Source organism: Tetrao urogallus, assembly GCF_951394365.1.
Source record: "Tetrao urogallus genome assembly, chromosome: 20".
Taxonomy (NCBI): Eukaryota; Metazoa; Chordata; class Aves; order Galliformes; family Phasianidae; genus Tetrao; species Tetrao urogallus.
In genome coordinates, this window is record NC_136833.1 from 1,010,645 (window position 1) to 1,074,410 (window position 63,766).

A 63,766-nucleotide genomic window follows, 5' to 3' on the forward strand; every position below is an offset into this window, starting at 1 on the left:
CTGCACCGGTCTCTCCATCCCTTGAGAGATGACTGAACAGATGGGTTGAGCCCCACCACCTGCATGGTCTCCTCCACTGCTTGGGGCAATGGTGCTGCCTCCCAGCGGTACATAGGTCGACGGGTCCCAGCAGCACAGGACATCCCAGGTGAGGATCCCCATGCACTGCAGACCCACGGGTGGCAGGAGGGCAGCTGGGGAGCACAGGGTACCAGGCGCTGCTCTCTGACTCTCCACACTGAGTGGAGTGAGACCAGCCCAGGCTTGGGGTCATCCCTTGGATCCCAAACAGGCGAGAGCACAGGAGGGCGCCTGCCAAGTCATGCGAGCAGCAGAGAGATGAGCTAACGCCTCGCAGGGCTGAGTTCATTGGGCTGTCAGCAGCTCATGGAGCAGAGAGCTGAGGCCACCCTGACAGGGATGGTCACCCATGAGGGTCTGGCGACACTTGGGGTCCCACCATGGACCACCCAGGGGCTGTGGTCCCCTCCTGGCCAGCATGCGGTCAGGAAGGCAGGGCTGTGGGTGCTGGTACCTTGAGCATCCAGTGCGCCCACCCATGTGGTTCCTGTGGACAGCATGCTGCTGTGTCCCTGTCCTATCCTGACACATTGCTGGGAGTTCACACTAGCCTGGCTACAGTCTATAGCATTTCCTCCATGCAGTCAGGCAAAATGTGATATCTTCTCCTAGGGTATGATTGCATACTTACAACAAAGCCCCTTTCCATGACGTGTCCCTCCATCCAGCCAGAGACAAAAACTGATGAGTCTCTGCAGCCCAATGGAACTCCTGCAAGGCAGGAAAGCCCTTCACTCCTCTTATTTTTCACCTGTACCAGCTCTGCGTTGCTCCTGCTGATGCTGGGGAATGCACAGGAAAGAGCTGGGGGACTCTGACACAGGGTTTTGGGGTGTATCACAAGGCTGTGGGGTCTGGGCTGGGCCACGTCAGGCTGAATGGGGCCGTGTTTGTCCCAACTTCTGCCAGGCTGGGCTAAACCAGGGTTAACCAGCAGGACAGTTGGGAGCTGCCACATGCCAAGAATGTTTCCAGGCTGGGGAAGGGCTGGACATGAATCACCCACTGCCTCCGCCAGACACAGAGCACAGCCTGGGCTCTGCTCTGCCACGTCCTGCAGCCAGCTGGGGACACCCGTGCAGGATGGGGGGATCCTCCCTCCAGCCCATTACCATCACCTGCCCTGGTAGCTCCATCCCAGTTCAACAGCTCCTGGGGAGCCCCAGCCTGCATGCAGGAGCCAGCACTCACCTCTGCTGTGGATGCTGCCAGTGGAAGAAGACCACGTGTGTACATATTTCATGGTCCTAAGTCAGGCAAACCATAGGACATGCTCCTCCCATTCTGGCTCAGCTCTTTGCCTTCATACTCCTGAGCCTGCATTTTCAGGAGCTATAAATCAGGCCCTGCCAATCTCCCACTTTCCCTGGTTGGTACCGGGGATCAAACCAACGTCTCCCACTGCTCCTCTTGTTGCCTGCCCCAGCCCCATCAGCGTGGGGATGCTCACCCTTTAATTCCAGCTCACACTGGCCCCATCCTGGAGTGAGTCCAGGGAATACCAGCAGCTTGGAGTGTCTGGTGAGTGACGGAAAAGGTGGCCTGCCAGCCTCCTGTGCCCTCAGTGGCTCTGTGCAGGGCTGAGAGACTGGCTGTTTCCACCTCAGGCCTCAGAGGTGCTCGAGCATCCCACACTCCCTAGTGCACCCCGTTTATGAGAGAGCAGCAGATCTGCTGAGGTCTGCTTGGCAGTGCTGGGGGAGCCAGGCTCTCCCCATCATCTCTGCTACGAGCCCTGCTGAGGACTGGCACTGGATAAAGCACAGATTTGGTGCTCCTGGGGACCCTGCCTGAGCCACAGCCCTTCCCAGCTGTCTGTGTCATGGAGTCAGGTTTTGTTTTAGGAGTGGAGAGTGCTGGCCAGTGTGGGACTCGATGATTTGCTGCCCTTGAGAGCCCTGAGAGAGCTAATCAGCAGGGATGATTCATGCTGCCTGTGGTTTGGAAATGGTACTAATGCAGGTTGGAAAATTTCACACTTGTGACTCATGTGCAACGCAGCCTTTGGCCCTGTGTGTCCCTCACCTGCATGTTTTCTCCCCAGGAAGACGGATCTCTCCTCCCCACGGGCAGATTGGCATCTCCTGCTGCACCCATCTGCCACGTGTGGATTCACCAGTGCCAGTGCAGAGGTGATGTCCCTGCTCCCCAACCCCAGCTGCTCCCACGTGGATCTCTGGAGTAGTCATGGGTGGGTAGAGAGCTGTGGACCTCCTGGGTCTGGTCACAACAATAGGAGAGGATTTGCAGGAAGTATGAGGCTACTTTGGACTTCTTGGAAAGGAAAGATGTCTTGGTGTGCAGATGTTCCTTGTGCGCACAGCTGGAGTGCTGGGACTGTCCACCATACACAGCTGGTTTGCATGGCTCTAAGCACCAGGACAGACCCTACTGCAAGGCAACCCTGGATGAACAGCACGGGATGAGCATAGGAGGAAAGGCTGCAGCCGCACAGCACCAAGGTCTGTCCTCACCAACAGGCTGAACAGCTTGGGGTTCATTTCAAGCAAATTGGGAACATCTCCATTGTCGATAGGAAGAACAGAGGCTGTGACATTTGCGATCACCCTTTGGGCAGATGGTGACAGTGAGCTGGGGACACAGTGGCACTTCCCATCCTGAAGCATCACTATGTTTGGGGCGCTGCAACAAGAGCAAAACCCTCACTGTGTCTCTGCAGCAAAGCCCCATGTAAACACAGCCATCAGCCCCACGTTCTGTGGATGGTGACCTCACTCCCAGGTTTCTGGCGAAGGATTGCATCCCTTCTACAGTATTTTTCCCTTGCTTTCCTAACACTTTCCAAACAAGCTCATCTGAAAGTATTGACACAAGGGTTTCAAGAAGCTGTGCCGAGCACAAAGACGTGCATCCAGAGACTGATGCCTGAGGACTTGTCGGCTCAAGAAGTAAACAATGAGCAAGGCAGATCTCTAAACATCTGGCGGGAGGCAGGAGCATGTTCCACGATCTGAGTGTCTGCAGGATAAATGGGGCTGGAGTGAGTAACAGCTCCTTTCTTGTCTGCATCGTTCAGTAAACAGGACAAGCGTGATATTTACAGGCTTCAGTGATGCTGTGACTACAGCCTCTTGGCATCCCTCTTTCACTGGCTTCTAGGGGAATAACGACACGTGTGAAAAACATGCTGCTGGGGCACACTGTCCTGTGTCCAAATGGCAGCTGAAATGGGGAAGGAGAAGCTCTGGGGACCAGCTGAGCTCTTGCCCACAAAGCGTGACCGGGCAGGATGCGCTGTGCCGTGGAGAAGACAATGGGCTGTGAGTCTTGGAGAGCTGCAGCCACCTGGAGAAGATGGAAACCAGGCAGAAAGTTGCCTTGAAAGCAAGTCAGATTGCTTGGCTGACACTGTGCCGGGGGAGACATCCATTGCATGGGGGCCTGGCCAGAAGCAAGGAAGATGTAGCAAGATTCTCAATGCTCAGATCCATATCCTTCATCTTCTTTGTCTTCATGGGTCTGGCTGATGCAAAAAACCAACCAACCAAAAAAAAAAAAAAAAAAAACCACCCAACAATCAGGTCATTGAGTTTCTTCTAGCCAGGATGTGGAGTCTGGCATGGAAATACATCAGCTCATGGGTTTGGTGAACCCTGTCTCACTGTTGAGTGTGTAAGTGGTCCCATTGACTTCACTTAGGGAGGAGTGTGCACTTAAGTGCTTTGCTGGATGAAGGCCTAGGAGATGGAAGGGCTGAACTCCAAGTGGAACTGGGCAGGAAAGAGCTTTACGTACTTCGCAGCAGTGGTTGGGATTTCCAGCCTGGAGGCAGACAGGCAGGGCAGGCAAAGTGTGGAAACCCTGCCTCAGAGCCGCGTGGGGAGCCAGCATCTCGGGTTCCTGATGTACCTGGGCTGAGGTGGGAGCTCTGGGTGCTGTGCTGACCCTTAGGAACACAGATGTGGCCAAGTGGATCATGCGTATCCTCATCCTGAGAATTTTCTCTTTGGATGACCAAATAGTCTTGGTACCCGTCTGCATCTGGGTCTCCACCTCGTTCTCTGAGTACCTGCACTGTGTAGCTGTGGGAACCCTTGGCCTTTGACCATGGCACGGTTGCATGACCAGCAGTGAGCATCTCCAGGTGGCCATGGTCTTGAGGCAGCCCTGGGAGCTGAACAAGCTGAAGGGAAGAGGACAGGGTAATATTGGCCAGGGGTAGGGAAAGCATGGAAATGGAAAAGGTGAAACAAGATGATTTGATATTTGCTGAGGAGGGACCAGGCCATCCTCAGGTGCTTTGGAGGCTACTCAGCGCTGCCTGGATGTCAGGAGATGTTCCTGGAATAATACCCCTTGCTTATAATCCAGATATGGGACAAGGATCCTCATCCTGGCCCCCCTCAACACCATCGTGCCAGGAAGGAAATCCCACAAGCTGCTCCATTCTTCACTCACATCAATCTGGCCTTTGGCTCTGTGACTCACATGACCCACGCACATTGAAATCTTCCTTCTGAACTACATTGCCACTTGAGTGGACTGGGAGAGGCCAATATGCTGCCACCACCACGGCTGGACAAGTTGGGCAGGACACGTAGGACGCCTATTCCTTGGACTGTGTCCAGCAGCATCCTGTGCCCAGCGCTGTGTGATTTGGACAGGGCTGGCCAGGTTTGTCCCCAGTGAAATGTGGTGGGCACCCAAGAGCATGGAGGGCTCTTTCACCAGAGGTATGCCATCTCCTGGGGTCACTTCAGGACAGATCATTGCCCCCGGGGACCGGGGTGACACACAGCCCCACTGACCCACACCTGAGGTGTTGGAGCTGCTGTTCCCCAGCGCCTGAGCTGCTGAGGGATGCTTGCACATTCAGAGGGTGGGAGCTGCTTTCTTGCAGCTGGGACTTGGCAGAGGTGCAATCTCATGCATGGTGATGATGCTCAGATATCATCTCTGTTGATTTACAGCTGAAGCACGCAAGAGCTGGTTTAGGAAGATCCTCATAAATAGCTCTGGCCTGACAGAGGGCCTGCTGGATAATGGAAAATCAAGGGATCAGCCCTCGCCACGACTCTGAGCAGCATCTGGCAGTTAACCCTGCAGCGACAGCCAGGAGGGGCACAAAGTTTCTACTCCTGTTTTTCCTCACATGAGTTCATTGCCCTGCATTCCAGGCCATGGGTCCCCTCGCAGGTCGTGGGGTTCAGTGCAGTGCCAGGCAGCAGGACTTGGGCCATGGCCCACATCACGGAGCTCTGGTGGTTGTGTCGTGTCTTTTATCTTGCTCTGCTCATGCACCTCCAAATCTTCCCTCCCCTTCCCCTTCTCCTACTTCCCTTGCCCTAACACAGGTGCTAGGCCATCACCTGCATTCTCATTCATGGTGGTGAAACCTGGAGACATAGCACCATGGCTGAGCCAGAGCTGTCAGTGCAGCTCTCGGATCTATCCCCTTCCAACCAGGAGGAGCCACGTGGAGGAACACACAGCACGTCTCCAAGAAGGGGTACCCAAGTGCCCAGGCAGTGGCACTGGGCTCAGTGGTGTTGGCTCCGGTGCCTGAGGCGGAACAGATGGGATCCATTAGCAGAGATTATTTAGATATCTCCAAAGTGCTCCGTCACAACTCATTAAACACAGACAAGCAGACGTAATGAGGGCTTAACACGGCCGTCTCAGCAACGTGTCTGGCACAGCTGGAGTTGTGCAAGGATGGCGGCACAGGGGGTAACTGGGGTGTGTCACATCTTGTCCAGTCTCCACTGCCCTGAAGCCCAGGTGACAGCAGCCCTCGGGATGGGAAACATCAGGTCTGGATGTGCTCTGCAGCCCTGCACCATGCTTCCTCCTCTCCAGCATCAGCCAAAGACTGATGAGCTGTGGGTCTCCACCATAGGGAAGGGAGGACACATCTTTTCCTCTCCATCGCTGCTTCAGGAAGCCAAGAGCCTCTGCTTGATGGGCGGAGGATGCTGTGGCCAGAAAAGGCAGCTGGCTCCAGCATCCCGACACACACAGTGCCATTCCACGCCTCAAGCTCAGCAGGGTGGCTGGAGCCTGCCCCACTCCTGCTGGTCTTCCAGCAGAGCGAGGGCCATGCAGCAGCATGCCAAGCCTTTGCAGCAATAGTGCATCCTTGCCAGATCCCCATTGCCATCATCCTGAGGTCCCCTGGAGTTCTGGGGCATGAACTGAGATGCTCTTGGGCAGCTCAGGAGGGACAGGGCACTTGGTAGCATCTAATGGTGTGGGCTCATCCATTGCGGTTGCAAGCTGGGATGAAATGGGATGATTTGTGGTTGTCTGTGTCCACCAAAGGGGTGCTCAGCCCAATACTGAGCATCGTGACAGACTGTACCTATAAACCATACGGAGCTTTTATCCCATTCATCTCTCCAGCACTGTGTGCCTCCAGCAGCAAGCTTCCCAGGTTGACTTTCTTCTTTTCACCATCTCTCTCCAGTGAATCTGACCTTCTCCTGGCTGCTCACTGCAGATACCTCACCATTGAATTGGCCCACAACTCCTGCTTTGCTGCCCAACCTATGGAAAGTATCTTTCAGAGAGTTAATTTTTGCTCCTCTTTCCTTTCTTACAGCACGCCCCATGCTCCATGTACATCACATTCAGTGGGAGGTCTCCTGCAGAAGAGATGGCCCACCACAGCTGGTCCTTCTATGTAGGGACAGGGACTCAGCCCATCCCAGAAGAGGGCAGGACGTTCCCTGGGGCTCTCTGCTGAGGGGCAGGCATGTGTTCATTAACAGCTGCCTCCACTGGGTCTTAGAGAAGTCTTTAATCTAGCAACTGGTAACAAGCATTAGAGGGAAAAGGCTGGGAGGGGTTGGGATGGAGATCCAGCATGCCAGCAAGACAACTTCAGATGGGCGACACGTTCTTTGAACCATACATGGGGTCTGCAAAACCCAGGAGAAACGCCTCCCACCACCACGTGCCTTCTGCTGGTGCTCACCACAGCGCTCATGAGACTCCACAGGTTTCACTGCGGTGGTTTTGTAACCGGATCGTCTGATTCTCAGCCCCTGTGGGTAAGGGTTGCAGTTTCGAGGCAGCTCTCCAGGAATTTAGCAACAGTGAATGGGATCCGGACGGGACGGCTCAGGTATCTGAAAGTATGTCAAGCCTCCACTCAACCATTTGACAGCGTTTTCCATTACCTCATTAAGCTAAGGCTCATTAGCCTGCTCTCTGCAGAAACTCAAACTCCTAGCAGGGAATGATGGTTCATTATTTGTCGCCAGCACAGTAGGTATGTCATGTCTAGCGAGTACAGCTTTTATGTACGCCATTACACGACTGGGCGTCGTAGTCTCTAATAACACTATTTCTGGATTGCAGTAATGATAATTGAGAACTAGCGTGTCATTAATTATACAAATGAATTGATGCCAGTGCTGGATCGTGGCTCTAATTTCTGGAATGCTATCCTCATCTGTTTTGTTTGACAGCTTCTAGTATTTGATGTCTCGCATTATTTGATGCTTTATTGTTCATCCACGGCGAACCCAGGCCAGCGCGATGCACGCCACTGCATGCATCTGTCCTGCTCAAGTCTCATCCTGCTTCCAAGGAAAAGCATCCTGGGATCCTTGAATAAACTCCTGCCTGTAGCTACTCAATGTCTTTGGGCTTAGCTTTTGCCCAGTGACTTTTCCTCGTAGGTTATTCCTTAAACCTGCAGTATTTCCCTATTGTAAGTCTTCTCAAGACTCTGGTTCTTCTCTTCTGGCATTTTTCCTTCCAGTATAACACAATCCCTACGAACTCCACCGCCTTCAGTATCTCAAATATTTGCAGTATCTCTTTTGTGAAATATTTTGGATGCGCAACATAGCCCCAGGGAGTCCTGGGAAGCACCTCCCAGATAAGACATTAGGAGCACACATGCAGGAAGGTTTGGTCTGTGTCCAAGGGAACCGGTGAGGATCCAGATGGAACGTCCCACATGGAAACATCTCACCCCTGCCACTTGCTCCAAACCATCTCCCCTGCCAGCCGGAGAAGAGCATGCCATTTTCACACCAAATTTTACACAGACTAAAAAGCTGCTTCTCTTTCCATCTTGCACAGACCCATCCCGTGGCACTTCGCTTGGTTTGTCTTACGGGTAGTTTGGCAGTGACCAGGGGGGTTTTCCAGCCCTCACTTGTACTGCTGCCCAATGGTGCCCACAAAGAACAGAGATTTTGCTCTCTGCAAGGAGTCCTTTTTTGGAGTTTGTTTTCTCTACCTTTTAATTTTTTTTTTTTATGGTTCAGCTCCGATAAATGGATCTGCCCATCGTGATCAGGGCAGCTCTGGCCAAGAGGAGGGCAGCACACTTAGATATGTGCTCTGCTGGGCATGGTTTTCATTTACCTAGTGCTGGCAGGGCAGACCAGAAATGTTCTCCAGGCTGGCAAAATCTCCAGGTTGCTTTCGTGAGTGTAAGCCAGGATTTCCTAGCTATCTCTCTCAGCTTTGTTTTTCTGATCCTCATTAATTTCTGGGCTCAGTTGGAGACCCGGATGCCCTCCAGTGCCTCCATTCATCACTCAACAGCCTCCAATTTGCTGTGCATGCCTCAAAAGCTTTATCCCCTTAGGGCAACTTCTTCCTCCCTCCTGGCACCCCTGCAGCACTTCCCCAGACTCTTCCCTCTTCCCTTCTGCACAGCTCCATGCCTCCATCTCGGTGCTGTTACTGTGGCAGAGGGACCTCACGCATGGAACATCCAGCTCTAAGTGCCAATGCTATGCCTTTTACATCATCTCCTACAGCATTCTCCTGGAGAAAATGGCAGCATGTCAGGGATGGGTGTATTCTTCACTGCTGCCCCGAGTGTGGTGGTGAATGGAGTTCCACCCAGCTGGCGGCCCACCAGTGGTTTTGGGGAATTCAGTTTTGGGGACGACCCTGTTTAATCTCTTTGCTGATCTGAATGAGGGAATGGATTCACTGACAGTAAATTTTCAGACGACACCAAGTAGGGAGGAAGAGTTGATCTGCCTGAGGTAGAAAGGCTCCACAGAGGGATGTGGGCAGGCTGATCAGTGGGCCGAGGCCAAAGGGATGAGCTGCAACAGGACCAAGTGCTCGGTCCTGTGCTTGGGTCACAACTGCCCCATGCAGTGCTATGGGCCTGGGGCAGAATGGCTGGAAAGATGCATGCAGGAAAAGCATGTGGGGGTGTGAGCTGATACCCACTGACCATGAGCCAGCAGCGTGCCCAGGGGGCCAAGAAGGCCAACAGCATCCTGGCTTGTATCGTTGGTAGGTAGACTAGATGATTTTCTGACGTCTTTTCTGACCTTAATGACTCTATGATTCCATGCCAACTCCGTGGGCAAAATAAGGCTGGAGAGCCCAGTGGCTTCTATTGCATTTTCATGGGATGTAGGTCACGAACTAGAAATAACCATGCTGATCCTCAGCCAGCTGCACTGAGGTGGTTCAGGTCTTCAGTGACCAGCCATCTCCTCCGAGAGTTGTGTCCCCACTTCAGATGGATGATCCCAACCTCTCCACTGTTCTGTAGCCCATATGGAACTCAGTCAGTTCTCGCTGCGAAGTGCTTTCTGCTACAGTGCTGACACATATGCACGGCCTTATCAGCGCAGCATTCACGGATTTTAGGAAGTATAGCTCAAAATCCTCAGTGTGAGACATCTGTGTGCTGTCTCAGTGGGATACCCAGAATCCAAGAGCATTAAATTCTGGGCTAGTCATGATCAAGACCACCACTGTTTTGAAACTAGTTTGTGCAACATCTGTCCAGAATAGTTTGAGATTGCACTGAAGTGCTCTCAGAGGCCCTACGGCTGAAGATTAAGCAGGAATAAAATGTGCACACTCGTGATGTAAGATGAAAGAGAAAGCATTTCTTCTATGGAAGGGAGGTGTGTAATTGCAGAGACATGAACAGGATCTGGTTTTAATCCCATTGGACAGATTGGACACTGTCGAGTGCAATTTCTAATCTCAGTCCTTCTCTGCTGCGTTGGAGTATGGCTGAAGGTGTTTTTCAAGTGTTTAGGAGTCTTTCCAAAGACAACAGTATCATCTGGATAGCATCAGCCTCCAGGCTGGTTACTGCAAATGGGACGCTCTTTGAAAAGCCCTCGGTGCTGATGCAAGGCCATATGGCATGTGTTTAACCTGGGACACATCCATCTGTGACACATGCTATGAGGTTCCTGCAGCTCTCATGCCCTGGCTCGAGCACATTCAGCCTGTACATGCTGCACACGAGCACCGCTCCATCTCCGACATCTCACACGACTTCTCTGACCCATGGAAGTGGTGAGGTGGGTCACGGAGGGATCTGTGCTCTCTCTGCAGGCCCCACCAGGTCCCTGCCAACCCCCTTCATGTTGTGATTCTTCGATCCCATCCGGGAACCTCCAGCATGGGATGGGGTCAGTGGACACCAAAATTGGGGGCACCAGCAGTGGGCACCATGCCTCCCACTGCCCCGAGGTGTGATGCCCTCTGGCTTTGGGGCTGTGTCTAGCTGGGAGGCAGAGTCAGGCAGCTGCTTCTCACTGGGAGAGTATCTGCTTCGCTCTAAGCAACGTTAAAGGAGCTTTTCCTCTGTCCACTGACAACTCTGAGCGTCCTCACAGTTGGCACAGCTGGGCTGCGGCGCGTTCTTGGGTTTCAGTTTTCCTTTTGCTGCTTCTGTAGCCATTCCAGAGGTGAAGAGGTTTGGAAAAGCTGTGGGTGGAAATGGAAAAGCACAGCGAGCACAGATCCTAGACACTTCTGTATTTTGTGGCCACAAGAAGTGAAAGGGGAGAAAAGAAAAATGGGAGTACTTTCCTGGCTGGAAACTCCCAGGCTGCAAGCAACAAGGAGATGTTCGAGGAGATGCAAAACCATAATGGTTTGCAAAACTTGTTTTCTGCCTTGCTCTAGCTCACAGCCTGTCGCTTCAGACAGTTCAGACTCTGGGTCTGGCCAAGAGCAGAGGGGATCGGCTGCACAGCGCCTGGCACTCACTGTGCAGGATCAGTTCTGCTTTCCAACCAAGTACGAGGGTTTGAAGCACGGCATGCAGAGGGAGGTATGGGGAAGGGCTTAGATCAAACGCTCAGCCCTTCCTGCACTGCCTGGGGCAAGCTGGATGTTGGCACAGCCGTGGCTGTGCTGGGATGCCAGCAATGCTTGGCGGCCGCACAACACGCCTCCAGCCACAATTAGCCTCGTGTCATCAGCATGTCAACCTGCATTTAGGTACCCGAAACAAATCACGTCCCGATAGAGGAGCCAGATTATCCCTGCCATTTTTCCTCATGTTTACATGCGTTCTGGTGTCTCTCCTTCCCCTGTGAGCAGCCAATTCATGGTTGCAGAAGGGAGGACAAGCGGAGGAGGAGCACACATGGGCAGCAAATGCTGCAGCTGCACAGCGGATGGTCCAGCTCCTGTGGGAGGAGGCTTCAAGAAGTGGGTGCCAGCCCTGCTGTCCCCACCAAAAGGAGGAAAGAGAGCACCCACGGCCTCTGATCTCTGTGCTCCGCTCTGCCAACTCTCAGTTGCTTCTGCCTGCAGAAGGTTTGCCCCAGCCTGGGTGTGCAACAGCATCCAGAGGAGGAGCTGGAGTTAAGGACAGGCAGCTGCATGGGGAATGGCAATGATGGCAGCCCAGCAGCTCCGTTCAAGTGCTCAGGGCAGATCTGAAACAAACTGATTACAGGGAGAAATAAAAGCCTGTGAAAGCATCTCTTTTGGGGTCAGAACTCTTCTCATTTTGATCCTCCTTCAATTTAATGTCTTGCTAGAGTTGAATCCCATTTCATGAGCAAAAATCTTGTATTGAATTGATAAAGATATTGTGATTTTTTCCTAACAAAATATCCTGCTCCCATTGGGTGATTTTGCATCTGCACACCCATCCAAAAGAGATAATTCACAAGCAGAGGTGGCACCAGGTGGCTGCCAAAGGAACAGACAGGGAGCCCACTTGGCCAGCTGGGACACCCTGACCTTCAGACACAAATCCTTCAGAGGTGGAGGCTCTGCAAAGGGGATCTCACACAAATCAGGGCCAGAGAGAAAGGGTGGTGGAACGCAAGGGAAAATTCTCCTCTTTTTAATGAAGAGCAGGGCTTTACCCAAGCCACAGGGCATCAGGACAGGGCTGAGCCAAGCTCAGCAGGGGATGCGCTCATACTGCTTGGCTGAGTGCTCTGGGAAGGTCACACCAACAGTTTTGGTGAGGCCTTGGGTGGCAGATGCGGTAGGGGGCTGTTAGCTTTCCTTAGAAAGCAGAGGCAGACATGTGCTGTGCTGGGAGAGCTGGTGGGGTCTCCAGATGGGGACAGGGATGTGCTGCCAGGCTGAGCTGGTGGGACTCACTGTCCTCCCAGCTCTGTGCTGCTGCCCACAGACAGTGCTTGGGCGCTTTGGAAAGTATTTCTGAATGGTTCCCAGCCATCGTTCCTATTTGGTTCTGTTTAAATTTTTCCTCTAAGACAATCTCGCTAGTAATTGTTCTCAGATTTAGGAAACTGGCTCTTCTTGAGACCTAGAAAGCAGCACTGCTTGCCGGGATTGTGTTCCATTTGCTGCCGAGCCATGCTTGTGGTGCCTCAAGCCTCAGACAGAGAGCAACCCCATTCATGCTGTCATGGTGAGGGCCACCCCAGCACCACCAGAAGCATTTTGGATCAGGAAATCAGCTCTGGCTTCTGGCAATGCCCCGTGATGCCCAGGAGAGTCTCGCGTGCTCTGTGTGTGCTGCAGGGCTGCCTGTCCCTGCTTCCAGGCAGCTTTGCACAGTGACCTCTGCCTTGTGCCATCCCTGCTAAGATGGTGATGCCACAGCGTGTGACGAGCCCTCTAGAGCCCTCCTTGCTCAGTGGCTCCTTTGCTTCAGGACCTGGAGCTGTGAGGGGAAGAGCGTAGTGGAGGCACCAGTTGCCTTCCAGCCAGCACCTCCCAGTGGATACTGGGAATCTGTTCCCATTAGTGACTGGGAGCTAGAATTGGCAGATCACAGTGATGCATGCTCCTCCTGTGAGCCCTGGGGCAGCAAGAGAATGCTCACACTGTGCTTCCTGCTCAGTGCTGGGCTACTGGTTTTCTGCCTGGCCATCGTCTGGCAAAGTGTGTAGGAATGAGGGCAGAAAGGTGGGAAGTGGAGACAGGTTGACTGGGGGAACGAAGAGGAACTGAGCAAGGAGAGGGCAGCAGGAAGGGTGATGGATGATGAGGTATTGCCCCAAGGCAGGTGCTGGAGCGGTTGCTCAGGGGCTGGTCCTGAAGCTGGGACCCCACTATGGGAATTTGCTGGAGCGGCAGATGGGATGGCACCAAAGACATGGACAAGGAGATGGGAGAAGCACTAGGGTAAAGTCAGGTGCCTTGATCTGCAGAGGGAATGAAAGGCTCAGCAAGAAGGTAGGACAGCGAGTAGGAGAGCTAGCTTTGAGAGAAGCCCAAAGCACTTGGCTTGTTTAGTCTAGGAAAATGATGGCTGGGAGAGAGCTGGTCTATAAATACATCTGGGAGTAAACAGTGGGACGGAAAAGAAGTATTTAGGCTTGAGGACAGTGCTGGCAGCACAGCAGATGGCTATCAGCTGGCTGCAAACACTGTTACACTGCGAGAGAGAGCAGGATCCCTTCCCTGCACAGGCAGATCTAGATCCCAACAACCCCATCAACGTGTCTTCCCTATGGCCCCAGACGTCCCTGTTCTGTGGGGCAGTGGCCAAAGCAGAGACCCTCAGTAGGGTCACCCCCCAACCGCCACCATGGGAGATGCTCAGAGGCTCTCAGTGCAGCTGAGGTAGAGGTGCCATCACGTTCTGCAGCCACAGAGCAGTGGTGGGGCTGGGAAGCTTTGCGGCTCACCGGAAGCTTCCCCCAAAAAAATGCTGGTTGGGATCCAGCTCGGCCCCAGTGCAGATTAAAAAAAGAAAAAAGCAAAACCAAACAAACAAACATGACATTTCTGGTGAACTGGAGACCCTGGCGCCCGGCCAGCTCTGCAAATAGCCCGATGGGCTTCAAGATGGAGCTTGAAAAATTTATGAGGAGGATTACCCGAGCGGTTGCCTGTGGTAGCAAGGAATGGGAATGGGTCCCTTAAGAGCACTTCCCGCAAAGGCATTCGACCCATGGCTGCAGCCCGGGGCACGAGGATGTGGCTCAGCCCCAGCCATCAGTGTGCACCTGCAGCACAGCATCGTCCCCTCGCTGCCTGGGATGAGGTGCGGTGGTGGGTGAGCATCAGGAGAGGGACTGGAAGAGCCTGCAAGGCTGAGGCTGTGCTCCCAAATGCTTGTGGATCTTCTTTTGCTAGGAAAAATATGGAAGGGATGTTGTACTGATGGTCTGGACACTGTGTACAAGGCTGTTTCTGGAGCAGTGGCTCAGGAGAGACTCAGGGATGGTCCCTCTACAACCACACGAGGGAGATGCTCAAAAAGGCACCTTGTACCCTCTCACCCTCCCTGGTCCCACCTTGTCCTCCTCCCATCACTACTTTGCTGTGCTGGAGCCATCCATTAGCTCTCCCATTACCTGCACTGACTTAGAGTCTCCCATCACCTCTCATCACTCGAATCCCTTTGCACAGTACACAGTACACAGTACAAGCTGGGGTGCACAGAGCTGCCCATTCCTTGTCCCCCCAGTGCCCTACTCCAGGCCTGTTGTTCCCTATCCCACATGCTCCCATCGTGTGCTCCCACCATCCCCTCCCACCACAACCACATCCCGGTGGACAGAAGCCCCTCTGCCCCCATGCTGAGCCTGCCTGAAGCTCGGGGTTGACGCTCCTAGCATGTTTCTGGCTGGAATTCACAGTCCCAAGCTCCTTTTGTCCCCAGTGCATCGCTACCAGCATCAGTGACACGGAGGTGCAGTGGGAGCCACCTGCCCTCGGTCCCCACCCTGCCTGTGTGGCAGCTCACATTGCTCCACTTGCTCTACAAGGCCATCATTATTTCCCTCCCAGGTTTTTGGTGTTTCTCAGGCTTCCCTTAATCCACCTTCCCCATGGGCACTGTGAATTTCCACTCCTAGACAGACCTGAGAAATTCCTGGTTACTCCCAGCTCCGCCACTCCCATTTTCTGCTTTCTTTCTTCATCATGTGGCCCTGATTACTCCATGTTTCTTATCGGTTTCCTCTTCCTTTCCAGCTGATCTGGATGCTTTGTTTGAGTTTCATGCCTTGCTGGTTCCCCTTCCCTGGAAGCCCAGGGGAAGTGTGAGTGAGCTCTGCTGACGTTTGCAGTCGGGCAGATGCGAAGACTGCAGCAGAGTGTTATAAAAGAGGTTTGTTCGCATTCGGGGGGCTCAGGGCCTCCCTGCAGCTGGTTGGGCTTAAAGCAGGTTACAACACGGGGAAAGTGAGCTCTTTCAAAGCATCAAATCTGCAGCGTTTCCACAGCACGCCAGATGTAAACCTGTTTCCCCAGCACAGCAAACTCCCATCACCATAATGTCGTTGCTTTAGGTCCCCGCAGAGAACCCTCTTTAAGGAAAGGCTCTGTGCCACAGACTTCCTAGACGTGCTTAGAAGAGCAGAGATTTTATCTCTTCTGTGGAAATCCTGCTGCTGCGCAAGGTGTGATTGCACTCTTCCTTCCCAGGGCGAGTTTCAGCCATCCCTGTCCTCTGCCTGCTGCAAGCTGCAGCCAGTGCCCAGCCTGTGGGCTCCATGGAGCAGTATGTCCATGTGGGGCTGAGTGACCCCCCCACCCTGGGGTGCTGCCCCGTGTCCCCAGGCACTGAGACAGTTGTGTGTGCTCAGCCCCATGCTCTGAATCACTGCTTTGTTTTGTCTGTCCGAGCAGCCCTGCTGGATTCAATTAGGGGCTGCGCTGCATCTTGCCTGCTTGTGAGAGCAACCAGGGCTTGGCCCACTTGGTTCCTCCTGTTTTGCCTCCATGCTTCATTTCCAGGGCTTCTGCACCATGACTGTTTAAGGCATCCTAAAGCAGCTCCAAAGCTGTGCAGCACTGAATGCTGGTCAGGGTACCACCAGGGGAAGCTTGCAGTGGTGTGCCTGGGCTGGTGGGACTGGGCTGGTTTCAAGGTGGGTCACAACCCCGTTGTGCACACAGCTCTTGAGTTGTCCTGTGGTCCCTACAGCAAGGACACACTACAACAGCCACCGCTGTCCCCAGGGCAGTACATGTCCCCTCCACCAAGCCCACCAGTGCCCGGGCCGTGCATGCAACACCTCTATGCTTGGAGAGGTCTCCTCAGTGCCAAACCCCCTTTTTTATGTGCTAAGATGCAAAATATTTTAAACCATGTCCCTCTTTCGTGTTTCTTTTCTTTCCCATGCTAGATTCCTAGAAGACAGGGAATTTATGGTGTGACTCCGCTCCAGCCGCAGCGAGAGCCCAGCCAAGGTCAACACCACGAGACAGGCAGCTCCTGCCAAGGGGGGAAAGAACGATCGCTTAGTGCTTGGCGGAGGAGGAAATCAAACCAAAATGCTTCCAAACAAATCTAGATATAAAACACCCCCCGCCCCAAAACCCCGTTGTGGAACAAGACCAAGAGCCGGCCTGTGCCTGCTTGACCCCAGCATGGCCCTGCTCTGCTCCAGCCCCAGCCATTCGTGCTGGCACCTTGATGGGGACATCACCGTGCAGGGACATGGCTGGTGGCATGCAGACATCCTCACTACGGTGCCCAGTTTCATCGTCTGCCTGGAGGTGTATGGTTGGGATAGACCTCAGCTTTCAACACTCAGTTTCCACATCGTCTCTTTTATTTGGGGGATGCTCCTGCATCCCTGTGGGTGCTAGCATCACTCCCCAGGATCTTAGTGGTGTCTCTCTGTGGTGTGTCTCCTGGCACCATAGGACACCCACTCTGAGACAGCCATGCACATGGGTGCCAGACATGTCAGTGCCTTATGGCACGCGCTCCCAGCCTCACTGCAGCCATCCCCATTTCACCCTTTTACAGACACACTTTGGGGTGTTTTCTGCTACATGTCCTCTGCTCTTCCTGCTATGTGCCCAGTGCCCACACCAGTCTCTGTGACACGACGAGAAAAGGGTGGCTCCCAGGAGCAAGGACAGGGCTTATGCAGCTTCATCGAGGGCAGACGTGCTGGTCCTCTCCAAGACATAAAACAGCTACAGAGGGGAAAGGAACAGTCTGTTCTCCCGGCTCGCAGCAGACAGGATATCAAATGGGCTGAAGTTATAGTAGGGGAAAGTCAGGTTAAGCACAGGGAAAAGCTATCAGAGCAAAGCAGGGACAGAACACAGAGAACTCCACACCATCTCTCTGGATCCCATCTGCATCCTGGGGCATCTCTGTGGGCACCTGGCTCTGCTCCCTCCCTGCCCGGCTCCTCCTGAAGCTGTCACCCATCCCTGAGAGATGCAATGGGGACCCTGCTGCTGGGAGCACAGGAGGATGGCACTGTTCCTGAAAGCTGAGATGAGGTGCCGTGGTTAGGTGAGCAGTGACGGATCCCATGTGGCAAGGCTCAGGATGCTGAGACACTCCTGTGCCTCCAGTGTCTGCTCACTCATGGCCTTTGTTACCCCTGTGAGGGATTCAGGTAGTGCCCACAGATTGCTGGTCCATTGTGTTTCCACAGCTCTGGGTGTGGTGGTGCGTGTTTTCTATCTTGGGCTTGGACACGAGTTACGATGCAAAGCCCTTCAGCTCAGCATGCACACTGTGCAGGACAAGTCCTGGCACACACTCGCCCACCTGCAATATACCCTGCCAGCTTCAGCACTGAATCACAGAATCATCAAGTTTGAAAATGACCACTAAGATCCCCTAATCCAACCATCACCACCACTAAACCATGTTGATGTTGGGCACCAGACCTTGCAGCTTTGGCGAGGGGTCCCACGCTGCCATTGGAGGAACCGTGCCGTCGGTGCAGCCCATTAGGAGCGATGGGCCAGAATCTGCCACCTCTCTGGTCAGCTCCACCCTGCACCCAGTCCTCAGGACGCTGTGTGCTTGAGGGCTGGTGCCAGCTTGTCCTCTGCACCTTATCCAGGGGAAACGGCGTTTCCTGCAGCCATCCTGCCCATCGGCTGTGGGGTGACTCATGCAGCTGATTTCCTCTCCCGGCCTCTTGCTCCTACTGGCCTCTCCCACCTACTCCCGCCCTTCCTTGGCAGGGAAGGGTGTGAAATGCACAAGTTATTGCAGCCCCACTCCCCAGAGATTGCTGTACTCTCGTGTGCAGGCACCTCCCAGAGTGGAGTAGGAGGTTTGAGGATCTTGATGGGGGGGATCAGAGAATGCAGTGGGGCTCCAGCCTGGCTGCAGCCCTCCTGCTGCCCCAGGTGTTCACCGTGGGCATGGCTTCCAGAGGATGGCTGCTGGAAAGTCCTCCAATCTGGAGCGTCCCATGTCCTGGGCCATCTCCTCAAAAGTCCTCCAATCTGACTATCCCACGTCCATCAGAGAAGGACCATGGCACAACCTGACACCTATCGTGTGAGAATGCAGACTGCCTCTCAGTTCTGATGACAGCAGGGAATGCCTGGTGGTGGCCACCTCTCTGGCTAAGTGCAGTCCCTTGTCCCAGCAGCCATCACCACTTTGGGTTGTTTGAGGCTCTGCAGTCCCCCTGTGCTTGTCCTGGGCTGAGGAAGGGACAGATGCCTGCGTGTGCTCCATCCTATTCCTGGAGCTGAGTGATGTCTCCCCGCATGAGGCCCCCTCAGCTCGGCTCCATTTAAGGGGCTTAGGAAGAATTGAACATTGCTGAAATTCTTCTCTTGCTAACTTTAAACACTCATTACTTTAAATGCTAATCCCCTGAGATTATCCCATTGGAGAAAGCGATGTAAAGCAATGGGGGAAGAGAACAGTGCGTCTCCTCGCCATCGCGCACTGGTTGACGGCCCTTCTGGGGAGGGAAGTGTGAAAACATCAATATGATCTTCTCCAAACCTGGCTTGATTTTGACACCTCGGTGTGGACTCTCGAACAAGCCAAGTTTGAAGTCTCTTGCTCCAGCTGGTTTTGAGTCGTACATGTCCAAAGTGTCTCCGTGGAGCACGAGAGGGAAATGTGTATTTTTCCATGTGTGTGACTCAGAAATGACTGAACCCAGTCGGTTCCAATTTCTTGAAAAATTCACTTTTGGCCTTGGCCCAAGAATGGAAACTTTCAACCAAAAACGAGCCTTTTCAAGCTCTAAGTAACATAAAAAAGGGCTTAGAAGGGAAACTGGATTTCAACCATTATTATGGCAATCACTTCTCATGGCCCTCTGACAGCAACTGAGGAGTGAGTAGTGAAAGTAATTCCCAAGGAAAATTCACTTGGATGCTGCGGCAGACCGGGACGCGGCTGTAGACGCTTTGTACCACCCGTCCACGAGCATGAGAGAGATCAGCCCTTGGAACAGCAAAGGAACAGGAATGCTGCACTCCAAAACTCCTTGAGGATGGAGGTCAGCCCCGGGCCTTGGCACGGCTCGAGAGCAGGGCAAGCATCGAAGCAAGCACAGCCCTGCCCGGGGATTGTTCCTCTGCACCATGCCTTCCCTGCACAGCCCGCTCAGTCGGGGAAAATTTATTCCCTGAGAAGAGCCTGAATAATTTCAAGCCACAATTAATTAGAGGCTGTTGCAATCTTCTCGCAAACAGGAAGCGAGGCAGAGAAAAAGACAATCTCTAGAAATCCAGCTTGTTGTGAATTAGCTCTAATTGGGCTAACAATGATGGATGCACTCCCCCAGAGGCTTTCATCCGAAAGCTCGTTACACTGATCGTCGTGAAGGCCCTGTGCTGGATGAGGATGAGATGGACCAGCTGATAGTCTGGGTTTCTCCTGCGTTTCAAGGATGCTGGATCTCGGCACGGAGCAGCCGTCCAACTTGGCCGAAGTCACACCAGTAAATCAATGGCCGTGCTATAACCAGCAATGTGGCTCCCTGGCTCTGAGGACAGGCCGGCAGATTTTCCTGAAAAGAGCAGACTGTTTATAGCTGGGGAAAGAAGCTCCATGAATTGAAAGGAATGCCGAGGCCGTGTGCTGCTCACCACAGCACTCGGGACATCGCGGCATTCCGCAGCACTGGTGCCTCCATCCAGCCTCCTCCACAGAGCAGAATGAGCTCCAGGTGGGGATGGGGTGGCTTTGCGCCTTGCCCCGGCCAGCTCTGAGCATCTCCAAGGAGGATTTTCACCCTCAAAATGAAGGCGCTTTTCCTTCAACTCAGGATCTGCCACTACATGTGCCGGTTGCCTCGGCATCCTGCTCTGCTTGCACAGCTCTGGGAAGAGCGTGACTCTGTCTCTGTAGCTTATTAGGCAGCTGAAGACCACAGCTAATCCCTTAGCTGAACAATCCCACTTCCATCAGCACACCCTTGTACATCCCATGTAAACTTTGGATCTCGGCAAGCACTGCACTTGCCCCAGCACATTACAGAGCCCATGGAGAAGATGTGACAGGAGGGATGGGGTCCTTGCCTCTGTCTTCTGGGAGCTGCAACAGAGGTCCTACTGTGGTACACAGCACGCTTCTTCTACCCACAGACCTGCCCCGTGGAGCAGGGACCCATTGGGGGGTATTTACATGGGTTCTGCTCAAGACCTTTTTAGGCTCCAGAGCAGGCAGTCTGGATGTGCCCCTTAATCACGAGGGCACATAAATCTTGCTGTCACAGCGGAGGCCCTTCACTTCCAGATATAGATTAGAGAGTAAACACTACTGACTGTTCTGGGATGTGGCAGTTGATAGATGGCTCCAGAAGTTGCTATTTTAGACTTGCTCTTTGCTCTTGAGAAGACATGATAGAAACGACGGTTAGAAAATACGCACATCAACCACACAGGCTTCATAAAAAATAAATAAAGGGAAAATTCTGCCTCAGCAGGGGCTCAGGTGGAGTATTTCTCTTTCCTGTACTGGGAGAAGTTTAGGGAACGAGCTACTAAGACAAATGGATTGAAGAGCTCAGAGGCTGAGTGTGCCAGAGGATTAAAGAGTTTTCAGGGCAAAAATACAAACATATTTGGTGCCCCTTGCAAGAAGAGTGACCTGCTCACCTCCAGACATGTAGATAAATCCACCAAAAAATGACAGTGAGAATGAACAGAGCTCCAAGAGACTGGGCAGATCTGCAGGGAAAAGTGGGTCTGGGGATCTGGAAGTGTCTGGAGAAACTGCCAGAAGTCAAGCAGAGCTGGGCCTTGCAGGGGAAGTTCAAACAAATAGCCAAAGACTCTCAAGCTAAGTCAATAAAGTGAAGGGGTCGGTATGCAGGGAGAACAGAGATGGAAGTTAATTGTAGAATGGCCCCTCTCCTAACTGCACTGCATTCTTGTGCGGTCAGTGGTGCATCCACCATAGGTCTCCCCGGAGCCTCTCTTCTCCAGGCAGAACACCCCCAGCTCCTCGGCCCGGCTCCACAGCAGAGGTGCCCCAGCCCTCTGAGCACCTCGTGCCCTCCTCTGGACCCGCTCCAACAGCCCCACGTCTTTCTCGTGCTGGGGGCCCCGGGCCTGGACGCAGGACTCCAGGTGGGGCCTCACGAGGGCAGAGCAGAGGGGGACAGTCCCCTCCCTGCCCGCTGCCACCCCTCTGCCGATGCAGCCCAGGCTGCTGGCGGCTCTCCGGGCTGCACGCTGCTGGCTCAAGGTCTTTCACCCACCAGGTCCCCGTGGTCCTTGTCTGCTCTCAGTGAGCTCTTTGCCCAATCTGCACACAGATCTGGGATTGCCCCCACTCAAGAAGGTGGAGCATGCTTGGCCTAAAAGACACCGATGCTGGAAGTCAGCAAGGTCTGGCCCGCGAAATCACGATCTTCACAGATTTTAGCAGTGTGGATTTTCCCTACAGGGTCTGTGAAGGGGATGGAAAGACTGACCTTGAGGAGCCATTCTGACGGAGCCAGCTGGTAATGAACTTTAACTGTTAAGGCAATAAACAGGGATACTTGCACATCCTTGTGAAATTCGGACACTGCCAGAAGCGAGTATTCTGTAGATACCAGGAGGAGGAAATCTCATTTCAGAGAGTAGCAGGAGTCCAACTCCTCACTCTAGTTGGGAAGTAGGGTCGCCAGGACGATCTGCCCTCTCTCCCCTTGGACCAGGTTTGGCCTTGCTCTCTACCCAGTGCTCACCTCTGTCCCTTCCAGCATCCCAGCAGTGGCTTTGCAGCTCCGTGAGACCCTCCCCGCTCTTCCACCACAGCCCTGCCGTGGGTCCTGGCCCCGTAGCCTCTACCCCTTCGTCAGACAGGGCTTGCACCGAGGTTCAGGCTTGGTCCCGTGTGGCCCCATGCACATGCACACTGCCTCCAAGGAATGTGCTTTCTGGGTGGAAACTGTGTCATCGGAGAAATATTTCATATTTTCATTTGCTCGCATTCCCCAAATGAAAAATGAATTGTGAAGTCTCATAAATAAGGGGCCGAGTTTCTCATTTACATATTTTTGTGGTTGTTGGAGCGGGGGCAGTGGCGGCCCTGCCAACCATGTCCTAAGCTCTCCCCCCATGCACCTTCGCTGCCGCTGGCGGCCCCATGCTCCCTGGAATGCGCTGCCCCAGGACCTGATGGGCTCCATCTTGCTTAGGTCACCGTGCGTCCTGCCAAGCAATCTGTGCGGTGACAGACTGCTGGCATGGACATGGAGGGGAATGCGATGTAGAAGAGGTAACCGAGAGCCTCGGAGAAATCCCAGGCCAAAGGTTTTGGGATTCAAAGAGAGGCTGCTTGTGGGTTGGTGCAGACGTGTTGGAGAAGTCCCATCACGTGCTCCCAGCTTGGTACTGGAGCAAAGACTGGCAGCAGCAGGGGATGGGACAGTGGAACAGCACAATGGAGCAAGTGGAAGAGACGAGGCCATGGCACCACAGGAGAGAAGGTGGCAAATGAAGGGCGCACAGGGATGTTTGCAGTGGGGATAGCAGATGACCACAAGACCCACAGGGCTCTGCCTTGCACTGCGAAGGTGCAATTGTCCCATGGCTTCCTTGCCAGCACTCTGCCCTCACCTGCAATGGACCATCATCAGACCACTGTTGTGCTGCGCTGATCTTCTCTTGCACCACAGCCAGGGTTGCTCTGCAGCTTGCTCTGACTGCCTTGCTCTGTGTTCCCATGGTATTCTGCAGCCTTGAGTTGAATTTGGCACTGCTGCCAGGTGCGTCTTCTGAGATCCACCAGTTGACATGGGCAGGCTGGGGAGAGAAGCATGGTCTCCAAACAGCTCCCATAAGCTTATAGCTTATGGAAGACCTCTGTTCCACCTGGGACAGGTGTCTTCCTCCTGGTTACCTTTCTTCTGAAGATTTGTAAGGGTCTGCCAGGGTCTCCAGCTCACACAGGGCAGCTGGGAGCCCTTCTGGGGACATGGTGGTTGACAGCTCTCATAGGCTGGGAGCTGTATCTGCGCTTTGAGATGATCCCTTATGACCCCAAGGCACACACAGCAGTGACCCAGACTTGTCCTGGTGCACACGTTGGTTCAGGCTCATGGCCTGGCAGAAGGAAGCACCACTAGGACTCCAGCCATGGCCATGGCTGTCCTCTGCACCTCTCTCCCAGCAGGTTGTGCTTGGGGTTTCTAGCTCTCTTGGCACTGCCAGGGGAGGCCAGTTCGTGTCACCCAAGGGTTAATGGCTTTAAACCACACCACTAAAGCCATCTTCTGGTTTCAATTTAAGTTTGCATTTGCGTGTGGATTAGACTCAAGGATGTTCATATTCACTTAATAATCTCCCCTCTTAGGCACTGCCGAGGTTAGTGCCGGCTGCCAGAGACAGAGAAGGGGAACACTTAACACTTGTCTCCCTGAGAAATGACCCCAGGCCTCAGCAGTCAACGAGAGCAAAAAAGTGTCTCAGAAGCTGTAATTATGTTTAGGGACAGACGTGCACCCGTCCGGATCTCCCTGTGCGGGGAATTTGGAGAGATGCACCTCTATGGTGTGTCGAGAACAGGGAATTCCGTGGTGCCTTTGTCCTCCTGAAGAGCTCCATCCACCAGAGCACGATTGGATGCCCCAAGTCCTGGAGATGCAGCGTACAAGACAGAGGTCATCCACACAAATTCACCAAGAGGCTCAAGCTAAGCCCAGGGAAGCCCAACTTCATCGTTGCTTGTGCTGTCTGAATGGCCCCAGGAACTCGGCTTGGATTTCTTCTGCCCTTCTCTTGTCAGACTTCCATCATGCAGCAAAAAAAAAAAATGGTTTAGGAGCAGGAGCAAGCAAGTCCTGCAAAGTTATCTAAACATAGCACAGGGAAACAAGAACACAAAGCAAGGCTCAAGAGCAGCAAAAATAACCCTGGGCTCACTTCTCACAGCTCAGCCTCCTTGCCCTCTCCACTGTGAGGCCCTGGGGATACGGGGCTGGCAGGGCACACCAGGGCTGTCCTGGAGCCAAGGAGCACTGCGGGTGCCTGGCCAGACAGGGACACGGTGTACGGCTCTCCCTAGGCCTCCTCCACTCTGCTGGGGGACGGAGGACACTCTTGGCAATGAAGATTGAGGAATTTCTGTCTGGAGAACTAGGTTGGACATAAGGAAGAATTTCTGCACAGAGAGGGTGATCAAGCATTGGAACGGGCTGCCAGGGGAAATGGTGGAGCCTGCAGGTATTTGAGAGAGGTGTGAACTTGGCACTAACAGACATGGTGTAGTGGTGGGACTTGGTAGATCAGGTTGGAGGTTGGCCTTGATGATCCTGAAGGTCTCCTCCAGCTGAGATGATTGTATGACTCTATTTTAGCAATGGGACTTGGGCATGGTCCAAGCCACAGCAGGGTCCAACAGAAGCTGTCTGTGAGCATCCTGCTTGAGGTGGCCTTGCCTGAGCAGGAGGTCCCTTCCAACCTCAGACCTTCTGTGGTTCCATAACTTTAGCTCTCCTCAGCCACGATGATCCCCCTCCACCAAGTCCTAGTCCCTCGTGCATGGACCAGCAGCCGGTTCCTCTCGCCATCCTGCGCTGCCCAGTGGGAGCACCCAGCCAAGGTGGCCCTGCCATTCAGCCTGGTGCAGTGGTTTGGCACACACATTTCCCTGAGGAGTAGCAGGCACAACCAGAAGAGTTTATTCTAAAGAGCATCTCTGGTGACAGCCTTGGGCCACGGAGCCCCACGCTACTGATGATTCTCCGTGACTCTGGGCTTCTTGGGGCAGCCACAGTTGTTTGCAGGATGCTGCGGGGTCTTCATCTGCAGCAGAGCTCTCCTGCTTATCAGACACACTCAGCCCCCATGGATCCTCGCCCAGGACTGCACTCTTTCATCTCATGTCCAAATTTTGGGCTCACAGCAGCCTGGATATGCTTTGTGCTGAAAGGGATCTGATCATATTAGGCGGTCCTCACCAGAGCAGACAGGGTCTTCACCTCCCTGGCTCAGACTCGTGCAGGGATTTAAAGAAAGTGGAAGAGAGAAAAAGGGAACTTTTAACATAAAACATCTGGCATTTTATTCTGCCTTGGACAGTGGAATGGGAGAGAAATGTACCTTCTGTTCAGAAGGGAGGAAAAGGAAGATCTCTGGATGTATCTAGTGGTGGGCACAAGCCTGGTTGGACGTGGTATCCATGTGGCCCATGCTCCCATGTCCCCATTGAGCATAACAGGATATCCCTCGGGGGGATGCGCTCAGAGCCATGGAGAGGAGATGGACCTTCTGCTCTCCTCGCTGTCCCCAAACCTTGAGACAGAGCAGACCACAGCCCACGAGTAAGGCCCCGTGCTTTTTTTAGGAGAGGGAATCTCAGCACCCTGAGCAGGGAGGGAGCTGGGAGAGAGAAACGGTGACCAGCAGACTGCAGGAGGTTGTCAGGGAACAAACCGTGCCTGGGAGAGAGCTGTGAAATTCTTGGGAGTTGCTCAAGCTGGCAGCAGAGTGAGCTCAGCTGGACTCTAACATCATTTCCACCTGGTCTGAGAGCCATCCAGGAGAGAGAGAGGCAGTGCTGAGCGGAGCTGAGATCAGAGCCTTGCAGTGACCCAGGCTAATGCTCCCTTTTATCACCCGGCTTTAAACACACGCTTTTATGATGTGTGAGAAAGGGGCATATGGTTCTCTAATTAACTCGGGAGTGCTGAGTTGTGAAGCGAGGCGAGGAAAAGCAGCTACAGCCGAGATGGCAGGGGTGATGTCAGCACAGCCCCCTCGCCCAGGGGGAAGGGCTGCACCAGGGGCACCACGCAGCTGGAGGGGCTCAAACCACAGTTCCTGGGGTAAGACAGAAAGGGAATCCACCCCAAAGGGAATCCACCCCAAACCTGACAAACATGATGTTCGTACAGCGGATGCTCTCATGCAGCAGTTCTGGGGAAGCCTTCAGTGTGGCTGTTTTGCTTTATTCTCATTTTTTGTGCAAGGCTTTGCTCTTTGTGCATGCATGTGCACACCCAGAGCCACGCAGACACCTCCAGGGCAGGGCACACCTCCAGTGCTCCCCATGTTTCCCAGCAATCGGCTGTTCTGCTATCTTACCTGGAAGCAGGATTGCTGTGCTTCCTATCCCCCAAATCAAAACCCAAATGCAAGATATTTGATCTATGAGGGAAACACACTGAGGCACCATGGCTGATTTGCTGTGCGCGTTTGACCGTAATGAATACTCCAGATCCCTGCAGGAGTGAAAAACACAAAAAATTTCACCTCGTAACGTGAAAAATTGCTTGTATATATATATTGCCTGAAGCCTCTTCACTCAGAGGCAACATTCTGCAGTTTAAAAGAGGTATTCATTAATTTGAAATATCAGCCACGTGCTAGCTACAAATGACATCTTAATTCTTAATTAGCACAGTTAAGCCGATGCCGTGCTGTAGGCAATAGGATCTGGTGGTGGAGAAGAGACGGATTAGAGAGTTTCATCCATGCATGTCCTCGAGGCAAACGGCCCTGATTTTGGCAGGTGGCTGATGCTGGGGTACTCATACTGTGGGTCTGCATGCTGACTTTGCTCCCAGGAGTAAATGAGACACCAACAGCAGACATCATGTCACTGGGAGGAAGGGACCTGAGGGAAACAAATGCAGCCATGGCCATGACCACGTGCATGGGGGATGCTGTGGCAGAAATGGGATGTTTCTATTTGACAGAAAAGAACTCCTGGGCTTACAGAAGTGCCTCAAACATCAGGGGCCTTGGGGATGGATCAAGCACTGAAGGTAGAGGCAAGGAGCGGGACCTCCAGCCTCAGCTCCTCCAGCTGCACCCTGCTCGGGGGGGTCCCAGCTCCATGCCCCCGCTGTCCCCCTCTTCCCCAAGGTCTCGCTGCTCTCCCAGCTCCTCTATGTCCTCATCTGACTCCTGTTGGCCAGCCTGCCGGGAGGAAACAGCGTGCGCTGGTGGCGGGCCAGGGCTGCATTGTGCTGCAGCTCACTGCCAGACTGCAAGGCTAACGGCTGGGTCCGCCTCAGTGCTCCCCCCGGGGGCTGTGTTTCGGGGCTTGCTCCTCCAAACAGACAGGCTGCAGGGACCCCCCAGGTCTGGAATCTCCTCTGGAGGGGAGCTGACCCTGACAGACAGAGAGCCCAAGGGGAGGCAACAGCCACGATGGGGCTTGGAGGACAGTTGGGTCACAGCCAGCCCCCAGAAAGCAAAGAGCAGGACCACTGCTGGCCAGTTGCCCCCCAGCAAGAGGGAAAGGCTGAGGTGGGTAGAGCCCATGTGGCTGAGTGTGGATCTGGGTGCTGCTTGGGAGAACAGGAGAAGAGCACTGGCTCAGGGAGAATGGGCTGGAGATGGCCATGAGAGAGCCCTGCATGAATTTGCCTGGAGGAGCCTCAGGAGGTGATGGGGGTGCTGGCTGTACTGGGTGATATGCCCACAGTGCCACCAGCTCAGGTCCCCACACCTCCTCTGTGCTGCTCCCAGCCCTGTATTTCCAGCCCAGCTCAGCCCACGCTGGGCCCATCTTGGTGTCACCAACCCTCAGGTGCTGGAATCTCCTCCGTGGTCACCGCTCTGAAGCACTGGGCCACCCATCTCTTTCTTCTGTTCCCTCTGTGGAGCTTTCCTTTCTCTGTCTCCTCTCTGATTTCACCACCAGACTCTTGCACCTTCCTTGGCCCCCTCAATCTTTTCTGTACTGATGATACTTTTGTTGCTGTGGACACTCCAACCTGCAGTGCTGGTCGGATTCTGCTCATGGAAGTCATGTCAGCGAGCTGCTGGCTCCTCCAGCTCTCCTGCCAACATCCATCCGTGCTCCCCTCTGCCTGGACAGCATCGCATGGGACCACAGGTCTGTGACCTCCAGCACTTCTCCAGGTTCCTCACTGTGCTATCAATAACTGAACCCAACACTCACTTTTCCACTTGCTGCCAGAACGACCCCAGTCCTCGATGAGAGCTTTGGCCACAGGGCACTCAACTCAGTGTGTCCTTGTGTCCCAGCAGGTCCCTCCCAGGCTCAGGTGACCTTGGAATGGGACAGAACACATCCCGGGGACCTCGTGGGGAGCTGCCGCTCTCTGCAAGGGCCCTCCTTTGGCAAGGACACCTCTGCACCCATGGCCTTATGAGAACCAGTCAGCACATCGCTCCTCTTCTGCGAATCCCCATCTCCTGCAGTCACAGGGCTGGGGCAGACTCAGATTTCACTCTTCTGCAAGGAAAACGCGAAGCCCTTCTGGGTGCATAGAAGAGCTGCAGGCACAAACCTTCCAGCCTAAAAAGCAGAACATGAGAAACCGTACTCCGTACGTGATTTTCTTCCTTTTTTCTTCTTCTTTTTCTGTCTTTTTTTTTATTTTTAATATGAGACTTAATTTGAAGCCCTGCTCGTGATTCTTGGGCTCTGACTCACACTCGGGATTATCAGCACTCTGGGAGACGTCGACTGGCATCTGCGGGGCGTGCGGGGAGGAGGCAGCAGCCCAGCCCTGCTGTATGTTTCCCCTTTACACCACAAGGATCTGGCTGCGAGATAATGGCTCTCCACCGCCTTTTCCTCAGGGCCCCTCTGTGCTGCAGACACAAACCGGAGCGCGAGCGGTGTCCAAAGTTCATGTGCTGGCTGAGCGCTGCCGCTTACATCGCTGCACTCGGTTGCCCACAACTCGCTTCAGTTCTCTCCTCCTGGGTTGAGATTTTCCAGCCTCTCCCTCTGCACAAAGGCCGATTGAAGGCGAATCTCTGCTAACACGCCTTGGCCGTTTCAGAGTACGAAGGCAGGAAAAAGCAATATCTACACAATAAGCATGCCCTTTTTTTTTTCTTCTTCTTGCAAGAATACAAAACAATCTTCCAATTTTTAGGCTGCTCTGCTGCCGAAACTGCTGGGGGTCAGAGCTGACATCTGGCAGGGAATCAGTCCCGATCGAGAACAACGGCGGAGCCTTCCAGTAAACACTGCGTTTCAGCGCTGAAAGCTACATCCACCCAGGCACAGCACGCCTCGCAGCAATGGTACCTCTTAATCAGCGCCTGGAAAGCTCACAGCAGAGCGAGGAAGGATGAAAGCAGCCCAGCAAAGGTCCGACCCAACGCCCCCTGCTCACCGCCGGGCGAGCGCCGTGGCCTGGAGTTACCTATCGGCAGCAGATGTTTCACTGCCCTTGAGAAGGACGATGTGAATGAGATCTATGGAGCCAGGACCACTAAATCCCTCTTTGGCCTGCTTCAGATTAGAGCAGTTCAATGATACATCACTGAAGGCTTCCCAGAACTACACGAATACCAAAGAGAATTCAGTATAAATCATGGAAGGATTTAAGGTTGGGAGGGATGTCTGAAGGTCTCCAGCCTGGCCCCTGTGTGAGCAGGATGAGCTCCAGAGCCAGGACAGGCTGCTCCAGTCAGGCAAGTGTTGAACATGGGCAAGGATGGAGATCCCACAACCTGACAGCTCATGTCCCAGGGCTGTGCAACTCCCAACACAACACAACTGTGTGTCCGTGCAAGCAGAGCTGGTTGCCTGCAGGATACAAAGGAAGAGATGATGAGAACAAGAGGCAATGCCTGCAGAGAATGAACCATCACAAGCATTGTCTGGTTGCTGCTGCACGGCCAAAAATAGGGGTCTGGGTGGATGCCTAGCTTGGGCGATGGGAATGGGGCCTTCCCTTCCCTTCCCTTCCCTTCCCTTCCCTTCCCTTCCCTTCCCTTCCCTTCCCTTCCCTTCCCTTCCCTTCCCTTCCCTTCCCTTCCCTTCCCTTCCCTTCCCTTCCCTTCCCTTCCCTTCCCTTCCCTTCCCTTCCCTTCCCTTCCCTTCCCTTCCCTTCCCTTCCCTTCCCTTCCCTTCCCTTCCCTTCCCTTCCCTTCCCTTCCCTTCCCTTCCCTTCCCTTCCCTTCCCTTCCCTTCCCTTCCCTTCCCTTCCCTTCCCTTCCCTTCCCCATGGCTGTGGGCTGTTCCTCTTGGTCAAGGCAAGGATAAACTTCCCATTGTTGCCTGTGGCTGCAGCCAGCCCTGAGCCCACTGGGCAGGACCTCATGTTGGCAGGACCTCTTTCCAAACTGACCATGGGACACAATTGGATCATGCTTGAAGCAGCCAGTGGTGCTCAAGAAAGACGTCAGTCTCAATACACGGCTTTGTTCAAGGGCCACTGAGCTCCTGGATGGCTCTGAGTGAGGAACTTGACAAGCCCAAATATTTTGCTTCCTCTAAATGAGATTGAGCAGTACTGGTTTGATTCCCAGGTGCTCCACTCCATTCATCCTCACAACCTGTCCCTCCTGCCCCACGACTTGAGATGCACTCAACCACTTGTGATGCTGCAGCAGGCAGACTTGCAGAAGGCTGCATTTCAGATACACGTGGAGGTGAACACCCATTAGCTAGCAATTAAAAGCTAGTGAGGCAAGGCAGGAAAACATAAGGATGCTTGGAAATGGGCAGAGGTGGCCGCCCTGACCCTTTCTGCTTTAGATGAAGACTGCACTGCCTGGAGATAAGCACTAGATGAACACGAGGCACTTGGTGAGCAGAGGGATGGGCAAGTGGAGTGAACATTTCAGCCTACACAACGCCAGGCAGGGCCGAGCACAGCCCTCAGCCTCCCCACAGCCGTGACAGGCACCACTCGAGGCATCTCGGGCTCAGATGGGGGAAAACGTCGGAGCCGGGAGGGGCAGATCCCCATCCGCGCAGGGTTTGCAGCATCGGTCGTACAACATCAGTCAGCGCCGGGGTTGGACACCTCGGGGGCCCCTTCCCCTGCGTGCCCACGACCTGCCCTTCGCACATAGCTTTCCTTTGAGCTACGCATCCGCCGTGCTCCCACAAAGCCGCGTCCCACCCCTCGGTGTCTCGCAGCGAGCGCCGTTTCCCAGGACAACGCCACAAACAGCGCCCGGCTCCGGATGCGGCTCCCCGCGGGGCAGGTGCGGGGCTGCTCCGTAGCTATGGCAAAGGTGTGTTTACCGCCGTGTTTGGCGAGCCGGTGTTACCCCCGGGACCGCCTAGGGTGTAGGTGTGTGTGCGTGTGTGCACAGCAGGGCAAGGATGTTTGGGGCGTTCGTTGGGAAGCCGTGGGTCCTTATGCAGCAAACTGCGTCCTTTCCACTCGGGCCCTTTGCTTTCTGCTCATCAGCGCGTACCCAGAACCGTGTCTTCCCAGCACGGGCCAAATTGCACAGCTTTTCCCCGGCACTTCGCAAAGGCTCCCAGCCCTTCCCCGCGGGCAGCTCGCGGACGTCTTGGCTCCGTCGTGGCCCAATAGTAAAGGGGTTGGATCCACGTCCCCGGCGCGAGTGCCAGGGGCGGGGAAAGCGTGCCTGGTGTCTATTCTTTCGAGGTACAAAACACGCTTTCAAAAATCAGAGCCGTTTCACTGGCAAGGGATGGAAGCTGCTAGGGACGTCCAGCTGTCCCACTTACGGTTCCCAGCCCCGTTCCCCGCATGTTTTGCAGACACACGCGCTGAGGATGCATCCCCAACCAGCATCACCGGGCTCTGCGCGCCCACAGCCACGCTGCTGCACAGCCTTCCGTCTTTGCGTCCCCCAGCTCCCAGCTGTCACTCCGGGACGCTGCGTGCCCCCGACACCGCAGCACGAGGGTGCGGACGAATGCAAAACGGACACCTGTGCAAAGCCCCGTTGGCTGCTGCGCTGCTCCCCGCTCCTCAGCTGTCCCAGCCCGGGCTGGGGGGCTCGGTTTGGCACCGGGAGCGCAGTTTTGCACCGCAGCGGCCGCGCTCGGTTGCTCGTAGGGTGAGACGCCGCCGTGCCGGCACCCGGGGCCGCAGTGACCGTCCGTCCCCAGACGGGACACGGGGTGGGCGCTGCGTGTCCCCGGGACGCCCCGCGTGGGGAAGGGGCCGCGCTCGGCCGCGCAACCCCCGCAGCCGACGGCTGAATTTCCCTGCGCGTTCCCCGATGCCGTCCTGCCTCCGGACACCCCACGCCTGCCACCTAACGGCCACGCGGGGCTCGGCGGGTGGCGATGGTCGTGACAGCGCGGGGTGGCTCGGCCCGGGCCCCGAGTCCCACCCAGCGGATTACCCATCTCCCCGTTCCCCTCGCACCCCTTCGAACCGCGCTGTGCCGGGACCCCTCGAGGAAGCTGTCCCCGTCTCCGTCCCCAGCCCAGGCACAGCACAACGGCAGCGGGCAGGTACTGGGGCTCGGGAGATGAAAAACACAAGGAGAGAGCTGAGAGAATCCCAGCTCCCCACTGCGGGGTTTGCAGCCAGACCCCCCCGATGCACCCCAATCCCCCACGTCTGCCCTCCCTCGCTTGACACCCAAGCTGCTCCTCCAGCCCCTCCTTTTGCCTGGCAGCCCCCACGGCGCTGGCCCCGAGGTGTGACACCCACCGCTGCCACCCCCTCTTTTTGGGCTCTGTGCTCCCCCCTCCGCCCGCTCCCCTCGCCCCCCGCCCGCCGCAGGCCGCCTTCTTTGGCAGCTCCCCCCGCACTTTTGGCAGCGCCGCGCCAGAATTGGAGAGAGAGCGGTGAGGGAGAGAAATTACACACACACACACACACACACACAAAAAAAAAAAAAAAAAGGAAGAAAAAAGAGAAAAAACAACGCAGCCCAATAGCCTGGAGAGGGCTGAGTGTTTGCCCTTTCGTCATGACGTAGTGTCCTGTGCCTCTCTCCCCCTTCTCTCACTCCTTTTCCCCTCCCTCCTTCCAACCCCCACACCCCCCCTTCCCCTCACATCCTTGGAAGCAACAATTAAGCAGCTCTGGGATAAAACACACTGACTGCGAGAGCACGGGGGCATTGCTTCAAGAGATGGCAAGGCAGGCAGCTGCACCCCTCCTCCCCGGAGTCCTCCTCCTCTTCTCCATCCTCCCGGCTTCTCAGCAAGGAGGTAAGGAACGAAAAGCTCCATCCCCTGCGCCTGAAGGGGCTCTGCCGGGACCCCGCGTCCTGCCCCGGCCGAGGGCTGCGTGTCCCCGGGGAGGGCAGCCCCTGCCCTGCTCTGGACCCCGGGGTAGCAGGCAGAGATCAGCCGGGTTCCTCCTCCCCGACTGCGGGGTGCGATGGTGGCACACAGCGCCTGGGAGCGGCACCGCGGAGCGCTTTTTGGGGGGTGGCTCCGAGGTGCCACATCGTGCCCAGGTGCTGGGGACATGCATGTGGGGTGGCTGCAAGTGCCAAGGGCAGGGGGCTGGCATCCATGGCCCCCCGGTGTGATCTCAGTGTGAGCTGGGGGCTGCCTGAGGGCTGCGTGTGTGCACAGCGTGTGGCCATGACAAAGCCTTTCGCTGGTGTCGTGGTCACTGTGTGTCCCCCCTTGGTGTCATCCACCCCCCGGCTCGGCAGCGTCGGCCTCTGGGGCTGTGTGACACCCCGTAGTGCATGCACATGTGCACATGGGCAGGGGACAAAAGGCACTGGGTACCTGGGCAGAGCATCCCACTGTGGGTGGGACAGGGCCAAGCAGCACAGCAGGTGTGTGACCAGGGTACGGGGCCACTGAGTGAGGATTTAAGGCTGCTCACAATGGGAAAAGTGGGTGAAAGTGGGGACTGTGTGGTGCAGTGGGACAGCTGCCTCCATAGGGCCTGGGGTGAGGGGGAACGGCACCCGTCTGGCTGAATGGGGCACCAATAGTGGTGGTGATGGGGACAGTGCTGCAGCCATCACACGCTGCCAGCTGCTCAGTGCAGGGCAGGACCCCATGGGCAGTGCCACCCCTGCCCAGTGCAGAGCCCTCGGGGAAGCTCTCTGCAGCCAGCAGCTCCTTGCACGGATGCCCTGCAGCTCTCTGCTCTGTCCCAGGCTGCTTGTCCCCAGCCGTGCACGTAATGTCACTCCTGTGACAGGCACCTGCACAGCTGCTGCTCTGCCTGATCCTGGAGAGCCGCAGCCCGGGGCCAAGCAGCCGTCCCAGCCGGGTTGCAGCTCAGTGCTGGCCACTCCCTGTGCCTGGCAGGGATGCTCTGTGCTGGCTCCCTTCACCCTGGTTGCTTTGCTTGCCAGCTCCCATGCAGTTGGCAGCTGGGGCAGTCTCAGGATGGCTTTGGCCCCAGAGTGATATCCCACAGTGGTGTGTGAGCAGTTGGATTTGCTGGCCGTGCTCCAGCCTCTGGCATGCTGTCCTGGGGTGTTGGCTGGTCTGGGAGCAGCTCTCTGAGGAGTCCCTGTGCTGATGGGGACACTGGGGAACATTTCCCTAGAGAGAAATGATCGTTGTTCCTGCAGCCTAGTGTGCTGCTTGGCACCGTGCTCTGCGAGCCCCTGGGGATCAAGCTGGGATAAGGGCACAGCCAAAGGCACCAGTGGGTGCTCAGGATGCACCCACCTGGAAGGGTTACAGGGCTGCCTCCCATGGCACACACTGCAGCTCCAGTCTGGGCAGGGAAGGGGCATTTGAGATATGCCAGGGCTGGGGGGCATGGAGATGGGGGGCAGCCCTGTGCACTCAGACTGTTCCAGCGCCCTGGGGAAGCCCATTAGAGTGCTGACCCAATGAGGGGCTGAGCTGGTGGCATCTGGGATCCTCCAGTGGTAGCTCAGCATCGCTTCCAGGGAGTTGGTTTGTTCTGGGCACCGTGGGGGCATGCAGTGTCCCATGGATGAATCTGGGCTACTGTACAGGGAAGCTGCTGTAAAAGGTGCCAAGGGAAGAGTATGGAGGGGGGCACCCATCCTCCAGTGCTTCCCCACAAACGATGCCTTAAAGAGGGCAGAAGGACACGAGCATCCCAATCCTGCGGGCTCAGGGTTCAGAGGTTGGCCCAGAGATGCAGGTAATAGATGTGCTGGCATCCTGCCCCCCCCCCCAGCACCCTGACCCCATGGAGACCCTCTGAGGGCGCACAATTCACTCCAGAACACCTTTGCAGCCTGTCTGCAGATACTTCAGAGCTGAAAGCTGGGGCTCTGGGGTCCGGATGGGTGCCTGACTGTGGTGACAGCCTCCCTCTCCTCTCATCCTCCTGAGCTGCTACCAGTGGGCTAGGGATGTGGGCACGGCTTCAAAGTTGCTTGGAAACCGCATGTTTCCAAAACCCATTCTTCCAAAAAAGCAAACAACGAGAGGGAAATGTCTGCAGCGGTCGGGCGCTGAGCCGGCTGTGGGAAGGGGCCGGGGAGGCTGCTGAGGAGCGGGGTTGGCTGCCCTGACATGGGGCAAGGGGCTGAGCAGGGCTGTGTGCTCCCGTCCTGTCGTGGTCCTCAGGAGGCTCTTGGATGTGAGGAGGAATGAGCTGCTGAATACAGAAAATATCTGCGTTTCTTGCTTGGAAAGGGATCTGCCAGTAAGTGCGCGGGTAGTGGAAAGTGTGTGGCTAACAGGAATTGCTGTCAAACGTAAACGGTGCGGGTAACAGAAAGAGGGGTCAAAAGAAAACAGATAGTGGGACAGTGCAGCTATTGCAGCGACCAGATGGCGCAGAGCTGTGGAAGAGAAGTCCAGCTCCTATAAACAAGGTTCCACACTGGATCCTGAAGCACCTCCGTGAGCAAACCCCTGCAGCCAGGGCTGTGCATTTAAGTGCCTGCTCTCCCGTCTCAGGGTTGGAAACACAACCCAGTTCCGGGGCAAAAAGGGACCTGTGAGCAATTCTCCCTCTGCCCCCAGCAGGCTCTGAGCAGGACAGGCAGCGCAAGGACCCACCAGTCCCAGTGGGGCTGTAAGTCAGTTTCTCCATCACCAATGCGCTGAGGGATGGAGGGGGCAAAAGAGGGTCCCCTGTGCTGGGATCAGAATACAGGCAGTGCCTGCTTCCCTGCCGCGAGGCTGGGGACAGGGCTGCAGGTGTGTGACAAGCATGGAGACACAGCCCCAGAGAGCCACTGCTGCTGCTGCAGTGTGGCACGGCTGTGGTGCAGCAGTGCAGCTGCGCAGGAGCGCAGGGCTGGTTGGTGTCACAGCTGGTCCTGCTCAGCAGCACATGAGGAGCAGGCTTCTGTGATGCTCTGGGCAAAATCTGTGCAGCCAGGTTGGCTGGTGCCAAGGCAGGAGGTCCACATCCACCTTCTGACCCCGGCACGGACATCAGCACCTCCCCTTTAATCCTCCAAAACACTGGGATTGCATGGAGCTGGAACAGGCACCGAAGAGCACGGCCTCTGCACAGCGTCCCCCAGACCTTTATGGGACTCAAAGGGCACTGAGCTGCCTCCCCTCACCTTCTCCATGGGGCTGTGCCAGGCAGCGGTGGTGCAGAGGATCTGGGTGTCCCCACAGTGCACAGCATTCCCCCAGCAAAAGATGCCACCCTGCCCACGGAGGGCTGAGTCCTGGGGACTCCAAAGGAGTATCCCACACAGCTGCCCAGCAGGTCGGGTGGGGAGAATGAGAGTTGTGTGTATGTTTGGAAACAGGCAAGGAGCTGGGATTTGTTTTTCCAAGCTGGTGGGGGGGGAGGAGGGGTGAGGGGGGGATGAGGGAGGGCAGGCAGGAGAATGTGCCAGGAAAAGGAGCCGCTCTGTAAGTGCTGGCTGGCTGCTGCACTGCTGGGCTGGGCTGGTGGTCAGCGGGGACAGAGACAGCTCTGCTCCCTGGGACATCAGCTGCACCACAGCTGGATTTGTGCCCCAGGCCGGTTTGGGGATGCGTGGTGCCAAATCTGCTGTTGGGCATTGCTGGAACACATCAGCTGGAGGAAACTGCTGGGCCCGTGTCCCCCAGTGTGCGTGCGCACAGGGGTGTGCATCCTCCTTGTGCAGACACATGTGTCCTTCACATGTGTGTGCACCCTGTGTGCCACCTGACATACGTGTGCATCCCAGCATGGCAAGGTTGGCACTCCAACCCTGGAGCCCCACAGGGTGGCAGGGTGCAAGGAACACCCTTGATTCAGAGGCTCCACATGCCATGTGCCCCAGGGCTGTGCCACCGCATGCACCAATCTCCTGGGGGTGCAGGGTCCCCCCTGGCCATCAAAGGTCCAGAAGCCCCAAATCCTCCCTGCCCAGCCCACTGTGAGCTCCTCAACCCTGCCCACCACACCGCAAATCCCTTTTCAAGCTATTCATGATCAGAAAGCCCATCCAGGAGCAGAGCATCCCCTGCACCACGTTCCTGCACCCCAACCATCCCTGCTGAGTGAGACCCCTGCCATCCTGCACCCCGCACATGTACCCCATGCAGTAGGGAGCATCCATCTGCTGAACGTGCCTCGGCAGGGAGAAGTTCACCCACCCCAAAGGCTCTCAAACACCACCTGGGTGCCCCACTCCAGCCACCTTTGAGAGCAGAGGGGCTGAGGAGCTTCTGCACTTTGCAGGGATGGACAAAGAGATACAGATTGGGTGGGATTGGATTTTGGAGTTGGCATGGTTTGGGGAGGCAGAGCTGGATCTCAGCCTGCTTGTTATCCTGCTGACACCCACAGCAGGTTCCTGGGGCAGCTGCAGACCCCATCACCACTGCAGCACTGGAGGCAGGGAGATGTGCAAGGACAGGCAGGGAGCTCACTCTGCTCTAGGGAGTGTCCTCATGGCAGTCCTGCACAGATCCCTGTGAGGGTTTTAACAGAGTCTCTCCTCTTGCAGGGGTCCCTGGTGCTATCCCGGGAGGGGGAGTCCCAGGAGGAGGCTTTTTCCCAGGTAAGGAGAGCTGGGCAGTTGGGGGTACCGTGGGGATGGGGCAGGCCCTTGAGGAGGCACCCAGGACACCTGTGAGACCAGCAAGGCAGGAGCATGGGACATGGGGACACTCAGCCTTGGGTGGCTGCAGCCCTCTTGGTGTGGGCAAGGGGCTGCACCAAGCTTATGCTGGGGCCTCCTGCCCATAGCTGGCACCTCCACAGCCCCCACTGTGGGAAGGTCCTGGGTGACAGCCTGTCCTTAGTGCTCTGGCTACATGCAGCCTTGGGGCTCTGATCTGACTGTCACCGCAGGACCCACAGCATGAGTGGGACCTGGGTGGAAGCTTGCAGAGGTGGGTGCTGAGACTGTGCTGTTGCTCACAGGTGCTGGAGTTGGAGGTTTGGGAGCAGGTTTGGGAGCAGGTTTGGGAGCAGGTGAGTGCTGGGGACCCTTGCCTGGGACAGGGAGGAGGTGGCATGGCAGCACCCTGCGGCGTCCCCAAATGCACTGCAGGGGATGCTGTGCCTGACTGCTCTCCCTCATCTCCCCCAGGGCTCGGGGCTGGAGGAAAACCTCTCAAACCAGGTATGAACCTTCCCTTTATCTCTCACTGATTGCACCAGCAGCCAGGATGCAGGAGGAGGCCGTGGGCATGGGATGCTCCCTGTCACCAGCCAGCGCTTTCCGCTCACCGAGCTCTCAATAACCACAATGTCTCTGCGTGCCTTCGCCCTTGTCCCTGGCTTCAGCACTGCCACTTTCTCTCCAATTGTTCCCATATCCCAGATGTCCTCAGCAGTCCCCTAGCCGAGCAGCTTCGGCTAGGGCTCGTCTGCCCAAAAAGGAGGGGAGGAGCGGTGGCAGGGCGCTGATGGAGAAGTCCACTGTCTGTACGCAGGGGATGCTCCACGGGATGGGGAGCGCAGTGCCTGGGGCGGGATGCGCTGCCTGCCCCGTCCCCTCTCCGCGCCGCGGGAGCGCCAGCCCCAGGCGGGGGCCTGCAACCTCCGTTTACTCAGATTTCAGCTTGTGGAAAGAAAAACAAGGGCCTTTATTTCGGCGTAATTAAAACCAAACGCGGCGCAGCCGCGAAGCCCCAGCCGGAGCGGTGTCCGCGCCGTGAGCCAAAGGCAGTGGAATTTGCGCCTGGAGGGAGCGAGCGCTGATTAGCCCCAGATGTTGGAAGGCAGCGCTGGCCGGAGCCGGAGGGACTCATTCCTCAGCCATAAACATTTAGGCTCCGTCCCCTCGTGGCCCGGCGGGTGGGGCGGGAAGGGACGGCGATGGCCATTGGATGGGGACACACGTCCCGTGCCACGGTCTGAGCCCTGTCCCCACCCCCATGTGCCCATCCCTGGGGCCTTGGTGGGCTGGGACCCCCGGACCAATGCATCCCGCTGGGACGGTACAAATATGGTCGCCTCATCACGACCCTGGTTCCTGGGGGGGAAAAAACCCATCCCACGAACCCCGATTTGTCGTGACAGCCACATCCCTGCTCTGCGCAGGGAGCAAGTGCCGGGGTGATGGCAGGGAACCCCACGGACTGGCCCAGGTGCCAGAGCAGCGCGGGATAGGGATGGGAAAGCATGGCTGCAGCTCCGCCCCTTCCCTGTCCCCTCGCAGCGCCCCTGCAGCCACGCCGTCCTCCTCAGCCCAATTCTCTTTCCAGGGGTCGGTGGCCTCGGGGGACTCGGCCCTCTTGGCCTGCAGCCAGGTGAGCGCGAACCAGGATTATGCCCTACACAGACAGCCTCCCCAGGGACAGCGGGTGGCCTTTCCCCACGGCCGTAGGGTTTGTCCACCGTGAACCGGCAGCGGGGACACCCCCATGGCCGTGTCCTCCCGTGGGGTTAAGCCGGGCAGCCCCGGGCAGCGACAGGAGCGTGTGTCCTGGGGGATGTGGGGTGACAGAGCACAGGACACGATCCAGGCTGGCACCGCAGAGCTGTCCCCGTGCAGATGTCACCTAACGCTGCCTCGCTGTGCCTAATGCCAGCTCGCTGCCCCTCGCCTCTGCTGCAGCCCTGGGTTACAGACAGCTTGCTGCTCCTGGGCTCACCCCACTCCTCCTGCTGCACGTAGGTGCTGCAGGGCAGGGTGAGTGCTTGTGGAGGTGGGCGCTAAGATTATGCTATTGCTCGCAGGTGCTGGGGTCGGAGGTTTGGGAGCAGGTTTGGGAGCCTTCCCCGGGGCAGCCTTCCCAGGTGCTGCATCTGCAGCCGCTCTTAAGGCTGCAGCAAAAGCTGGTGAGTACTGGGGGTGTCTGTGGGGGGGACCTCTGGGCTTGGGCATCCTTAGGGCTCTGGAGTTTGCCTGCTCAGCCTGGAGTATCCATACCCTGTGCTGCTTTGGGATGTCCCTGCTGCCATCCCTTTCTTTGGCATCCGTAGCCCAAAGATGACATCTCACCCTGTGCCCTCATTTTCCCTGCATCCCCAGGTGCTGGCCTTGGTGGTGTGGGTGGAATTGGTGGCCTCGGTGGCGTGGGTGGAGTTGGAGTTCCAGGAGGCCTTGGTGTCCCAGGTAGGAAATGCCCCATTGCCACATTCTGAGCCCGTGGGAGCACTGCATGGGTGCTCAGGGCTCTCTGCTCCTACAGGTGCGGTGCAGCCCGGGGTTGGTGCGGCGGGGAAGCCCCCCAAAGTGCCAGGTAGGTGCATGGCCCAGATGGGGCTGGGGGCAGCGGGCAGCGCCTCTGGGCAGGTGCTCACTGCTGCCTTTCTCCTGTCCCACAGGTGCTGGCATCCCCGGAGCTTTCCCAGGTGGAGGTGTGCTCCCTGGAGCAGGTGAGCTGGGTCCCATCTGTGATCACTGAGCGGGTCCCCACTCCATGGGAACTCTCTTTCATTTGAGGGGGTTCTCATCCAGTGGCACTAACTCTGCCTGGAAAGATATCCCCATCTCACAGCAGCAGCCCAGACTTCAGGAGGACCCAACCAAGAGCAGCACCCTCACCTTCAAGAAAGTCCCCATCCCACAGCATCCTCTAAAGGGATCTTCATCCCACTGCAACACTCTAACCATTGAGCAACTCCCTGATCCAATTGCAGCACCTCTATGTCCAAGGTCTTCATCCCACAGCTGAACTCCCTTCTTTAAGGGGTTCCTTGTCTCACAGCAGCACCCCAACCTCTGAGTGGGTTCCCATGCATGGGAGTACCCCAACCAGCAAGGCGAAACCATCAAACAGCAGCCCCACAACCTCTGGGGGGATCCCCACCTCGTGGCAACACCCAAACTTGCAATGGGAACCTCATCCCACAGCAGCACCTTAGTCTCCAAGGGGGTCCCAATCCCCAGGCAGCACCTTGGTGACCCACTGGTGGCCTCGTAGCTGGCTGTGTCCTGACCTTTCATCCCCATCCCAATGTGCCCAACCCCACCAGGACACTGCTGCCACCTGCCCAGCTCCCTGCCCACCTTTCCTTGCCCTCTCCACAGTTTCCAGCTCCATTTGCTAAAGCAACATCTCCATGGTGCCAAAGGTGGGGGCTTGATGCCTCTGGGGACATGGTGTGGGCACAAGTGGCATCAGTGCTAGACACTGAATGGAGCTAAGTCTGGGGGCAGGAGAGGTGGAGGGGGACAGGAATCTCTCACCACAAAGCAATCAGTGGAGGAAAACTTGTGAAAACAAGATGTTTCGACACTCTCAGAATGGGAAGTGTGTCGCTGGTCAGGAATGTCTTTCCATGTCTGAAAATGGCACGAGTTATAATGAAAGACAGTTGTAAAAGGGAAAAGGAAAAAAAAAAAAACCCAAAACCTGAAATAAAAATGGATCCCAACTGCTGATGGGCAGAAATGGAACCTTCTGCCTGGATTCCTGCGCAGGGTGGCAGCTGAAGGGGCAGGAGCCACCTCCACCCTGGTGCCACAGGGCTGGAGCAGGGATGTGCCATGGTTGGAGTTTGTGTCCCCTCCCACCACACCGGTGCTGGGCTCAGGGGGGGCTCAGTGCAGCCCGGGGTGCTGAGCCAGGGGAGGGGGACGTGATTTCAAGAGAAGTGTAGATGTCACACGGAATGATGATGTTTAGTGGCATCGTGGTGATGTTTGCACTGCGTGATCCAACACAGCGGTTTTTCCAACCTGAATGATTCTAAGGCTGAGGTGCTGATTGCAGGTGCCTCAGGGCAAATCCAGGGTTTTTTTCTCTCATCTCTGGGCATTAGCAGGCAGGAGGGGGCACGGCTCTGGGCCCCACATTGCCCAGGGTGCTCACTGTTCCCTCTGCTCCACCCCAGGTATCCGCTTCCCCGGCGTAGGCGTGCTGCCCGGCATTCCCACCGGCACCGGGGTCAAGGCAAAAGGTCCAGGTACGTCCCTGCTCCCACATCAGGTCCAGGGCTCACCTCCACCCTACTGAAGCTGTTCCCGTGCCAGCCCTTCCACAGCTGAGCCCAAGGTGGGACCCTGTGGCTTGCCGGGAGCCCCACAACTCAAGGCTGTGTTTGTTTCTCCCCAGGAGCAGGAGCCTTCGCAGGAATCCCCGGTGAGTGCCCCCTCTCTCTTCCCAGTTCTTCTCTTCCTTCTTAAGTTTCTCCATCACCACAGCAGCCTCCCCACACCAGAAGGTGCCTCAGAGGCTTCCCAAGCCGTGGCCGGGGACCCAGGGTGCCGCGGGCACCCCGCTCTGCAAGGTCTGGTGGCAACCTGGGCGCAGGCTCCAGGTGAGCGTCTGCTGTTGGCTTTGCAGGACTGGGAGGCTTTGGAGGCCAGCAGCCCGGTGTCCCTCTGGGGTATCCCATCAAAGCTCCCAAGCTCCCAGGTAAGCGGCCACAGCCAGCAGGGATGCGGGTGGGGGCCAGGGGGACGAGCCGCCGTCCCCGCTGCCCCGGGCTGAGCCGCGGTGGCCTTGGGTGGCCCTGGGACATATGCAGGGCTGGGACACCCCACGCTGGTCCGCAGCTCCCTCCCAGCACCGGGCACATCCTTTCAGGGACCCTCTGCTTTCTGTGGCTCCTGGGGGCCGAGGGTTGCTCACCAGACGCTCACCCAGGCTGCGTGTCCCCCATTGGGGACCCCTCGCCAAGGCCACCACCAGCAGGATGGCAGTGGGGACAGAGGCAGGGCTCCCTCCTCACTGCCCGCAGAGATGATGCTCAGTCCCAGCCCAGGGGTGCTCAGCACCCCTCTCCCGACCTGCGCCACCCCGGTGTCATCTGTCACCCATCCCTGCACCAGGTGCCAGACCCATGCCACGCAGGGACAGCAGCGGGGTGGCAGCGGTGGGGACAGGAGGGCACTGCCTTGTCTGGGGGTGCCAGCAGCACCCCAGTGACACCCAGGCCATGGATGGGAGCCAGAGCCCAGTGGGACCCCTCATCCTGGGGATGCGGGATCAAATGTGTCCCCGGGTGTTATTCTGGGGTGCAGCCCACCCTGGGGCGCATCCCTCCCCGCAACGGCCGCCAGTCCCAGCAGCTTCCCCCGGCGGGGCCCACGGCAGAAATACTTGGCCAGCACCCGCTTCCTCCCGCAGAGCCTCGTTCCGCTCGTTAGGGCGACCCGGCCCTGCGCAGATCGGATGCCGTCTGGCCGCCCGGCCCCAGACGGCCTTTCATGGGGTGCCTGCTGCAGGCACCTGGCCACGTCCCGGCGGCCCCGCCAGTGGCCCGAAGCCCAGACGGGGCTGACCCACTTTCTGGGGAGCTGCTGTGCCTGGCTCCGAGCAGTGAGCCCCACAGCAGAGAGTGGGGCTGCCGTATCCCCGTCCCTCTCTTGCGGACCCCATCCTCGTGGCTCCTGTGCGGTGCCACCTCTTGCAGGGTGTGTGGTAGGATGGTGTTTCTGTCCCCCCGTGTGTTTTCGGGTGTTGGGTGCGTCCCAGCTTCTTGCTCTGCAGTGGTGTGGGGCTCTTGGTTGAAGCAGATCCGTTCATCAGGGGCTGCTGAGATGTGTGACTTGCCTTTACATCCTTGTGCTGTGTGCAGGGCAAGAGGGGCAAGGAGACATGAAAACAGCATTTTCAGAGGAAAGTTTCCTTTTAGGGTGCTTTGCTCCAGACGCCCCAGCCAGATCCTGGGCTGTCCTGGAGCAGGAGGGGCCCCAAGGGTCCCCGGTTTGCTGGGGGTGCAGGCTGATCTGTGGCTGAAATCAGGATCCCCATTGATGTCACAGGGATGAGGACTGCGTCAAGCTGGCCTGAGGTCAGGAGAATGGCTTTCCATGCCAGAAGCACTGCTCTGTTAGCACTGATGACACTGGTGGCCGTCCTTGTGCCGCCACAGGATGGGTGTTGGGGCACTGAGGACCCAGAGAAATGCCCAGAATCCCAAAGGTTTGGGCCCTTGGTGCCACCTTCATGTGTCACCTGGCATCAGACAGCTGTGGGATGAGCGGGGTGCTGCTGCTGCTGGGTGCCTGCAGGGACCCTGCTCACAGCCACCGCCTGCAGAGCGCTCCCAGCATCGCGTGGCAGCTGGTGGAAACAGCTAACGGGGGGGGGGGGGGGAGTCTGGAGCACACATGTTGGCTGTGGGAGGGGATGCTGTCTCATCCTGTCTGTGGGTGATGGTACCAGCAGGGGACCAGGCCACCGTGGTGTGCAGCCCCTGGTGCCACTTTGTCACCGTTCCTTGGACTGTGGTCACCGCCACGTTGTGCACCAGGTGTCCCCATGCTGGCACATGCAATGGGACTCCGCTCTTTCTCAAGGAGCCGTCTCCCCGGCCGCGATGTTCCTTCTCATAATCCCCCCGTTCCTTCTTGCCGACCTCCCAGTGAGGTCACGTTTCAGTTCCCAAGCCCTGATTCCAATTAAAGCCTCACATGAGAGCCTGGCGCAGCCGGTCGGGTACGGCTCTCGCCGTGGGGCTCTCGGTGGATCACTGTTGATGTGGGGTCAAGGGAGGCTCCAGCAAAGACACGCTCGTGTCAGAAACCAGCTCCACGCACCACAGCCCTCAGCGTGGGGTTCGCTTTTGGTGCGGGGGACCTCTGGGAGCCCCATCACGATGCGGGGTTGCACCCCAAAAAGGATTTGGCTGGGAAGGAGCCCCAGTGCCGAGGGCTCGCTGGCTTGATGGCAAAGAGGGGCTACACCGCGAGGCAGAGCGGGCACAGCCACCGGCAGCCAGGTGCTAACCAGCGCCTTCTCTCCTCTCCAGGTGGCTATAGATTGCCCTTCGTCAATGGTAAGCTGCCCTGTGATGAGCGCTTGTAGCTTCACGGTCGTAGCTCCTCGCAGACCCTGTGTCCCCAGCGTGTCCTCAGCTATGGGGCTGGAGCTGTTTGTCTGCCTCATCCTTGCCCCGGCACCCAGCTCCTGACCTCGTTGTGCTTTCTCTTTGTGCTTGCAGGCCTTGGACCAGGTGGGATAGGAGCAGGGGTTCTTGCTGGGAAGGCTGGGTACCCCACTGGGACAGGTATGGCTCCCACCTTGGCTGCTCTGGGGGGTGCAGGGATTGGGACCCATAGACTGTGGCATGGGGAGCTGGCATATCTTTGGAAGTCATTGGTGTTTGACAGGATTCTTGGCACTGCCTGGTGGCCCCACAGTAGCCAGAGAGGAGACAGAGCTGTGTCACCTCCCCAGGGAAAAGGGAGGGCTGTGCTGGGGATATCCTCATCTCCTCAGCATCTCATCCTGTCCTTCCCCAGGTGTTGGAGCACAGGCGGCGGCAGCAAAAGCGGCAGCTAAATATGGTGAGCCACCATCTGTGGGCACACACAGGACTCACAGCCCCACTAGGGAGGCTGTGCCCCCTTCCAGGCTTGGGGGGGGGGGGCTGCTGCTGTCTCATCTCTGAGCTGATGCCCCATACTTCCTGCAGGAGCCGGTGTCCTGCCTGGGGCTGGCGGCATCCCAGGGGTGGGCGGCGTGGTGCCCGGTGTCGGTGTTGTGCCAGGAGCTGGAGGTGAGGCTGGGCTCAGCCCCGAGGCATGAGACCCACATCCCCGTGTCCCCATGCCCCCATATCCCACACTCCTGACTCTCTCCTGCTGCTCTGGCAGTGGGAGGCCCAGCAGCGGCAGCAGCTGCAGCGAAGGCAGCAGCGAAAGCAGGAGCCTATGGTGAGTCCCTGCTCCTCAGCCCTGCTGGTGAGGCTTTGCGGGGCGCTTTGCTTTTGGGACGCTCCCCCAGCACACAGCTCTGCACGGAGACATGCACAGCTCCCAGGGACTGCAGTCCGTTAGCAGAGGGATGGGCTGAGATCTGCAGCTCTCTGCTCCGCTCCTTGGCAGAAGCACTCTGTTTCACAGCAGCAAACCCGCGCTCATTGGAGCATCCAGAGGAAATGCGTCAGCCCCGGCAGCAGCTGGGATTGATGAGCCCGTCCTTGGGGGACCTCATGGTCCTGCCAGCTGCCACCAACTCCTGAGTGGCCACATGGGCTGTAGGGTTGGGGAGCTGGGAATCCCCTGCCCGGATTTGTGCATGCTCTGGGGACACTGCATCATGCACACTGCCGTGTGAGCATCACAGCGCTTGCAGAGCAGCACAGCAGTTGGCAAGCATCCTCCTCCTGCATCCCATGCCTGTGCCAGCAGTGCTAGGGGAGCTCCCTAGCACTGATCTGGGAGCTCAGGGCCCGCTACAGCTTCCAGCTTTGCCTGGGGGATCTGTAGCCCCACGCCATCTCATGCCACTAGAGGACACCGTGCCTCCCAGCAGCTCTTGGGGGTGCTCTGACTGCTCTGCTTCCCTCCAGGTGCAGGGGTGCTGCCCGGGGTCGGTGGTGTCCCAGGTCTTGTGCCTGGTGTCGGCGGTGTGCCTGGCTTGGTTCCCGGAGTCGGAGGTGTCCCTGGGGTGGCAGGTGACTGTCCCCATGACTGTCCCCATGAGCACTCTCCCCGCTGCAATCAGTGTGGGGCAGGTGGCTCAGGGTCCCTCTCTCTTGTCCCCAGGAGTTGGGACACCAGCAGGAGCAGCGGCAGCAGCCAAGGCAGCTAAGTATGGTAAGCACTGCACCGTTCAAGGAGCCCCCTGGCCACCTCGTTATCCTCGAGTGTCTGTGGTGTCCCATGCAGACAGCTCCTCCAGCACTCGTCCCTACCACAAGAGGGTCAAGGCTGTGGCTGCTCTGGGCAGTTCCCAGTCTGATCAGTGCCCAGAGCCCCCAGCCCTTCCATGTGGATACCATCCATGGGGGCCACCAACCATGCCTCTATGCCATTTGGCTGCAAGGCTCCATCTCCCCATGATGAGCATCATCTGGAGCCCCCATGGAACGGCCCCTGTGCTGGTGACTTCTTAGCTCTTGGGTGACCCTGGACTAGGCATGTGTCCCAAACAGCTGCTGGGATGAGGCAGGGGGCCACCATGGTGAGAGCAGCCCTACTTCCACGTCCCACCTCTCAGCAAACCCAGCTTCTCTCTTGCTGCCTGCAGGAGCTGGTGTTCCCGGTGTTGGCGTTCCTGGTGTTGGTGTTCCTGGTGCTGGCATTGGAGGTGTTCCTGGTGTTCCTGGTGTGCCTGGTGTTCCTGGTGTGCCTGGTGTTCCTGGCGTAGCTGGTGTGCCTGGTGTTCCTGGTGTAGCTGGTGTTCCCGGTGTGGTACCTGGTGTTGGAGGTGAGCAGATGGGCTGGCATGAGGGGACAACATGGTGCCAACTTTGCCAGTCCCCCTGACATCCTCTCTTCTGTTCCTGCAGTGGGTGGCCCAGCAGCTGCTGCTGCAGCAAAGGCTGCAGCAAAAGCAGCCGCATTTGGTGAGATCTTCGTCTTTCGCTCTGGGATGGATGATGGAATGGATGTGGAGGGACGGGTGGATGGTTGGATGGAGTTGTGGGGCAATGGATGGATGGTGGAATGGATGTGGAGGGATGGGTGGATGGTTGGATGGAGTTGTGGGGCAATGGATGGATGGTGGAATGGAGGGATGGAGGGATCGATGAAGGGATGGTGGGATAGATGGATGTGGGATGGATGGAGGGAAGAATGCTTACCAATGGCCGGGGCAGGGGCTTGGATGTATTCCTGAACCTCTCTGCAGGAGCAGGGCGTGTGCCTGGGGTTGGTGTGCCTGGGGTTGGCGTGCCTGGCGGCGTGCCTGGGGTTGGTGTTCCTGGAGTCGGAGTACCTGGAGTCGGCGTACCAGGGGTTGGTGTTCCAGGAGTTGGCGTACCCGGTCTGGTGCCTGGTGAGATGTTCTCTAAGGGCTACCTGGGGATGTCTGAGGTGGTGCTGGCTGACAGATGCTGGCATGGCCACCTCAAGCCTTCACTGCCCCTCATGCTCCCCGTCTCCCCTAGGAGCTGGCCCAGCTGCTGCTGCCAAAGCAGCTGCCAAAGCTGCCAAGTACGGTAAGATGGGCTCGCTCTGCTGTTATCCCACAGGTCCTGCCTCTTAGCACCTCCCCACCCCAATCTGCTTCCCTGATCTGGGCTGAAGCTAGGCACTGCATGGGGTCCCTGTGGGTCAGGGCGAGGGATGAGCTTTCTGTAGGGCTGTGTGTGGGATGAGATCCTGGCTGTGTCTGGCAATGCTCTCCAGAGAGCTGGCCTGCATGGAGGTTCATCATCCATACAGCTTCTCATACATTTGTTCATCTGTCTCCCTTCTACTCATCCATCCACACCACCACTCACTCATCCATCCATCCATCCATCCATCCATCCATCCACCCATCCCACCACCCATCACCACCCATCCCACCACCCATCCACCCAACCCCTTCATCTGTGCAATCATTCCAGCCTGCCATTCCCCTTTTTCGTTCACGGTCTTTCTCCTCAGGCTAGACCCCAACCTTTCTCTCCCTCTTCCAGCAGGAGCAGGTGGCCTGGCACCTGGTGTAGGTGGCCTGGCACCTGGTGTAGGTGGCCTGGCACCTGGTGTGGGAGGTCTTGCTCCTGGTGTAGGTGGCCTTGCTCCTGGTGTAGGTGGCCTTGCTCCTGGTGTAGGTGGCCTGGCCCCTGGCGTTGGAGGTGTTCCAGGTAAGGCAGGTTATGGTAGCATCTCGGCTGGTTTGGGGACAGGTCATCCTGGTGGCCTCCATCAGCTTGAAGCCATCTGTTTGTGGGTGGCCAAGATGAAAGGGATGAGCTTTACCCAGCATTGCTAGGCAGGGCCCTGACGCTGCCCCTTGTCTTGCTGTCCCAGGTGTTGGAGGTCCAGCAGCAGCCGCAAAAGCAGCAGCTAAGGCAGCCAAATATGGTGAGCTGAGCACATCTCCACGTGGGTGAGCGGTGCTGGCACAGGCGCTGCCCCGGCCCCACGCAGCCCCCAGGCTGTGTCCTCAGCTCCTTTCCCCCACAGGTGCTGGTGTTGGAGGGGTGCCAGGTGCTGTGCCCGGTGCTCCCGGTGTGCCAGGAGTGACACCTGGCATCGGTGGTGTCCCCGGCTTAGTGCCAGGTGTAGGGGTGCCCGGTGCCGGCGTTCTCCCCGGAGCAGGTGAGGGCATCACACATCCAGCTGTGTGTGATGGGAATGGGATGCCTGTGCTAACCGCAGTGCCCTTGCTTATTTTGTAGGCATCCCCCAGGTCGGGGTGCAGCCTGGTGCTAAGCCTCCCAAATTCGGTACGTAGCGTGGTCACCGTTCCCCAGCCTGCTCCCCTTTGGGCATCCTGTGTTGATATCAGGGTGCTGTCATTGCTCCGCATCCCTGCATGCCCTGGCAGGGTGGCCCAGGTCTGGGAGGTGGCACTCTGCACGGGGTGACAGAGTGGGGACGTTTTCCCCATGCAGGATGGGTCAGGGCTACTCCCTGGGGTCACTGTCCCTTCTGTGTGGGCTGAAGGCACCTGGCCTCACTGTCTCTTTCTTGCAGGTGTGCCCGGGGCTGGGGTCCCAGGGGTCGGTGGCATCCCAGGTAGGTGGTGCAGGGGATGGGTGCTCTTCTGGGGTATGGGGCTGCACAGGGAAAGTGAGGGCTGCTGTGGGGCTGAGTGAGGAGTGGATTGGACCCAGGGATGGCACTGCAGTAGGAATGCCTCGTGCAGATCCCACTGCCACGTGAACCAAGTATGGTGGCAAGGCCAGCACTGCCATGCTCAGTGTCTCCAGCCCCAGTTTCCCAACTTGGCCTGAAGCCCACCGCAGTCTTTCCTGAGTGCAGCCCCCTTTGCCCCACTGTCTGTCCCCATGGCCACCTGTGGGTGCTCACCTGGGCTCTCCATCACAGGTGGCCTCGGAGTTGGTGGCCTCGGAGTTGGTGGCCTCGGTGCTGGTGAGTGGTGCTGGTGGGCTTGGTGTGGGGGTCCCAGGGATGGAAGAGCTGAAGAGGAAATTGCATTTTGGGGATGCAGAACCACAGTGTCCCCTCACAGCTGTGACTTGCAGGACTGGGTTTTGGGGAGCAGGAAAAGACAGTGGCATGGGTCCCATGGTCCCCATATCCCACCCTGCTCTGTCACTGTGCCTTCTCTGTGCCCTGGGGTACAACAGGGAGGGGATGGCCACGGCCCCAGCATGGCGCAGGCCATGGAGACAGGGAACAGTACAGCAGTGACCACAATGTGTGAGACACCTGGGAACCCTCTGGACTCAGTGTGGGGGCTGTGCTGATGCCCCTCTCTGATGTAGGGCTCTTGTATCCAGGAGCTGCTGGAAAACCTCCTAAGCCAGGTAAGGAACAGGGACGGCCGTGGCTGCACTCTGGTGATACCCCCATCCCCATGCCCTCACCGGGGCTCTCCCTTCACACAGCTTTTGGTGCTGGGGGGCTGCAGCCAGGTGAGAGCTGGGGCTGGGGGCTGAGGTGGGGCTGTCACTGCCCACACTGCTGTGCTCTCTGTCTCCATGCCACTGCCTCACGGGGCGCACCGGGTGGGCACCCATAGTGGGGATGTGGCTCTTGTGGGCAGCCAGCTGTAGGCTGGGGACACCGCAGACACGCAGGGCTGTCACTGCTTCTCACTGCTGTCACTTTCCACCCCCAGGGGCTGGAGTTCCTGGTTTTGGTGTGTCACCGATATTTCCAGGTACTTTCCCCTGTGCCCTTTGCCATGGCCACGGGGACACACAGCCCGCAGGGACATGCAGCCCTTAGGGCATGGGGACATGGCCATGGGGGTGTGGGGCAGAGCTGGGCTGGGGGGCACAGGGCAGAGCATCCCGAAGCCAATGAGGTTTTGCTGTGCTTGCAGGTGGGGTTGGTGGCCAGCTGGGATTTGGCGGTGAGTGCACTCTGGTCACACACATGGGGTTGTTGGGTTGGAGTCCCTTCAAAGGGCATCTGTCCCCACGCTGCCTCCCACCCCACTCATCTCTCTGCCTTGTCCCCACAGGGAAGCCCCCCAAGACCTACGGAGGAGCCCTGGGGGCCCTGGGCTTTAGAGGTGAGTGCTGTTTGGCATCCCCCCACCCCTCCTCTGAGCACCTTTTTGGGGTGGGGGGCTGATCCACTGTCCCCCCCCCTCCATCCCCAGGTGGAATTGGCTGTGCACAAGGGAAATACTGCGGGAGGAAGCGGAAGTAACCGCCCACCGTCACCGATGACCTCATGAACTTTGGTGCTACTGCATGGTCCAGAATGTAAATCCCCACCAAGCTGAGACCCCCCCCCCCCGGCCCCACGCTCCCGTCAGGGACCCCACGGCAGCGTCAGGGGCCGCCCCCCACCCCGGGAACCCCCCCAGCCCCAGCAGGGAGCGCGGAATAAACTGCGGGGAGCAGCCATCCCCCTTGGTGCTATCGCTCCTTGCGGGAGGGCCTGGGACCCCCACCCCAACCCGGCCCCGGTGCTCCCCCCGGGGGGTGGCTGACCCCGGGGGGGGGCCGGGCTGAGCACGAGGGGCACTCAGGGGTGGGGGGAGGGAGGGAAGGAGGGAGGGAGGGAAAGAAGGGGTCCCAGTGGCGGGGGACACCGCGGGGACTCTGCCAGCCCGCGGACCCCCCCGGCCCCCTTCATGTTACTCACATTGATATAACTGGGTGGGACGCCCTACGCAGAGGGAATCGCTGCCAACAGACTAATAAAGGACAAGTTTTTAATGGAATCTGCCTCCGTCCTGTTCCTGTGTCCCCTGGTCACCCCCCACCCCAGGACAGTGCCTGTGGTGGTGACAGTGGCACTGCGCTGTGCCCCCTCCCAAAATGCAGGACTCGGGTGTGCCACGGTCAGACATCCCTGTGCTCAGGGACACCACAGCCAGGTGTGGGGACAGCCCCAGCGGGGACGGCTTGGAGTCACAGAGGACGGCCCTGTCCTGCCCTGCAGTGACAGCCTGGGGGTGCACGGGGACAGCCGTACCGTGACCCACGGCGACACCCCGGGCTCCGGAGTGACATCTGCATCCCGTTGCACGGTGACACAACCAGCTCACATCCGACCCCCAGCCTCCCACGCTGCCTCTCGGCGCGGCGTCCCACGAAGCCCCGCCCCCTCCCCGCGCTCTGGCCACACCCGCGGCCCCTCCCGCTAAGCCCCGCCTCCAGGACACGCCCCCTTCTCATAGCCCCGCCCCCGCAGCCCCCGCGCCGGCGCCCTGCGCCCCCGGCCCGTCCCCGCCCGCCGCCCGCCCGTGCCCGCCGGAGCCGCAGCCGGAGCCGCACCGCAGCGGCGGGGCAGGGCAGGGCAGGGCTCGGGGCGGCAGCGGCGGCGGCAGGGCCTGGCGCGGTGCCGGGCAGCGCGGCTGCATGAGGTTGATGCTGCTGTGCTGCACCTGGAGGGACGAGCCCATGGGAGAGGAGGAAGGTGCGTGACCACCCCCCCCCCACCCCCCCTCCATTCACTCCTCCCCTCCCCTGGCCCGCCTGACTCAGCGCTTCCGCCGCCCCCGGGCCGCCCCGCGACCCCCTCCCCTCCCAGCGGCCCAGCAGCGCTCCCCGCGTCCTTCCCGTGCCCCTTATCCTACCCGCATCGTTCCCATACATCTTCCCCCGCATCTCCGCATCCCTTCGTGCGCCCCTACAGCCCCCCCAGCAGGCCTGCTCCCCGCTGAAGCCCTACATCACTCTTGCATCCCCAAATCCCCTTTCTGCATCGCTCCTTCATCCTCATTCCCCTCCCTGCAGCTCCCATCCCATCTGCATCCCCACATCACCCCTACATCACTCTGCATCCAGCCTGTATTCCTCTTTCCTCTTACACCTCAGCATCCCAATATTCCCTTCCTGCAGCCCCCATCCAGACTGCACCCCTACATCACTCCTGCATCCCTATATCATCTCTGTGTCATCCCCGTTCCCCTATCCAGCCTGCATCCCTCCTGCACCCCCATCTAGCCTGTGTCCCTCTCTGCACCCCTATGTCACCCCATCCAGCCCGCATCCTCCCCTGCACCCCTGTATCACCCTAGCTTCTCCCATCCCACCTTTGTACTCCCCACATCCCTGCCCCCCAATCTGCCTGCATCCCCCTCGCACCCTTACACCTGCCCCTGTTACCCCATGCCAGTCTGCATCCGTCCTAGCTCCATCCACACCCCCGTCTGTTCCCCATGCACCCCATTATCCAAACTGCATCCCCCAGCCCCCCCTACATCTCCCCCTGCACCTCTAACCAGCCCATGTCCCTCCTGCACCCCCACATCCCTTGTGCACCCTCCATCTGTCCTGCATCCCCCTTCTGTACCTCCATATCTCTGCACTCATGCTCTCCCTATACTGCACCCCTACCCCTCTTCTGCACCCCGCAACCTGCTGCACCCGTTAACCTGCATCCTGCCCTGCACCCCACACCCATTCTGCACCCTTCCTGCATCCCACACCTGCCTGCATCCCCAGCTGCACCCCACACCATCCCATGTCCCCCCAATGGTGCGCTCTGCTGCATCCCACACCCTGTGCATCCCTGTGTGCATCGTGCACCCCTTGTCCCCGCATCACTCTGCATCCCCACGTGCACCTGCATCCCCCCGTCTTGCCTCCTGTTCATCCTAGCAACCTGTGCCCTGCACCCCATCCTATGTCCCTGTGCTGCTGCTGCACCTCATGTCACCATCCTTCTTGCACCCACCTGCACCCCTGCATGCCCAGCACCCATCCTGCACTTCCATGCAGGATGTACACATACCTGCACGCATCTGATGTCCTGCTGTGCCCCTTTCCATCCTGTCCCCTTTCTCTGCATGTCCCCTTCATCATCCTGCAGCCACCCCACACTGCTGCAAGCCTCATGTTGCTCCCCCAGCTTGTCACCAGCACCCCTCTGTCCCCGTGCATCCCAAACATCTGTCCTACAGCTGCATCCCACTCTGTCCTCATGTCTCCTTTCCCCCCTGCCTGCTGGGCACCCCGCGCCCCATCTCCCCATGCCTCCTGCACCCCAAAGTTTCCTCTCGTGCTGAGCACCCCCATACTGCTCTGCTGTCCCTTCCAGGACCTCAGTGTCTACTTTGTACCCCTTGCATCACCCATGCATCACCTCCTGCCCCACTGCTGTCCCCTGAATGCTCCATGTCCCCCCTCTGGCCTCCTTCCCTATCTCTATCTCTGTCCTCAGTGCTCTGCCAGCCTTGTGTCCCGCTGCCACCCTGTTCCACGATGTCCCCCTGGTGCCACCCATCACCCTGGGAATGTGCATTGCCGTGGCAGGGGATAGAGAACACCCAGTTCCCTTGCCCAGAGTACAGCCCTGGTTGGCACAGTGGCAGTGACACTGCCATCAGCCCCATCCCCAGCACCAGGAACACGAGCACAGTGACCTTGTCCCCAAGTTGGAAAGCTTGGGGAATTGATCCATGGATCGATAGGGAACCGAGGGGTGGCTTCGGTGGCAGAGGGACAGCAGGAGCACGTGGTGGGGACGTGACAGCACGCAGGGTGACATCCCTGTCCCTTAGGGACCGACCTGCCCGTGTGTGCGAGCTGCGGCCAGGGCATCTTCGATGGGCAGTACCTGCAGGCGCTGAACGCCGACTGGCACGCCGACTGCTTCAGGTGGGACCTGCGGCACGGTGACATTAATAACGGGGACATGGAGGTCACTGAGCCCACGCAGGGCTCTGCCACTCGTGTCACGTCCCACATGGCCGTGTCCCTCCTTCCTGCCCCCCGGGGTGCGCAGGGACCGTGTGGCCATGTGGTGGGGGCTGATGTCACCGTCCCCGTCTCTCCCCGCTTCCTCTTTGTCGCGCTCTCTCCCTGCGGTGGGAGCTGGTGGAGGAAGTTGGGGACGTGGGGGTGGCCCGGAGCTGGGTGGTGACGGGGGGGCAGGACAGTCCCCATCCCTATCCCTGCATCCGGACGATGCTGGCAGCTGTGCTGAGGAAGAGCCGTGCCCTGAGCGCTGGAGCCAAGTAAGGGCTGGGGTGGGTTGGGGGTGCTCGTGTCCCCTCCCAGTTTCATGGGGTGCCGTTTCACATCCGGGGTGCGCTGCTTCCCTGGAGCTGGGATGGGTGGAGGGATGGATGGACAGACGGACGGATGGATGGACAGATCCATTGGCCCCGTGAAAGTAGCCCTGTGGGGTAGCTGGATCCGGCCTCTCCCCTCCCCTCCACCCCAGGCTTCTGGAGGCCCATGGCTGCCTGCAGAAGCCTTCGGCCTCTCCTCCTTCTCTTCCTCCTCTTCCCGGTACACGCTTCGGGCTCTGCTGTCCCCCGGTGACAGGAGCACGGTGCCTGCTGCTCCTGCTGCCGTGGGGAAGTTGGGGCAGTGTGGGGAAACGTGCGCGATCAGATGCTGTGGCAGAGGAAGGGAGCGGAGCGTGGCGGGTGCCGCATCCCCCCGCGTTCCGGTGCTGTTTCCCCGCGCGGTGCCCGTTCGTGTCCCTTCCCCCGCTCCCCACCAAGCGCCGCGGCCGCCCCGTCGGGGCTCAACGGGAGGGAGGCGGCAGCGGAAGGGTTAAGGGGGCGTGGCCGAGGCGCCGCTTCCCATTGGCTGCCGTCCCCCGGGTGGCGCGGAGCGGCGGAGACCTCGCGCGGTGACGTCATGGGGTGGGGAAACTCCGCGCCGTGACGTCACGTCTGCTGGAGGGATGGGGAGGGGGTTCCACGTGCCTCCCCCCGGAGAGAACGGGGCGGGGGACGGGGACTGCGGGGTCTGACACAACCCCCCCCACCCCCCAGACCCACATCCTTCCTGCAGTGCTCCTGCATTTGCTGCCCCATGTGTATCTCAGCCCCTCCCCTCCCCCAACCTCGTAATTCAGTCCCCCCCCCTCCCATTCCCGCATTCCCACAGCTCACAGCCTCCTGACCCCCGCCTCACTCCGCCCCATAACTCACTGCTGCCTACAGTGCACCGCCCTATAAACATGCTCTGAAATCACGGTGTCCCTCAAATTCGCACCCCCCACCCCTATAAGTCACAGTAATTCAGTGCCACTCCCACAGCTCACAGCCTCCTGGCCCCCCCAACTCACTGCTCCCTATAACTCACTGCCCCTCTGCATCCTCCTCAATCGCTGCATCCCACTAATAAGTCCCTGCCCCTATAAAAAAAAGTCCCTATAATTCACCCCACCCCCATCATTCATTAGCCCCCTCCCCACTGCTGTCCCCCCAGATTCTAGAGGGGAGAGGCTGCTTATGCACATGCCCACACTCTGCACGCAGGGGGGAACAACACGGGGGCGAGCGGGCAGTGACTCATGCCAGGGCTGCAGTCCCTCGGTGTGACTGTCACCATGTCACGCACCCCTCCCACACACCCCCAGAGAGGAAGAAATGGAGGGAGAGGGGACACACGTGGCAACAAAGGGAAGCAGCGCACACAGCCGGATGGGGTTGGCACCCTGTGACACCCCCTGGTGTCCCCAATGTCCCCAATGTGCCACAGGTGCGGTGAGTGCGGGGCCTCGCTGTCCCACCAGTACTACGAGAAGGATGGGCGGCTGTACTGCAAGAAGGACTACTGGGCACGATTTGGGGAGCTGTGCCACGGCTGTGCCGAGCAGATCACCAAAGGGCTGGTCATGGTAAGGGGAGGGGGACCCGGGGGACCCTCAGCTGGGGGTTTCTGTTCCTGTGTGGGTTTTGTGGCTGCTGGAGTTCCCCGGTGCACGGGGAGGGGATGGAGGTCTCTGCACAGCGGCACTGATGTCACCATCTGTAGGTGGCCGGGGAGCAGAAATACCACCCTGAGTGCTTCAGCTGCCTCAACTGCCGAGCCTTCATCGGGGATGGGGACACGTATGCGCTGGTGGAGCGCTCTAAGCTGTACTGGTAGGTACTGGTGGCAGCAGGGGGACGCATCTCTGTGCTCTCCTCCCATCCCTGTGCTCACCCAGCCCTGCCCCGCAGTGGGCACTGCTATTACCAGATGGTGGTGACGCCGGTCATCGAGCAGATCTTGCCTGACTCGCCGGGCTCCCGCATCCCTCACACCGTCACCCTCGTCTCCATCCCTGCCTGCTCCGATGGCAAGCGTGGCTTCTCTGTTTCCATCGACCCGCACTGCAGTGCCCAGGGCTGCGGCGCTGAGCACTCACGCACCGTCCGTGTCCGAGAGTGTGTATCCCATCCCCGCAGTGCCCTGGCACTGAGCTCACACCCTGTAGTTGGGTCCCTTCTGCTTTGCCACACTTTTGGGGTGGGAGGGTGAAGGATGGGGTTGGTGCAGTTCCGTCTGCCCGTGGTGGCCTGTGAGGATAGTGATGGATGTTCCTATCAGGCAGGGGTGGCACTGTGTCAGCATGTCCCCAGCTATCGGTGTGGCTGGGAGTGATCTGGGTTCATCTCTCTACTGGGGAGGCTGTGGGAACTGCTGGGATGCCCCATGAGCTTGGGGTGGCTTGGTGTTTCCATCTAACTTGTGGGTACAGTCCCAATGTGTCCCCATCTAACAGGGATGACCCATGGGTATGGTTCCAGTGTATCCTCACCCCTCAGGGCGACCTGTGGGCAGTGTCGCATGTGGGCATGTCCCCACCTGGCAGGGACACATCCAGTGGGGCTGACCCCCCTCTTGTGTGCTGGCCCCTCAGGGTGGACCCAGACTGCATCAGCCCCGATGTGAAAAACTCCATCCATGTGGGTGACCGCATCCTGGAGATCAATGGCACGCCCATCGGCCACGTCCCACTGGATGAGGTAGGCTCTCCCCATGCACCCCAGCATGTCTGTCCCTTGGGGTGCCCCATGCCACCCCATGTGCTCTCCACCCAGATCGACCTGCTGATCCAGGAGACCAGCCGCCTGCTGCAGCTGACCATTGAGCACGACCCCCACGAGCCCCTGCCCCGCGACTCAGCGCTGCCCTGCAGCCCCCTGCCTGACCCACACAGCCCCCTGCGCTCTCCAGTCCCTGCACCCCATGGAGACCTCGGCACCATGCGCCAGCGCGCCGTCATGTAAGGCCACCACGCATCCCCAAGTCCCTCCCCTCAGTCCCCAGCTACCAGGGTGATCACGCGTCTGTCCCGCAGGAGGAGCTGCAGCACAGACAAGTCTCCGGGCTCCAGCTCGGTGGGCTCACCCGCCTCCCAGCGCAAGGACATCGGCCGCTCCGAGTCGCTGCGCGTTGTCTCTCGCGCTCATCGCATCTTCCGCCCCTCTGACCTGATCCACGGCGAGGTGCTGGGCAAGGGCTGCTTCGGCCAGGCCATCAAGGTGCAGTGCCTTGCCGTGCCGTTTGTGTTATCAGCATGGCGGGGTGCGGATGTTAGTGATGCATCCCAGAGGTGCTGAGTGCCTGCCCTCCGCCAGGTGACGCACAGGGAAACGGGTGAGGTGATGGTTATGAAGGAGCTGATCCGCTTTGACGAGGAGACGCAGAGGACCTTCCTCAAAGAGGCAAGCAAAGCACCTGTGTGTGCCCGGGTGGGGGGACAAGGGGCAGGGCAGTCTGCCATTATTTAAAGAGAGGTTCAGGTTGGGTGTTAGGAACGATTTCTTCGCAGAGCGGTGAGATATTGGCACAGCTGCCCAGGGAGGTGGTGGTGTCACTGCCCCTGGAGGCGTTCTGGAACTGTGGAGATGTGGCACTGAGTGGGCATGGTGGGGGTGGGGTGGGTTGGGCTTGGGAATCTTAGTGGTCTTTTCCAACATTAATGATTCTAAGGTCCCTCCTTGTGGGATGCTGGGGGTGGTGCTTGGGAGATGCTGGATCATGGGGTTGGTGGCTGTGTGGCTCTGTACCCATGTAACCAAGCGCAATGAGCACAGGGTCACCCTGGGGTGCCCCAGGGCTGATGGTGCTGCGGTCCCCAGGTGAAGGTGATGCGCTGTCTGGAGCACCCCAATGTGCTGAAGTTCATCGGAGTGCTCTACAAGGAGAAACGGCTCAACTTCATCACCGAGTACATAAAGGGGGGCACCTTGCGGGGCCTCATCAAAAGCATGGTGAGTGTGGGGGGAGTGGGTGGGGTGCAGCTCAACCACCCTCAGCCCGTGGCAGGACTCCCATCTGTCTTCTCTTTCCCGCAGGACAGCCACTACCCCTGGAGCCAGCGGGTCAGCTTCGCCAAGGACATTGCTGCTGGCATGGTGAGCAATGCACGTGTGGGTCTGTGAGGTGGGCTTGAGTGGGCTGATTGTGGAAGTACTGCTGGGTCCGTCCCTCCCCAGGCCTATCTGCACTCCATGAACATCATCCACCGTGACCTCAACTCCCACAACTGCCTGGTGAGGGAGGTGAGTTCCGCCATGGCCGTCCCACAACGGCCCAGCAACAGGACCGGCCCGATGGTGCTGGCCCCACACCTCACCCATCCCCTCCACCCAGAACAAGAGCGTGGTGGTGGCCGACTTCGGACTGGCGCGGCTGATGGTGGATGAGAAGAACCAACCCGAGCACCTCCAGAACCTGAAGAAACCGGACCGCAAGAAACGCTACACGGTGGTGGGCAACCCTTACTGGATGGCCCCGGAGATGATCAACGGTGGGCACGGCCGGGGCGGGGGACACGTGGGGAGGGGGCGGCGGGACCTGACCCGTCTGTCGTGCAGGGAGGAGCTACGACGAGAAGGTGGACGTCTTCTCCTTCGGCATCGTGCTGTGCGAGGTGCGTGCCGCGCCGCTGTCCGTGGTGCTGCTCGGCCGCCGCCGCCGCTGAGCCCTCCGCCCCTCTCCTCCCCGCAGATCATCGGCCGGGTCAGCGCTGACCCCGACTACCTGCCCCGCACCACCGACTTCGGCCTCAACGTCCGCGGCTTCCTGGAGCGCTACTGTCCCCCTGCCTGCCCCCCCAGCTTCTTCCCCATCGCCGTCTGCTGCTGTGACCTGGACCCTGAGAAGCGGTGAGCGCCCTGCATCGCTCGCTCGTCCCGCGTCTTGCCTGGGGATGCTCACGTGGCCGGGGTGGTGACGCGCTGTTTGTCCCTCCGTCTGTCCGCAGGCCGTCCTTCGGCAAGCTGGAGCAGTGGCTGGAAACGCTGCGCATGCACCTGGACATCCGCCTCCCGCTCAGCTCGCAGCTGGAGCAGCTCACCTGCGCCTTCTGGGAGACGCACCGACGGGGCGAGGGGGGGCTGCCCCCCCACCCTGAGCTCCCCGACACAGCCCCCCACCTGCACCCCCTCTAAACCTGCAGCATCTCCCCCGGCCTGGGGCTGGTCCCCGCGTCCCCCCCTGCATCCCCTGTCCCCGGGAGCTGGCTCTCCCCGGACTGCACAGCCTGCACGGCCCTCCCTGTACATAGGGCCCCCCAGGAGCGAGGGGCGGGGGGGAGACACTTCCCCTTTGCATTCGCTCGGTGACCACACGGCCCCCCCCCTCTGCACACCCGGGGGTCCCCCCGTCCCAGCCCGGAGGTGCCTTGGGTTTCCGTGAACTTGCACTGCAGCACAGTAGGGGCGTCCCTGTCCCCCCCGAGCAGTGGGGGGACGCTGTCCCCATCCCCCTCTTCGGATGTCCTCGTGTGCTCACAAGCGGGGACAACCGAGGTGGCACCGTGGGGATGGGCACATTGCGCCCCACACGTCCCCACTGCGCCGTGACCACCGTGTCCCTTGGGGGGGCCACACATCCCCCTAGGGCTGAGCCAGGTCTTGGCGGGTGTGGGGACGTCCCGGTCCCCCTGGGGTGGCCGCGCCGTGTGGTGCTTCTCATGCTCTTTATTCAGGTTCATTTTCTGTAAGATATTTAAAGAGAAGAGTTTGTATTATTTTTTCATACGACGTAGTTTGCCATTTGTCACTGCCTCAGTTCTGCTTTACCGAAGGATGAAACTGTGAAGCCTCTCCGCGCACTTTGCCCGGGAAGTCCAACGCGACGTCCTCTGCGGAGGCGGGAAGGGAACTCAAACTGTGATGTACCCCAGCCCTCGGTCAATAAATCCTTCCCTGCTCGCTGCCCGGCCTCTTTGGGACTCGTGTGCTCACATAGGGCGGCCCCAGCCCTGGGGTCCCTGCTGGAGCAGGGTGGGACCAGGTGGACCCTGAGGTCCCTGTCACCTCCATCATCCTTGGTGCTGTGGGTTGCTGTCATCCTGGGATTGGTTCCTGGGTACTGGGGCATCTCTGTCCTGGGAGGATTTGAGCCCTGACTGGAGAAGACCTTGATTCTAAGGGAGGGGGCAGGCTGGTGGCAGTAGAATGTCCCAGGGATGCTGCAGCTGGACAAGGGGGTAGCACAGCCATCAGGAAGAGGAGCTTGAGCTCCAGGCTGGCTCTGTGTGGATCACAAGGGAAGCTTCGGGCTTATTCTCTGCTGATGCTCAGGGTCTGGGCCCGTTGAGGCTGTGCTGGCAGCCTGTCCCTTCCACCTGCTGGGAGCACGTGCTTGGTTGCTCCTTGGTGAAGAACTATGGAGGGACTGGGGGTATTTTGAGAAGAGATGGTGGCTTTGTCCCCAGAGAGCAGCACATGGACACTCTGGATCTTGCACCCACATTTAAGGAATCCATGGAACCCTTGTCACACCTCCCTTGGTGACATCATCCCATGCCACTTCTCCCCTCTGGGCACAGGACACAGGCAGCGTGGGGCTCACACCTGCCCTGCTCCTTGGGGACTGATTTCATCCAATCTCCAACTACACCCCACGCAGCCCCATGGCCCCCAACCCACTGCTGCCACCAGACAGTGTGACCGTACAGGGGCCCTCAGCCACCATCCCCCAGCCTGGTGGCAAGGTGCCCACGTCATCTTATGTCCCTGAGTTGCCCCATAGGCTGCAGGGCAAGCGGCCAATGCCATCGGGCCGCTTGGTGGTGGCCCTGCAGCGTCCCCTGGGTGAGCAGCAGCAGGCAGTGGGCAGCCGCCCGCAGCCTGGAGCAGGGCAGGGACAGAGCAGTGGCCACTCAGTCACCTTCACACTCGGTGACCTGTCCCAGGCAGAGCCACCAAGTGGGGGTCGTCCTCCATGTGGCACCCAGGTGGCCACAGTGATCCTTAGGGAGCAGATGACACAGACCGAGCCCTGCGCGGTGGCTTTGTCACCTCACATGATTGACATGGGGACACAACTGACCCAAGATCGTTGTGTCACCCACCCCACCATCTGCACCCCAACCCCACCACCGCCTCGCAGCCCCATCACCAACCCCAAACCGCCCCGCAGAGCTCTGCGGCCGCTTGGGCACAAATCCATTTCCCAATGGTCAGGGCACCAGGACCCCATGGAGCAGGGCTCCTTGACCCCACAGCCCCCTCCAGCCCAGCCCAGCAGGGAGCAGAATGAGCACCTGTGTGTGCTGCACCACAGGGCTGAGCAGATGGCACACCAGCACCCAACACCTTTCCAGCTGTCACTTTCCACCAGGGACGTCTGCACCCAGGCCAGCACTGTGCCCATGAACCCACACCCTGCTCCTGGGTCCCCAAAAGCCCCTTGTCCCTGTAGTCCCCAGCACTGCCCTGCTGTCCCCTTGCCCTGGGATGTCTCCACCACCAGGGCTCTGTCCAAGCCTGATCGCAGCTCAGCTTGGTGGCCCCTGCTGCACTCACAGCACACTGCCACCCCGTGCCCCGTGTCCCCAGTGACGGAGCCGAGCACTTCCAAGAATGTCCCTGTAGAGGTGGATGCCATCACAGAGGTCCCGACAGGCAGAGGTGGCTTCAGTGAGGATGTGGCAATGTGTGACAGAGCTCCTGCCACCGCTCCGCCGCAGGACAACAGCTCCAAGGACTTTGCCTGTGGCATTGATATTGGGCACAAGGTGGACGTGGAGCTGGCCACTGAATTTAAGACCTTCTTCATGGGTGAGTATGGGTAGCTGGGGCAAGCAGATAGGGAATATGGTGATGTGTGACCCAGGGACATCTGTGTTCCCTCTGCCTTGCCCTGGGGGCATACCTGGAGGGGACAGACAGCACAGAGCAATGGTCACAAGGAGCTGCAGCTCACAGCCTTCCTCCCCATTGCAGTCATGACTGACAAGGGGAACGCCGATTTCTTCTGGACCCTGAAAGGTGAGGCAGGCACCCACAGCAGTTTTTATAGGGCCTACATAAACACGGCATTTGGACATCCCTATGCCATGCACTGTGCTAGCCCTGACGTGTGCTGGGGGGACACGGGGACAGCCAGAGAGCCCAGCAGTCCTCAGCTGATGGAAAATCTTGCTTCTTCCCACCCTGGTGCCATCCTTTGCCTGCTCCGGTGCTGACCCCTCCCTGGCTGAGGCTTCAGATGAGGAGGTAAGTGATGGCCTGGCAGCACTGGCAGGACTCTTGTGGGGGATTTCGGGGCTGGTGACAGGGGATGAACTGTGGGAGGTCTCAGGGGATGGCACAGAGCTCACCCCTGGGTTCCCCCATCCCTGGCACATGCCTGGGGACACGCTGCAGCGTGGGGGCAGCAGGCAGGGAAGGGGTTAATCACCCCGTGTCCTGGGATGGGCTCTTTCCATCTTGTTTGGGTTTGGAGGAAGAGCAGCTTTGGCAGCGCGCAGCCTCATCCCGAAATAACTCGGCCTCCCATGGTAATTACAGAGCTGCCCCTCCAGCTCTCTGCTTCCCTTCCAGCTGCTGCCGGCTGGGCCGGGCAGGACAGGGTGCTGGGGGTGCTGGGGGCCCTGGGGAAAACCACCCACCCTCCGAGTCACTGTTCCTCCTCTTGTGTCACCCCTGGACAAGAAGAACTGGGTCAGTATGGCATCTCCA

At 58.3% G+C, this 63,766-nt stretch overlaps 2 protein-coding genes across 2 annotated transcripts; both read left to right on the forward strand.

The window, feature by feature from the left end:
* Positions 1-33,189: 33,189 nt before the first annotated feature.
* Positions 33,190-51,312, forward strand: ELN (elastin; the record flags this gene model as incomplete). The annotated part of the gene is made up of 34 exons (XM_079545259.1): positions 33,190-33,268; positions 37,906-37,959; positions 38,325-38,363; positions 38,494-38,526; positions 39,614-39,658; positions 40,089-40,190; positions 40,384-40,467; positions 40,544-40,594; positions 40,680-40,730; positions 42,192-42,263; positions 42,413-42,439; positions 42,644-42,715; positions 45,057-45,083; positions 45,249-45,314; positions 45,550-45,594; positions 45,723-45,806; positions 45,904-45,963; positions 46,602-46,706; positions 46,798-46,848; positions 47,282-47,461; positions 47,544-47,676; positions 47,853-48,031; positions 48,144-48,194; positions 48,663-48,827; positions 48,994-49,047; positions 49,150-49,284; positions 49,365-49,412; positions 49,663-49,704; positions 50,017-50,061; positions 50,418-50,459; positions 50,774-50,815; positions 50,981-51,010; positions 51,122-51,172; positions 51,263-51,312. The coding sequence occupies 34 exons, from the start codon at positions 33,190-33,192 to the stop codon at positions 51,310-51,312; spliced, it is 2,394 nt and encodes a 797-aa protein (XP_079401385.1).
* Positions 51,313-52,472: 1,160 nt separating this feature from the next.
* Positions 52,473-60,244, forward strand: LIMK1 (LIM domain kinase 1; the record flags this gene model as incomplete). The annotated part of the gene is made up of 16 exons (XM_079544995.1): positions 52,473-52,530; positions 54,620-54,716; positions 56,559-56,697; positions 56,835-56,944; positions 57,023-57,229; positions 57,706-57,811; positions 57,887-58,071; positions 58,147-58,330; positions 58,427-58,513; positions 58,931-59,062; positions 59,147-59,206; positions 59,288-59,353; positions 59,445-59,601; positions 59,669-59,724; positions 59,802-59,959; positions 60,058-60,244. The coding sequence occupies 16 exons, from the start codon at positions 52,473-52,475 to the stop codon at positions 60,242-60,244; spliced, it is 1,989 nt and encodes a 662-aa protein (XP_079401121.1).
* Between the last annotated feature and the right edge of the window lie 3,522 nt (positions 60,245-63,766).